Source organism: Oryctolagus cuniculus, chromosome 3 (assembly GCF_051225735.1).
Source record: "Oryctolagus cuniculus isolate XC-2025 breed Fujian yellow rabbit chromosome 3, ASM5122573v1, whole genome shotgun sequence".
Taxonomy (NCBI): Eukaryota; Metazoa; Chordata; class Mammalia; order Lagomorpha; family Leporidae; genus Oryctolagus; species Oryctolagus cuniculus.
In genome coordinates, this window is record NC_142869.1 from 123,381,966 (window position 1) to 123,454,054 (window position 72,089).

The 72,089-nt window shown below is 38.9% G+C and overlaps 1 long non-coding RNA gene across 7 annotated transcripts; it reads left to right on the forward strand.

The window, feature by feature from the left end:
- Nucleotides 1–3,083: 3,083 nt before the first annotated feature.
- Nucleotides 3,084–50,170, forward strand: LOC149127494 (uncharacterized). Of its 7 annotated transcripts, XR_016231249.1 has the most exons (4): nt 3,084–3,241; nt 3,999–4,193; nt 7,516–7,699; nt 10,685–10,895. It is a non-coding gene; the product is annotated as an uncharacterized LOC149127494 (long non-coding RNA). The 7 variants fall into 7 exon arrangements; XR_016231248.1 differs by lacking the exons at nt 3,999–4,193; nt 10,685–10,895 and adding an exon at nt 50,015–50,170 and having other exon boundaries at nt 3,087–3,241; XR_016231246.1 differs by lacking the exons at nt 3,999–4,193; nt 10,685–10,895 and adding an exon at nt 47,047–47,201 and having other exon boundaries at nt 3,087–3,241.
- Nucleotides 50,171–72,089: the final 21,919 nt, after the last annotated feature.

The window sequence follows — 72,089 nt, forward strand, 5'->3', positions numbered from 1 at the left end:
GGTCTTGAGCTGTGGGCGCCTGTGCCCTCCACATAGGTCCACCATGTACCTCTAATTCTGAAAGAGTTTCCTCTGCAGTTTTTTCCCTAACTCCTCCCTGAGACTACAGTATCTCCATTTTTACTAAACTATATTTTCCTGGACTATCAGTGAGCTCTCTCCCTGTTCTGCTATCTTGGAGCCCTCCCTGATCTTCATACTATTTGCTGAGCTCTTTACTTAGTGTAAGGTTAATCTTATGAGTATAAAGAAAATGGAATCAGATCATTGTCAAAATTAAGAGAGAGAAGAAGAGAAGAAGGAGGAAGGGTGGAATTGTGGGCAGAGGGAGGGTAGGGTGGGAATTATCATTATGTTCCTAAATCCATATATATGAAATAGATGAAATTTATTTACCTTAAATAAGGAAAAAAATTGGCTATAAGCATGGCTTACCTTATAACAAATGCTTTGATACACATAATTTTCTTACATATATGCAGCCTTTTTTGATTTCCTTTTATTTTTGCCCCTATGGTTATGTTTTTTTTTTAACTTTTATTTAATGAATATAAATTTCCAAAGTACAGCTTATGGATTACAATGGTTACCCCCCCCATAACTTCCCTCCCACCCGCAATCCTCCCCTTTCCCTCTCCCTCCCCCCTTCCATTCACATCAAGATTCATTTTCAATTCTCTTTATATACAGAAGATCAGTTTAGCATATATTAAGTAAAGATTTCAACAGTTTGCACCCACATAGAAACACAAAGTGAAAAATACTGTTTGAGTACTAGTTATAGCATTAAATCACAATGTACAGCACATTAAGGACAGATATCCTACATGAGGAGTAAGTACACAGTGACTCCTGTTGTTGACTTAACAAATTGACACTCTTGTTTATGGCATCAGTAATCACCCTAGGCTCTTGTCATGAGTTGCCAAGGCTATGGAAGCCTTCTGAGTTCACCAACTCTGATCATATTTAGACAAGGTCATAGTCAAAGCGGAAGTTCTCTCCTCCCTTCAGAGAAAGGTACCTCCTTCTTTGATGACCTGTTCTTTTCACTGGGATCTCACTCGCGGAGATCTTTCATGTAGGTTTTTTTTCTTTTTTTTTTTTTTTTTTTTTTTGCCAGAGTGTTTTGGCTTTCCATGCCTGTAATACTCTCATGGGCTTTTCAGCCAGATCCGCATGCCTTAAGGACTGATTCTGAGGCCAGAGTGCTGTTTAGGACATCTGCCATTCTATGGGTCTGCTGTGTATCTCACTTCCCATGTTGGATCATTCTCTCCCTTTTTGATTCTATCAGCTAGTATTTGCAGACACTAGTCTTGTTTATGTGATCCCTTTGGCTCTTAGTCCTGTCATTATGATTAATTGTGAACAGAAATTGATCACCGGGACTAGTGAGATGGCATTGGTACATGCCATCTTGATGGGATTGAATTGGAATCCCTTGGTATGTTTCTAACTCTACCGTTTGAGGTAAGTCAGCTTCAGCATGTACCGAATTGCACATCTCTTCCCTCTCTTACTCCCACTCTTATATTTAACAGCGATCACTTTTCAGTTAAGTTTCAACACTTGAGAATAACTGTGTATTGATTACAGTATTCAACCAAAAGTATTAAGTAGAACAAATAAACAAAAAAAATACTAAGAGGGATAACGTATTAAGTTGTTCATCAACAGTCAGGGTGAGGGCTGATCAAGTCACCGTTTCTCATAGTGTTCATTTCACTTTAACAGGTTTCCTTTTTGGTGCTCACTTAGTTGTCAACGATCAGGGAGAACATATGGCATTTGTCCCTTTGGGACTGGCTTATATCATTCAGCATTATGCTTTCCAGATTCCTAACAGGGATCACTTTTCAGTTAAAATTTAAACACCTAAGAATAATTGTGTGTTAATTACAGAGTTCATTCAATAGTACTAGAACAAAAAAAATACTAAAATGTATAAAGTATTACATTGTACATCAACAGTCAGGACAAGAGCTGACCAGGTCACTGTTTCTCATAGTGTCAATTTCACTTCAACAAGTTTTCCTTTTGGTGCTCATGTAGTTGTCACCGATCAGGGAGAACATATGATATTTGTCCCTTTGGGACTGGCTTAATTCACTCAGCATGATGTTTTCCAAATTCCTCCATCTTGTTGCAAATGACTGGGTTTCATTGTTTTTGACTGCTGTATAGTATTCTATAGAGTACATGTCCCATAATTTCTTTATCCAGTCTACTGTTGATGGGTTGGTTCCAGGTCTTAGCTATTGTGAATTGAGTTGCAATAAACATTAATGTGTAGACAGCTTTTTTGTTGGCCAATTTAATTTCCTTTAAGTAAATTCCAAGGAGTGGGATGGCTGGGTTGAATGGTAGGGTTATACTCAGGTATCTGAGGAATCTCCAGACTGACTTCCATAGTGGCTTGACCAGTTTGCATTCCCACCAACAGTGGGTTAGTGTCCCTTTTTCCCCACATCCTCGCCAGCATCTATTGTTGGTAGATTTCTGAATGTGAGCCATTCTAACTGGGGTGAGGTGAAACCTCATTGTGGTTTTGATTTGCATTTCCCTAGTTGCTAGTGATCTTGAACATTTTTTCATGTGTCTGTTGGCCATTTGGATTTCCTCTTTTGAAAAATGTCTATTGAGGTCCTTGGCCCATCTCTTAAGTGGGTTGTTTGTTTTGATGTTGTGGAGTTTCTTGCTTTCTTTGTAGATTCTGGTTGTCAACCCTTTATCTGTTGCATAGTTTGCAAATATTTTTTCCCATTCTGTTGGTTGCCTCTTCACTTTCCTGACTGTTTCTTTTGAAGTACAGTTTGTTTGTCATATTGGAGATATTCTTTGGTTTTTTCTCGTTATACTGTGACTCTAGATTAAGAGGAGTGTCTGCTTTTGATGGATCCTTAGAGGCTGTGATGGGTGTGGCCAGAGAGCTCTGGTTCTACAGGGTTAAGGGTATGCCAAAGGTGATTCACCCTGATTGTTCTCTGCTCGCTCTTGCTCTCTCTCTTTTTTTTTTTTTTTTTTTTTTGACTCAGTGGGGAAGTAATTCCACACAGCTGAGTGGAATTGAGAGTAGTTGATGTATGAAATCTGGCCCCTGTGGGTATTCGTTTGCTTACCAGAGTCAGGTTTTTCTGCTTGGCTAATGAGAGACACCTGCTTTACATATGCAAAATGGCGCGCACTGCTTTACTTAAGTAAAATGGTGCCCATCCTTTGTCTTGCTAGGCTTTGTAAGGTAAGTGGAGAGAGAGGCTAAATGTCTGTGTGCCGGTTCCCCTTATTTATTCGATTTTTTCTCTCCTCCAGCCAGCCTGGTGAACTTTCCCCAGTGGGGTTTCAGGCCTGGTTCTCTGCAGGCTTTTTCTGCCTTTCCCCGCCAATGTCTCGGGTTACTGAGAGGTTTTTAGCTCACCTCCCCTTCCAGCGCTGGCGCGCAGACTCTGCGGCTCCAGCGGGTCCCCCTATGGTTATGTTTAAATGTGGCTTAATTTTTACAGATTTTTATATAGATTTTTCTGGCTACTGGCTTATTATTTTATTTATTTGCAGTCACAGAATATATTTTGTGTTACTGTATCTATTTAATTTTTATTGATATATTTCTTATGAACATGTTGTCTGTCCTTGAAAAAGTATTATGTTCATTTCAGAGCAGTGTATGGTATGTTGTGGTTTTGTGTGCTATTCTATATGTGTTGTCTATTCTAGTTGGTTTAAGGATGAAATATGCCTTTTTTTCCTAATGATGTTATGGACAGTTGTTCTATTCATTATTGAAAGTGGAGCAATTTAATATTATTATTGTTGAATTTTCTATGATGCGTAATTTTTATTAACTTTTGCTTTATCTATAGTGATATGTTTAATTGGATACTTAAATGTTTATCAGTGTTATGTTTTCATAATGAATTGATAATCATATTATTATATAATTTCTCTCTTTATTCATGCTTAAAATTTATTAATGTTTATTTCTGTTATTTGGAAAGCAGAACTACCATCAAAAAGAGAGCCAGAGAGTGAGGGCTCCTCCATCCACTATTTCACTCCCTACATGGCCACAGCAGCCAGGGCAAAGAGATTTGCTGGATATGGAGCAGACAAGACTCCAACCAGTGCTCATATGGGATGCTGGCATTGCAGGTGGTGGCTTAACAAACTCTGAAGCAATCTGGCCCCAATTTTTGGTAAAAAAAATTTATTCTACAATTTATTTTTTCATTGAAATAGTCACTTCAGAATTCTCAGGTTTGCTCCAATATCTTTCTCTACAATCTATTGTATATGTGAACCTAAATTATTTATACTGTAAGAAGTATATAATTGGATCATGTTTTTAGTCCAGGCTTATAATCTGTTTTAGAGTCTTTAATCCAATTATATATTTTAGTTGATGAATGAATTTTTTTACTGAAATTTTACTTTGTTTTCTATATTTATCATTTAATTTCCTTCTATTACTCTTTTCAATATTCTTTTCCATTAATGAATCTTTCCTAATATTTCATTTTAACTTCCTACTCTCTAATCATTGTGTATAAGGTTTTTAGCTGTTGGTCTAGGGTTTAACAATAACATTTTTTAAAGTTTACTTATTTATTGGAAAGTCAGAGTTACACAGAGAGAAGAGAGGTAGAGGGAGAGAGAGAGATAGAGAGGTCTTTCATCTACTGATTCACTACCTAGATTGCTTCAACAACCTGAGCTCTGCCGATCAGTAGCCCAAGGACATGGGCTATCTTCCACTGCTTTCCCAGGCCATAGTAGAGAGCTGGATCCAAGTGGAGCAGCTGGGACTCAAACCAGCACCCATATGGGATTCTGGCACTGCAGGCAGAGGCTGTACCTACTATGTCACAGCGCTGGCCTCTTGGCTCGATTTCTTATAAGACAAGGAAAAGTTTACATAAAGCCACAAAGTTGCGTGAGAGCATAAGTAGATGTAATATTTTTAAGGGGGGTAATATAATTCTTGCTAAATGGTCTTAACAGTGAACAGAAAAACAAGACGGCTAAGGAGGAAAGGTGTTCTAATCTCTGTTTTCTGTAATCCCTGTTCCAGTTCCCCATTGATGATGGCATGTCAGATTTGAATGGGATCAAATACCAAAAGTTAAGGACTCTAGATAAAACAATTTGGCAAAATTCTTGCTAATGCTAAATAGTATTAGGATGGAGAGGGAAGCTAAGGTCTAATCTTGTCAAGCAGTGGGCCCTAAATGTCTGATTACGATTGTGTTAAAGAAAGTATTTGTCAGTCATATTGTTATTGTTGCACATATAACATAATAACATAATTCTTATAATCTAGTAGTTATAATAATTATAATGCTAATATTAAAAATAGCATTGCTGCCTATGGCCTGTGCTCTTATTGCACACATACTCTGTATTTCTGTATGTTGTAGTGCTAGCAATGCATGAAATATATAATTTTCTTCAAATGATTTTCTTATTTTTGTGTTGCTTAATCAAGTTGCTTTTTTAAGATTAATTAACAGAATATAGTAGAAAAACACATTTGCATAGTCTTTTATGGTTATATAGTTACTTTTGCCAGAGTTATTAAGTTTTTAGCTGAATTTGAATTACTGTCTGAGGGTAGGCTTATAGTCTGAAAATCTTGCTCAGGGGTTATAAGCCACATCTGTTAGGAGCAAATTCTCTCAGCTTTTGTTTACCTGTGGCTTGGCAAGTTGATCAGGCCACAAATCTTCTCAACATGTTGTGCTTTGTTTTTAAATTTACTTTGGATACATATAGGGTTCTTGGTTGAAGGGGATTTTTTTTTTAAAGATTTATTTATTTATTTGGAAGTCAGAGTCACACAGAGAGAGGAGAGGCAGAGAGAGAGAGAGGTCTTCCATCCACTGGTTCACTCTTCAATTGGCCGCAATGGCCTGAGCTGCACTGATTCGAAGCCGAGAGTCAGGAGCTTCCTCCAGGACTCCCACATGGGTGCAGGGGGCCAAGGTCTTGGGCCGACTTCTACTGTTTTCCCAGGCCATAGCAGAGAACTGGATAGAAAGTGGAGCAGCAGGAACTTGAACCAGCACACATGTGGGATGCCAGCACTGCAGGTGGCAGCCCTACCCACTATACCACAGCACCACCCCTTGAAGGTTTTTTTTTGTCATTGTTGTTCTGCTTTGCTCTGGCTCTGATAGCCTCAAATATGTTTTCCTCATGCTTACTAGATCCTTTTGTTTTTCTGCTGGTGTATTAGTTGTTACTTTTACTGGAGTTCTCTTGTAAATAATAAATTGTTTTTTCTTAATGCTTTTCAAATATCCCTCTTGCCTTTGGCATCCATTATTTATACTATAATGATTATGTTTATAAATCACTTTGAAGCTACCCTAGTTATTGGGCTTCTTAGATGCATATGTCATTATTTTTTCAGAAAGGCTAGGATGATTTTTGGCCAATATCCTTTTGGATATAATTCTGTTCCTTTCTTTCCCTTTCTTTCTGATTCTCTTATTATACATACATGGGTGCTCCTAAAGGTTCCCTAAATTTCTGTGATGCCACAGTTGTCTTCATTGGTTTCTTTCTTTGCTCTTCAGCTTATAATGTTGTTATTAGTCTATTCAAATCTGTTATTCTCTCTTCTGTCAGTTCAAATACACTATTGTGGCTCTCCAGTGATTGTTTTTATTTCAATTATTATACTTTCCATCTTGAGGATTTCCATTTTGTTCTGTTCATTAATAGCCTTTCTTTGATAGAGCAGTGTCATAAATTTTTTCATTAATGTCCATTTCATTTAGTTCTTTAAGTGTGTCATAATAGCTATTTTCTGATAAATTCAAGCCTTATATTTCAGACAGGCAGTTCTATTACCTGAATTCAGAATAAGAGAGGCATTTTCTTGATTCTTTGCATGTCTAATATTTTTTGTTGGCACTTGGATATTTTCAGGAATAAATTTTAGCATCTGTTGGCTTCTCTGGGGGCATATCTCACATGGTTATTGTCTTATTACTTGATTAGTGGTGGGCTGAAATTATTCAGTGAAATCTGTTTCCTCCAACAGAATTAAACTTCCAGTGTTTCACCAGACAGAGTATGCTCCCATCACTCTTGGAAAACACTAGTATCAGATACAGCTCTCTTGCATTATTCCCTTGATCATAACTGTCAAGCTTGACTAATTGCTGGTTCTTTACTTTTTAATATTTTCTTGTAGGAAAATTTTCTATTCAAATGAATCCAATCAGAATGTGGTTCATTTGCATGTACAGTTTCTGATATCAAGGTGTGATATTCATGCTGACCATCTCAGCTCCACCTAGCTGACTTATTGCTGTTTTCCTTACAGTAGACTAGATGGTAAAGGATTATGTTCTATCTGGTATCTCTTTTCAGCACAGATTCCACTGCCTTAAGAGTGCTTTTAGGATTGAACTTCATCACTACTTAATTGCAGATAAAATTACTTCCTTTAGGAAGAGAATAGAAGAAAACTATTCTTCAGCCTGTTTTTTTTTTTTTTTTTTCCTCCAGGAAAATCTCTAAATAAGAACTCTGGAAGTGCGTCTGGGAACAATAGTAAGCTCTCTCTGAGGGGCACCGCAGCTGCCGTGAATCCAGAGGTGCGTTGGTTTACCTCACCTGGCATGAAACCTCTGCCTCATGAGCCTGAGCAAGATGATCAGGTTGCAGGTCTTCTCAACATACTGTGCCCAAGGTGAGTTTCTGTGACATGAACAGAAGCTGGTTCGCTGAATGTCTCTCCCAGTCTCAACTGCACAGATCCTTGACAGCCTAATCAGCTGGTAGATGGGGGCAGATCAAGAAATGCTGATTCTGACTGGGTGGTGGGGAGACATTAGCACTGTGTTCATGGGAGGCAGAAAGGTATCAGTCTTGGTTCAGTTTCTTAGTAAATTTTTGTCCACTATCTTGAATAGATATTTTTTCTTTAGCTGTTTGCCTTATGAACTTTTCCAGAGGCTACAAATGATGGCTGTTCTAGCAGTTTTAGTGGGAGCAGGGTGAGTGAGGAACCCAGGCATAGCAGAGGTTGCTCACCTAGTTACATATTGTAAACCTTGTTTCTTTACTGCACACTAAGGTATTTACAGAAGAATTAGTACATGTTGGATATTAGCTGTGCATTTAACAGAATTTAGTTCTCCAAACTCATGCAGGTGTTTAAATCCTGAACTTTTATGTTAATGGCTGATAAATTAAGAGTGGAGACTTGATTTAATTGTGACATCTGAGAAGTGGGCCTGCTGTGAGATTTTTATCACTGGGGACTGCTCTCAGAGGGTGGTACCCATAAAAGAGTTTTTTTAAGCTGAGTTTTCCAGGCTTCTCTCTCTTTGCTTCCTTGTCCAAAATGTGATCATTTCTCCACACTTGCTGCATCATATGCAAGCTAGAGGATCCACCCAATCTTAAACTATGGACCTCTAAACTATAAGCTGAAGTAAATATTTTCTTAGTGAAGAATCTCTTCTTATGTATTTAATTAAAGTAAAGAAAAGCTAACCAATGCTGGACCGGATTCAAAATGTTCTAAGGAGTTGTCTGGAGATGTAGATGGAATGAATTAGAACATATTGAAACAGAGCTAAAGATAAATCAAGGAGCTGATAATTTGGCACAGTTTGTTAAGTTGCTGCTTACATCACCTGCATCCCATGTTGGACTGCAGCAGCTAAAGATCCACTTGTTCTGCTTCTGAGCCAGCTTCCTGCTATGCTCCTGGGAAGGCTGTGGAAGAGGACCAAAGGCCCTTAGCACCTGCTACCCATGTGGGAGACCCTAATGGAGTTTCTGGCTCTTGGCTTTGGCCTGACTCAGCTCTTGCTGTTATAGGCATTACAGGAGTGGAACAGAATATGAAATATCTCTCTCTGTCCCTTTTTCTCTCTTTGTCACCTTGCCTTTCAGTAAATAAATCGATCTTTAAATAAACAGATTGAGTTCATTGCATTAGTTTTCTCTCCAAGCTATATATAAAATGCACATGTATGTTTGCATTCAAATGTGTGTGCAGTTCAGATAGTATTAACTGGAAGACATACAAGAAATCTTTAGCAATGATTGTCCTTGGAAATGATAGGGTAAAAAAGAAACCTTAGTTTTATTTTGTTCTCTGCAAGGTTTATTCATTTGAAAGTCAGAATGTGGTAGAAATAATCCATACAGAGGTAGAAATAGAGGTAGAGATATAGGTAGAGATAGAGATAGGGAGAAATAGAGTTATAGAGAGAGATAGAGATAAAGATATAGGTGGATAAAGATTTTTCATGTGCTGGTTCACTCCACAAATGACTGCAACAATCAGGACTGGGCCAGTCCAAAGTCAGGAGCCTGTTCTCTGATGTGGATGGGTGGCAGGGACCCAAATACGTGGGCCATCTCCCATTAAATTTCTAGCTGCATCAGCATGAGTCTGGATCAAAAGTGGAGTAGCCAAGACTTGAACTAGTAATCCAATATGGGATCTAGGCATCGCAAGCAGTGTCTTAACCCACTATTCCACAACATGAGCCCTAAGAATCAGTTATATGATACACCTTTTCTTCCTTAGAAGATAGTTTTAGAGGATTCTAAGTTATGACCATATTTGGAAGCTATTAATACAACAGAATGTATTATTTTATAAAATAAAATTCTATTCAAGATCAGTAAGTTCATAGCACTGTCAAGACTAGACATAGATCCTCTACTATCTCCCTCCTAATCCAGGGTTCTTTTATGTAGTGCTGAACTGCCATCCTTTTAGAACAATGCATTCTAGACCTCAGAGAAGCAGGACAGGGCTCATTAACAATTATTTGAAACTGTGTACTTACTAAATATCCTTTCGGAGGATTCCAATTAGTGTGATCCTGCTTCATGCAAAGTTATAACTAAAGATTGACTTTGGCTTAAATTACTTTTGGAAAAATAAATGTGGTTATGAGCAGGGAAACTAAATCATTTTATCAAGATGAGCCTACATTGTGACATATCCTGATTGTGATCTGTATCTGCCTAGGTAACATATTTATCTAACTTAGGCCTCCAGGGTAAAATGAATCTTTTTTGTAATTTTTCCAATAATAGCAATAATAATGATATATGTGTTCATAAAGAATATATATGAGTAGGTCATGTATTATAAAGTCACAGATGGAACAAAAATGGGATATTTAAAAACTTTAATAAATCTTAAATGTTCCATAAAATTCCTCATCTCTCACTTCTCCTTGGGTACTATAGCAGTGCTACAATGTTGGCTTTCTGGGTTTAATATCAACCACAAAAAAATGAAAACCAAATAATGTGATTTGTATTGTTTGCCAGATTATTTGGTATGAACTCTGTGATTATGACAAAGTTCAATCTCCCAGTGGATGAACTACTAGCCAGCAAAATTCCTGAAAATTTAACAGTAGTGTCTCACAAAGACATATGCCAGTCCAGGATACCTGTTGAACATCACTGTATAGTAAAAGCATACACATTAGAAAAGTAAACCAAATTTTGCATGATGATTCCAAATAGAAGTGGAGATTTCCCTGAAGGTTAAGTATATGATTGTTGATTTGTTGGTGTTGTGGGGCAGATGATAAGAATCTGCCTGCTGGGGCCGGCTCACTTGGTTAATCCTCTGCCTGCGGCGCCGGCATCCCATATGGGTGCTGGATATTAGTACTGATTGCTCCTCTTCCAGTCTAGCTCTCTGCTGTGGCCCGGGAGGGCAGTGGAGCATGGCCTGAGTGCTCAAGCACCTGCATGGGAGACCCGGAAGAAGCACCTGGCTCCTGGCTTCAGATAGGCGCAGTGCAGGCCATAGCGGCCATTTGGGGAGTGAACCAGCGGAAGGAAGACCTTTCTCTCTGTCTCTCTCTCTCTCCTTGTCTATAACTCTACTTGTCAAATAAATAAATAAAGAGAAAAAAAAATAATCTGCCTGCAAAACTATCACATATGAGTGCTGGTTGGAGTCTCAACTGCTCTGTTTCCAAGCCAAACTCCCTGCTAATGAACCAGGGAAAGCAGTAGAAAATGACCCAAGTGACTGAGTCCTGCCACCCATGTGGGAGACCTGGACAGAGTTCCAGTCTCCTGACTTCAACCTGATCTAGCCCTGACAATCACAGATATTTGGGGAGTGAACAAATAGATGAATGCTCTCTCTGTCTTTCTCTCTCTCTCTCTCTCTTTCTCTCTCTCCCGCACACGCACACAGGCATGCTTGCTCTTGCTCTCACTCTTCCACTCTCTCACTCTCCGTCTCTTCCTCCCTCTCTTCATAGCTTTGCCTTGCAAATGAAATTTAAAAGAAATAAAAAAGTTTTATGTGTCAACCTGTGCAGGATACAAGGTATCTAGATATTGGTCAAACATTATTCTGGGCTTATCTGCAAAGGTTATTCCTTTTTAAAAAATATATTTATTTTATTTATTTAAAAGGCATAGTTACAGAGAGAGAGAGAGATATTGAGAGAGAGAGAAAGAGAGAGATCTTCTATCCACTGGTCCACTCACCAAATGCCCACAATGGCCAGACCTGGGCCAGGCCGAAGCCAGGAGCCAGGAGTTTCATTCTGGTCTTCCACTTGGGTGCAGGGGCCCAAGCAGTTGGGGGTAACTTCTGCTGCTTTCCCAAGTGAAGTATCAGACAGCTGGGTAAGAAGAGGAATAGCTGGGACTCAAACCGGTGCCATATAGGATGGTGCTGTTTTATGTGGTGACTTAACCTATTATGCCACAACACCAGCCCTGCAAAGGTTATTCTTGATGAAACTAACCTTTGAATTTGTAGACTGTATGAAGCAACCCCTAATGTGTATGGGGCTTATTTGATTACTTAATGGTTTAAATGATCAGAAAAACTGAGTAAGAGGGAACTTCTCCAGTCTTATTGCCTTAAATTGTGACATGGGTCTTTAATGCTCTTTAGACTAAGGCTGAACAATTGTCTCTTCTGGGGTCCTGAACTGGCAGCTGTCAGTCTGGAATTTACACCATGGTTCTTCCTATTCCACATCTGTGCACTTGGGGTAGAACTTTACCATCTCTCTTGGGTCTCCAGCTTGCAGGCTACAGACCCTGGGATTTCCGAGACCTTAATAAGATGAGCCAGTGCCTTAGAACAAATAATGAAAGTGATTGGTTCTGTTTCTCTGTGAAACAAGAATACAAACATTTCTACCTGCATGCTAGTAAAATGCTTAAAATATTGCATGGTTTAGTTAAAGTCTTGCTTCTAGAAAAAAACTATTTCTGCCTCCCTCAACATACAGTGATTTCCTTGTTTTCTAACTTCCTAAATATATGTGGTAAATATAATCACCACTAGGCAGAGGGCCAATCAGGGTAACATTTGAATTTATCCTTTGAATCCTTATAAAATCAATACTCTGACAGGAACAATACATTTAACAAAGACCAAATTTGTACAATGAATTAGAGACCTTGTAACATGTAAGAGACATGACCCAGACATGTCTTTTGGGCCTACCTACCACCAAAGTCTATGGTTTTTCACTTCACTCCCAATGATCTAGATTTCTCTTTTGAATGAGAGATCTCATCCCATATGTCCCAGCTCTACTCTCCCAAACAATCACAATGGAGTACTCATCTACATGGTGAGACCATGGACTAGAATAAAGCTAACAAGTAGAACATGTGGACATGTGGACCACCCACTGTGCTGGAAACTCTGGCAAAATTAAGTCATTTAATATTTCTACTAAGATTGGTTTTGGACACTTATTTTGGGGGCTGGTGCTGTGGCATAGCAGGTAAAGCTACCACCTGGGATGCCAGCATCCTGCATAGGCACTGCTTCAATTCCCACCTACATTACTTCTGATCCAGCTCCCTGATAATACACTTGGGAAAGCAGTGGAGAATGGCCCAAGTCTTTGGGTCCCTGTTACCCATGTGGGAGAGCTAGAAGAAGCTCCTGACTCCTGGCTTTGGCCTAGCCTAGCCCTGGCTGATGCAGCCATTTGGGAAGTGAGCCAGCAGGTAGTTTCTCTCTCTCTCTCTCTCTCTCTCCCTCTTCCCCCCCCAATTTCTTCTTTTTAAAGATTTATTTATTTATTTATTTGAAAGGCAGAGTTACAGAGAGGCAGAGGCAGAGAGAGAGAGAGAGAGAGAGAGAGAGAGAGAGAGATCTTCTATTCACTGGCTCACTCCCCAGATGGCTGCAACAGCTGGAACTGTGCTAAACAAATGTCAGGAGCTTCTTCCAAGTCTTTCAGGTGGGTGCAGACGCCCAAGGACTTGTGTCATCTTCCACGGCTTTCTGAGGTCCTAGCATAGGTTTGGATTGGAAGTGGAGCACCCAGGACTCAAACTGGCACCCACTTGGGATGCCAGCACTGCAAGCAGTGGCTTTACCCACTACACCACTGGGCCAGCCCCTCTCCCTCCCTTATAACTCTGATTTTCACAAAAAAATTAAAAATGTATTTCCATTTTCAGATCAATAAACTAGTGCTCAGATGGTATTATTGAGTATCCCTCCCATGATCATGTGCCTACTGTGTGACCAAGGAGAGGTTAAAACCCATTTTGAAATGTTTTGCATTCTTTGTACTATCTGAATAGTCTTCATGGATTTTTCAATAGTGTGGTTCTACTCAGTAATAACCTCATTCTGTAGTGTCATCTCACACACTATTGCCTCAAGCTCTGAGAATCCAGTAATCAGCTGGTGGATGTAGGGTACCTCGTGTTCCACAGATAGGGCAGACCTCTCAGCTCATTCTAATAAAAGAGTAGAAATTATAGGTTTTGCTGTCCAGTGTTTTCTGCTTCATATCCACTCACTTTCTTCTGGAATTCACAGGCAGGAAGGGAAGATATACAAGTGAAGGCTCAAAACAGCTGAACTGAGCAGAAGGAACAGTGTGCAGTCAGACTCAGAAAGAATGAGGGACTCTCACTCCAAAGGGTACCCTCTTGTACTCTTTCGATGATCCCTAAGGTGTACACATTTGATGACATTTCTACAAGTCCCAAACCTCCCTGAAGGTGCATGGAACCTTATTAATTTCTTTGCAGAATAGTGGATGAGAGAATAGACGCCAGTTTGAGTTCTCCACTGCATAGCTCTTTGCATGTTTCTTCACATACTAGAGATGTTCAAATAGTTCATAGAAAATGTGCATTATGGGAAAATCTACACATAGATTTCAATATTTTTCCACCAGAATAATGATATGCTTCAATTCATTTTTTCCATGACCTTTTTAAAGTATATTTCTATTTAAGCCCTTGTTCCTTGTGGAAAATATAAATGATAGGGCTGGTGCTGTGGCACAGTAGGTTAATCCTACACCTTCAGTGCTGGCATCTCATATGGGCGCCAGTTTGAGACCTGGCTGTTCCTCTTCTGATATAGCTCTCTGCTCTGGCCTGGGAAAACAGTAGAAGATGGCTCAAGTCCTTGGGCCCCTGCAACTGCATGGGAGACCTGGAAGAAGTTTCTGGCTCCTGGATTTGGATTGCGGCCATTTGGGGAGTGAACCAGTGGATGGAAGACCTTTCTCTCTGTTTCTCCCTCTCACTGTCTGTAACTCTACCTCTCAAATAAATAAATAAAATCTTTTAAAAATATATGCAATTATAGTACTTACCCCACAGAGAAGTCTCAAGGGCCAAAGGAAATTATCTAAAGTATTTAGAAATAGTACAGGGAGAAGGAAGAATGATGGGAGTATGGGCTGGAGGAAGAATGAGTGGGAAGAATCACTATGTTCCTAAATTTGGATAAATGAAATGCATGAAGCTTGTATACCTCCAATAAAATATTTCTAGGTTAAAATGTAAAGTACTTAGAAGGCAGAGTAGGGAGGGAGCTTGCTGTTCAAGTCTAGTGGATCATAGTTTAAAAAAAGTGGAGGGCTGGCGCCATGGCTCACTTGGTTAATCCTCTGCCTGCAGCACCAGCGTCCCATATGGGTGCTGGTTCTAGTTCCGGTTTCTCCTCTTGCAGTCCAGCTCTCTGCTTTGGCCCCGGAGGGCAGTGGAGGATGGCCTGAGTGCTTGGGCCCCTGCACCCCCATGGGAGACCAGGAAGAAGCACCTGGCTCCTGGCTTCAGATCAGCACGGTGCGCCGGCCGCAGTGCGCCAGCCGTGGCTGCCATTGGAGGGTGAACCAACAGCAAAGGAAGACCTTTCTCTCTTTCTCTCTCTCTCACTGTCCACTCTGCCTGTAAAAAAAAAAAAAAAAAAAAAAAGAATTCTTGTAAAAGACCCAGAGGCACAGGCAAGCACAGGCAAAATTAACATCTGGGATTGCATTAAACTGAGAAGCTTCCATACCACAAAAGGAAGAAAAAGGGAAGAGAAGAGGCAATGGACAGAAAGGGAGAAGTTATTTGCAAAGTATGCCACTGATAAAGGATTAATAACCAAAATATAAAAAGAGATTATGATACTCTAAAACAACAGTACAAACAACCTAGCTAAGAAATGGGCAAAGGACTTAAACACACATTTTTCAGAAGAAGAAATCCAAATGGACAACAAACATGTGAAAAAAAATTCAGGACCACTAGCCATTAGGGAAACGCAAATCAAAACCACAATGAGATTTCACCTCATTCGAGTTACAATGGCTTTCATAGCAAAATCAAGGAACAACCAATGTTGGAAATGTAAACTGGTAAAACCACTATGGAAGACAGTTTGGAGATACCTCAGAAATCTGAATATAGATCTACCCTGTGACTAAGCCATTCCACTCTTGGGAATTAACTCAAGGGAAATGAAATCAGAAAATAGAAGTTATCTACACCCCCGTGTTTACTGCATCTCAATTCACAATAGCTTAGACATAGAATCAACTTAGATGCCCATCAACTGAAGCCTGGATAAATAAATGATGGGCTATGTACTCTATGGAAATTTATAAAATGGTAAAGAAAAATGAAATCCAGTCATCTGAAACAAAATGGATGAATCTGCAAAACACTGTTCTTAGGGAAATAATCAGTCTCAAAGGGACAAATACTATATGTGCTCCCTGATCTGTGATAACTAATACAGCACCTAAAAAAGAAATCTGCATAAGTGAAATTGACACTTTAAGAAGCAATGACTTGAAGAGCCCTTATCTTGACTGTAAATGAACTGTTTTTTTTCTTAATGGAGAATGGAACTGGGAATGGGAGAGGAAGGAGGAGGTGGGGTAGGATTGGGGATGAGAATGCAGGTTTGATGGGAAGAATCACTTTATTCCTAAAATTGTGCTTAGGAAATTTGTCCTCAATAAATAAATGGTTTTTTTGGGAGGAAAAAAGGTAAAGTACTTATGAAAGTGTTTGATACAGAATGAGTGTGATGAGTTATTATTTTTTTCATCATTATTGGTGCCTCACATTAGAGTTAAGGATATGAAGCACATGGAAAGACAATGGAAAACAAAGTTGTTATTTGTACGAAAGTCTTTGATTCATCATCTGGTAGTGCTTTTCTTTCATATTCCATTACCTGGAATGTCAACTTGGGAAATATCTAAGCAATTAGGGATTTTTAGTCTATGTCACAAGTCTGTCATTTTAAATAATGTTTATTTCTTTGAGAGAGAGAGAGAGAGAGAGAGAGAGAGAGAGACAAAGTCTTGCATCTGCTGGTTCACTCTCCAAGTGCTTTCAACAACCAGAACTGAAACAGGCTAAAGCCAGTTACATCTGTCTGTGAATGGCAGGGTCTCAAATGCTGGAACCATCAGCTTCTTCATCCCAGGTGTACATTAGAAAGAAGTTGGAATGGAAGCAGAGTGTCAGTACTCAAAACAGGACTCCAATATGGGATGTGAGTGTTCCAAATAGAGGCTTAAGTTTGGAGTCACAATGCCTGCCCTATGGCCATTCTGTTTAGGCAGTTATCTTTCTATTTAAGAGGATTAGTTAAATAAAATTTTGGGCAACTGCATTGATTTTTATGAATAATTGTAATTGTACACTCAGGAAGATAGAATTACTTCAAAATGCATCAAAATAGAATTTATGAGTTTAATATGTGTGAGGACTGTATATCCAGTGATGGTCTGATAATCAGTAATGTTCAAAAATATCTCATAGACTCTATTGTATTCATAAAAATAAAAAGGAATGAATTCATAGAATTGTATCAGTGTATCTCATCTAGCTTTTGGGATAATGATGTCAGCATGATATGTGATGGCATAGGAAGATGAGAGAAAAGTTACTGTGCGGTTTCTCTGTGGATAAAACCATGAAAGAAATTACAAAGTGTGCTCCTTGAGTCATGGATAAAGGGACTATACTAAGGCTGTCCTCTTGGTCTTGGTTTATATCTGGTCTTCCTTTGATTAGTGAGGGCATAAATAGAAACGAAAACAAGGGAATGCCTTTTTTTTTTTTTTTTTTTTGCCTCTGTGATCTAGGTTGTCAGCATCCCTGAGAATGGAGTGATCATGACATCCTGCTGCTACAGCATTTCTCCCTGATAACAGTCACTACTAAAAATTCATACAGAGTATAAGAAACCAAGGGTAGAAATTAAATATATAGACCTAGCTCTCCTAAAATCCATCAAGATGCTTATGAGTATAAAATCTGTATCTTGAACTTTCTATAACCCATTTTCCCTTTTTTGTGGTTGAGGAAAAATAAACATTTATCTAAAAGTTCTTTAATTATTGGGTGTATTCCATCCTTTTTTGGTGACTCAGTGAAATCAGAGCATTTTCTTGGTGCATTTGTTAAGTTGTTTTGATACAGAAATGAAGGTAGATGGCAAGAGGAGGTGCGGTTGCCAGCCCCTCCTGCATCCTTGTCTGCACCGTGGCTGACTTCATCCCACAACCACTCTCCCCCTGCCCTTACAACCAGTGCCATGCAGTTGAAAACAGCAGATCCCACAAAACCACCACTTAGAACCAGCTATAGCCTAAAATACCCAATATGGCTGTTAGATGCCTCTACAGGTACCTTGAGCTAATTATGAGGTCATTCCAATAAATTACCAAGGTTGACACTTCTACTCCCTCAATGTACCTGTCATCAAGCCACTTCTGAGATTTCCAAAAAGGGCAAGGAAAGGGGTAGAATTCAACCCCATCCCCAACTCTGCCCCTTTAATTAAATTTTTGATTAAATTCTGCCCAAAACACCACTCTCTAAGATAACGTGATGGACTTGAACATTCTCGAATATAGCTCTCTATGGAGTATAATTGCATTCTTTCCTCAGTGTGTGCTTTGACCTTGTTTGCAAATAAGTCTTGGTTCACTGTTGAACTCTATGTTTCGTTCTCAAATTCTTTCTTGCATTAGAGACAAGAACCTTGACCCAACCATCTGGCAACAAATTTAGCACATATATATCCTTCAATAGAATTTGAAAATTATTTTCTCAAAACACTTGACCTGTCTTATGAGATCGTAAAGCAAATGAAAACCAGTTTTGCTGGCTTAAATATAAGTAGAAGAAAGGGAGGATTCTTATGTGTACAAAATGTTCTCTCAAATACTCTGGTTTCTCTTCAGATTGTATAAATCTTTTGCCTTTTACAAAATGTTCTCTCAAGATGATAACACACACATTTTGTAAGAATGTATAGTTTTTTCAGTTGAAACATTTTCAGTGGATTGTGTGAGAAAATATTCTTTTTCTCGTATTCCACTCTTACTTTTTACTGAGATCTGTTTTCCATTGACTTTACACATATGATCAACTCTATGCTAAGTAAAGAGTTCAACAATGTACAGAAGAGAAAAAAAAAAGCTGTTCCTCGACTGTCATGACAAGGTCTCTTCAAGTCATTGCTTCTCAAATTGTCAATTTCACTTCTACAGATTTCATTTTTGGTGCTCTATTAGTTATCACAGATGAGGGAGAACATATGATATTTGTCCCTTTAAGACAGGCTTATTTCACTAAGTATGATGTTTTCCAGATTCATCCATTTGGTTGCAAATAATTGGGCTTCATTTTTCCTCCACTGTATAGTATTATATAGAGTACGTATCAAATAATTTTTTTTAATCCAGGCTGCAGTTGATGGGCATTTAATCTGATTCCATGTCTTAGCTATTGTGAATTGAGCTACAATAAACCTGGGGTAGTAGATAACTCTTTTATTTGCTGATTTCATTTCCTTTGAGTAAATTTTCAGAAGTGAGATGGCTGAGTTACAGGGTAGGTTTGTATTCAGATTTCTGAGGTATCTCCAAACTGTTTTCCAAAGTGTTATTAATAGCTTATATTCCCACCAACAGTGGATTAGGGTACTTTTCCCCACACAACCTTACCGCCCTTTGTTGTTTGATTCTCTGTGAAAACCATTGTAACTGGGGTGAGGTGAAACCTCATTTTGATTTTGATTTGCATTGCTCTCATGACTAGTTGTGGGGAGCAACTCGGACTAGACTAAGTTACTGGAATTAAGACTTATTCTATGCATCTGCTCTCCCACAATATGGTGCTGGGAGAGGAGGCAACAGCTTCTACCCAGCTGCCTCTCACCAACTTGACAAGCTGCAGGAGCTGCTCCTGATTGGAGGAGAGCAGCATACTCGGCGTGTGGGCAGCCGAGTTAAGATTGGTGGAGGAGGACTATAAAGGAGGAGAGAGACGGCATGCACCGGGAACATCTAAGGGGAACATGTAGCTGAAGGAACACCTGTGCAGCCCCCAAGAGAGCCGGCCGGCGGAGTGCCGCTCCCCTGCGGAAGTGGGGAATGTGGCCAGGGGGAACCGCCCTTCCACGGAGGTGGAAGGACCAGTCGCCAACCCGGGAAGAACCAGCAGCAAACCCGGGGAGGGCCGAGCAGATGAAAGAACAGCGCAGGGTCCTGTGTCGTTCCTCCACGAAGACGGGGAGCGACATAATGGTGCCGTGACTCGGATATGAAGCCTAGGCAGGTTTAGTGTCGTTCCTCCATGAAGAGGGGGAGCGACATAATGGTGCCGTGACTCGGATAGGAAACCTAGCTCGGATAGGAAACCTGACTCGGATAGGAAACCTAGGACGGATAGGAAACTTAGGAGGGAAGAAACGGGAAGAAGTGGAAAATACCGGAGAGAGAGACTAGCAAAGAGCCTAGGTGCCGGAAGAAGCTATTGAAAGCCTAGGCATAGACTCGGATATGGACTGTGGGAAAGAAGTTAGGATTGAAAGCGAAAGTGAAAGCTTTCATAGACTCGGATGCGGACTATGGCGGGGAAGCTAGGAGATTGAAAGCGAAAGTGAAACCTGGAGGAGGCTTGGACTCGGATATGGACTGTGGGAAAGAAGTTAGGATTTAAAGTGAAAGCAAGAAGAAACTTAGACTTAGATACGGACTGCAGGTTGAAAGTGAAAGTGAAACCTATAAGAAACTTAGACTTGGATACGGACTGTGGGGAGAAGCCAGGAGAAATGAGGGAGGAGTATTGTTGGAGGAAAACTTAAGGAAACATACCGGGTAGAGAAAAATGTTAGGGAGGATGAAGCCGCGAGTGCAGGCCAAGGCGGAGATATAAGCCACCTTGGAATTCTTCAAGTCACCCCGGGGAGCAAGAGGCGAAGATCTGGAACCAGAGGCAGAGACGTGGGCCGCCAGGTTGAAATTCGCCAGGTTAGTCCGGGGAACTTGGACTGAATGCCGGTGGTGGCGGAAACGTGAGCTGGGGCTGTGTGACTCGCGGAAGCCGCCGTGTGCAGAGAGAGCACGGGGCATGAATAGATAGGGAACGCGGGGCTGGCGCGAGGCCGTGGTGCGGACGCTAAGGGCGTGGAGACCGCGGAGTGTGCGTGCGAAGCCGAGCCTCGCAGAGCCGGGAGCCCGCCACAGGGTGGGCGCCGGCACGGGCTGAAGCGGCTCAGAGCCGGGAAGCCGCCAAGAAGCAGCCTCGGGGCGGGCACCGGGAAGCCGCAGGGATAAGAGAAACAGAAGTTTAGAAGTAAAATGAGAGAAATAGGAATGCTGGTAGATAGAAGTAAAATAGGAGAAATAGGAATGCCCGGAGATAGAGAAATAGAGAAAGGCCTCCCCACAACACAGCAATGAGAGAGCTTGGATTCGGTCTGCCTGATTAAGACGATAAGCACCTGCTGGCGGCTAGCAGCTTATGCACCGCAGGTCACCGAAGACAGGCACGAATTAACATCAATAAGTCTCCCCACAATACCGTAATGAGAAGGCTTGGATTCGGTCTGCCTGATTAGTAGGGCGGTAAGCACCAGCAGGCAGCTCGACCAGAGTATGAGCTGCAGGTCACCGAAGATAGGCACGAACCAACACTAATAAGTCTCCCCACAAGACGGCAATGAGAGGGCTTGGATTCGGTTTGCCTAATTGATAGGACTTGTAAGCACCTGTGGGCAACTCTAGCAAGCAGAGCAGAGTGTGTGCCGCGGGGCACCAAAGACAGGCGCGTATCAACGCCAAAAAATAAAAAGAAAGGGGGATCTGTGGGGAGCAACTCGGACTAGACTAAGTTACTGGAATTAAGACTTATTCTATGCATCTGCTCTCCCACAATATGGTGCTGGGAGAGGAGGCAACAGCTTCTACCCAGCTGCCTCTCACCAACTTGACAAGCTGCAGGAGCTGCTCCTGATTGGAGGAGAGCAGCATACTCGGCGTGTGGGCAGCCGAGTTAAGATTGGTGGAGGAGGACTATAAAGGAGGAGAGAGACGGCATGCACCGGGAACATCTAAGGGGAACATGTAGCTGAAGGAACACCTGTGCAGCCCCCGAGAGAGCCGGCCGGCGGAGTGCCGCTCCCCTGCGGAAGTGGGGAATGTGGCCAGGGGGAACCGCCCTTCCACGGAGGTGGAAGGACCAGTCGCCAACCCGGGAAGAACCAGCAGCAAACCCAGGGAGGGCCGAGCAGATGAAAGAACAGCGCAGGGTCCTGTGTCGTTCCTCCACGAAGACGGGGAGCGACATAATGGTGCCGTGACTCGGATATGAAGCCTAGGCAGGTTTAGTGTCGTTCCTCCATGAAGAGGGGGAGCGACACTAGTGATCCTGAACTTTTTCATGTGTCTGTTGGGCATCTGGATTTCCTCTTTTGAAAAATGTCTGTTTAAATGCTTTGCCCATCTCTTAACTGGGTTGATTGTTGTTGTGCAGCTTCTTGATTTCTTTATATATTCTGGTTATTAATCCTTTATCAGTTGCATAGTTTGCAAATAATTTCTCCCAATTTGTTGGTTGCCTCTTCACTTTCTTGAGTGTCACTTTTGCAGTATGGAAGCTTCTCAACTTGATGTAATTCCAGTTGTTAATTTTGCCTTTGCTTGCCTGTACCTCTGGGGTCTTTTCTAAGGACTCTTTGTAGCAATGTCTTGCAGAGTTTCCCCAGTGATCTCTACTGATTTGATGGTATCAGGCCATAGATTTTAGGTCTTTAATCCATTTTGAATGAATTTTTGTGTAAGGTGTAAGGTAAGAGTCCTGCTTCATATTTCTGCCTGTGGAAATTCAGTTTTCCCATCACGATTTGTTGAAGAAATTGTCCTTGCTCCAGGGATTGGTTTTTGCTCCTTGGTCAAATATAGGTTTGTTATAGAGGATTGGGTTGATTTCTGGTATTTCTATTATGTTCCATTGGTCTATATATCTGTTTTTGTACCAGTACAAGGCTGTTTTGATTATAACTGCCTTGTGGTATGTCTTAAAATCTGATAGTATGATGGCTCCAGCTTTGTTTTTGTTGTATAAGATTGTTTTAGATATTGGAGGTTTTCTGTGTTTCCATATGAATTCCGGTTTCATTTTTTTCTAGTTCTGAGAAGAATGTCTTAGGTATTTTGATTGTTATATTAGTGAATTTGCAAATTGCTTTTGGAAGAATGGCCATTTTGATGATATTGATTCTTCTAATCCATTAACATGGAAGATTTTTTCATTTTTTGTTTCTTCTTCTATTTATTTTTTTAATGTCTTGTAATTCTCATTGTAGGGAGTTTTGACATTATTGTTTAAATTTATTCCAGGTATTTGATTTTTGTGGCTATTGTGAATGGGATTGATCTTAGAAGTTCTTGGCATTTATTAAGATGATCATTTTTTTTGTTATTCAGTTTGTTAATATGATGTATCACATTGGTTGATTTGCAAATGTAGAACCATCCTTACATACCAGGGATACATTCCACCTTGTCTGGGTGAATGATCTTTTTGTTGTGTTGTTGGATTTGATTGGGCACAATTTTGATGAGGATTTTTGCATCTATATTCATCAGGGAAATTTGTCTGTAGTTCTCTTTCTCTGTTGTATCTTTTTCAGGTTTAGAGGAATTAAGGTGATGCTGGCTTCAGAGAAAGAATTTGAGAGAATTCCTTCCCTTTCAATTGTTTTGAATAACTTGAGAAGTGGAGGTAGTTCTTTAAATATCTGGTAGAATTGAGTGGTGAAGCCATCTGTTCCAGGTTTTACTTTGTTGGGAGGCCCTTTATTACTGATTCAATTTATATCTTGGTAATGGATCTGTTAAGTTTTTCTATGTCTTCTGGCTCAATTTAAGTAGGTTTTATGTGTCTAGGATCTCCATTTCTTCTAGGTTTCCCAGTTTGTTGGCCTATAGCTCTTTCTAGTATTTTCTGAATATTATTTTGTATTTCTATGGTATCTGTTGTCACGTTTCCTTTTTCACCTCTAATTTTATTGATTTATGTCTTCTCTCTCCTTTTTTTGGTTAGTTGGGTCAATGGTGTGTCAATTTTATTTTTTCAAAAAACCAGCTCTTCCTCTTGGGTTTCAATTTTGCTGATTTCTTCTCTAATTTTAATTATTTCTTTTCTCCTACTAACCAGATTTGATTTACTGTTGTTTTTTAGATCCTTGTGAGGTAGTGATAGCTCATTTTTTTGGTGCCCTTCCAATTTCTTGATGTAGGCACCAATTGCTACAAACTTTCCTTTTAACACTCCTTTTGCTGTATTCCATAAGTTTTTTTAAAAAAGATTTATTTATTTATTTGAAAGTTGGAGTTATACAGAGAATGGAGAGGTGGGGGGGTGGTCTTCCATCCACTGGTCACTCCCCAGTTGGTTGCAACAGCCAGAGCTGTGCCAAACTGAAGCCAGGAGCCAGGAGCTTCTTCCAGGTCTCCCACGAGGGTGCAGGGACCCAAGGACTTGAGCCATCTTCTACTGTTTTCCCAGGCCATAACAGAGAGCTGGATTGGAAGTGGAGCAGCCAGGACTTGAACTGGCACCCATATGGGATGTGGGTGCCTCAGACCAGGGCATTAACTCACTGTGCCACATCACCGGCCCCAATCATAAGTTTGATATGTTGTGTTGTCTTCATTTGTTTCCAGGGATTTTTTGCTTTCTCTTTTGATATCTTCTGTGACCCAATGTTCATTCAGGAGCACGTTGTTTAGTCTTCATGTGTTTGCTTATGTTCTAGATATTCCTGAGTTGCTGATTTCCACTCTCATTGCATTGTGGTCTGAGAAGATGCATGATATAATTTGGAATCTTTGAATTTGCTGAGACTTATTTTATGGCATAGCATGAGGTCAATCCTAGAGAAGGTTCCATGCTCAGATGAGAAAAATGTGTATTCTGCAACTGTAGGATATAAAGTTCTGTAAATATCTGTTAGGTCTCTTTGGTCTATGGTGGAGATTAAATCTGCCCTTTCCTTCCTGATTTTCTGTCTGGCTGATCTGTCCATTATTGAAAGTGGGATATTGAAATCCCCCATTACTGAAGTGAGATACTCAGCAGACTCATAGAATGGCAGATGTCCTAAATAGCACTCTGGCCTCAGAATCAGCCCTAAAGGCATTCGGATCTGGCTGAAAAGGCCATGAGAGTATTTCAGGCATGGAAAGCCAAGACACTCTGGCAAAAGATCTCTGTGAGTGAGATCCCAGTGGAAAGAACAGGTCTTCAAAGAAGGAGGTACCTTTCTCTGAAGGGAGGAGAGAACCTCCACTTTGACTATGACCTTGTCTAAACAAGATAAGAATCAGAGAACTCAGAGGGCTTCCATAGCCTTGGAAACTCATGACTGGAGCATAGGGAGATTACTGATGCCATAGACAGGAGTGTCAATTTGTAAAGGCAACAACAGGAGTCACTGTGCACTTACTCCTCATGTAGGATCTCTGTCCTTAATGTGCTGTGCATTGAGATTTAATGCTATAATGAGTACTCAAACAATATATTTCACTTTATGTTTCTATGGGGGTGCAAACTGTTGAAATCTTTACTTAATGCATACTAAACTGATCCTCTGTAAAAAAAAAAAAAGAAATTATCAACTCCCAACTTGACTCTCACTGGGATTAAACATTTCAATAGGTCTGCTCTGATTTCATCATCATTTAAAAAAAATCATCTATTATTTTTCACTTTATGTTTCTGTGTGGGAGCAAACTGTTGAAATCCTTACTTAATGTATACTAAGCTGATCTTCTGTATATTAAGATAATCGAAAATGAATCTTGATGTGAATGGAAGGGGAGAGGGAGTGGGAAAGGGGAGGGTTGTGGGTGGGAGGGACAGTATGGGGGGGAAGCCATTGTAATCCATAAATCGTACTTTGGAAATTTATATTCATTAAGTAAAAGTTAAAAAAAAAAGAAATCCCCCATTACTATAGTATTTGAGTCTCTGTCTCCATTTAGGTGCCTTAACATTTCTTTTAAATAGCCAGGTGCCATGTAATTAGGTTCATATAAATTTATAATTGTTTCATCTTCCTATTGAATTGATCCTTTAGTCATTACATAGTGCTCTTCTTTATCTCTTATAAAGGCTTTGGTGTTGAAGTCTATTCTGTCTGATATTAAGATGTTAAGGCCAGCATGTATAATGTCCTGTAGAGGCTCCATGTGTACTTGAAATAAATGTATTCTTTGCAGTTTTGCATGGAGTGTTCTACAGGTGTTATTTAACTCTGATTACTTTATATGTCTTCCATGACCTCACCTGCATTGTTGATCATGTGCCTAGAAATTCTTTCTGTATTGAAAATGAGATTATTAAGTGGCTTATTTCTTTCAATGCCTCAGTTCTTGCTTCATAAAATTTGGACTTTGTTGCTATGTAAATATGTGTTTCTAATTATGATATCTACCTCATGATTGGACCATTTTATTATTATAAAGTATCCATTTTTATCTCTGCTAACTTTTTTACAGCTTATTTAATTTAGTATTAATTTAGTTGCTTCCAGCATTTGAATAGTTGTCTTCAACATAGAACTTCCCTGATTTTTTAATTGTATTTAATAAATATAAATTTCCAAAGTACAGCTTATGGATTATAATGTCTTTTCCCCCCAAAAAAACTTCCCTCCCACCCGCAACCCTGCCATCTCCTGCTCCCTCTCCCATTCCATTCACATCAAGATTCATTTTCAACTATCTTTATATACAGAAGATCAATTTAGCATATGTTAAGTAAATATTTCAGCAGTTTGCACCCACACAAAAACACAAAGTGTAAAATACTGTTTCAGTACTAGTTATAGCATTAATTCACAATGTACAAAACATTAAGGACAGATATCCTACATGAGGAGTAAGTGCACAGTGACTCTTGTTATTGACTTAACAATTTGACACTCTTGTTTATGGCATCAGTAATCACCCTAGGCTCTTGTCATTCGTTGCCAAATCTATGGAAGCCATTTGAGTTCATCAGCACCAATCTTATATACACAAGGTCATAGTCAAAGTGGAGGTTCTCTCCTCCCTTCAGAGAAAGGTACCTCCTTCTTTGATGACCTGTTCTTTCCACTGGGATCTCACTCGTGGAGATCTTTCATTTACGTCTTTCTATTTTTTTTTTTTTTTTGCCAGAGTGTTTTGGCTTTCCATGCCTAAAATATTCTCATGGGCTCTTAAGCCAGATCCGAATGCCTTAAGGGCTGATTCTGAGGCCAGAGTGCTGTTTAGGACATTTGCCATTCTATGAGTCTGCTCTGTATCCCACTTCCATGTTGGATATTTCTCTCCTTTTTAATTCTATCAGTTAGTATTAGCAGACTTTTGTCTTGTTTATGTGATCCCTTTGACTCTTAGTCCTATCATTATGATTAATTGTGAACTGAAACTGATCACTTAGCCTAGTGAGATGGCGTTGGTACATGCCACCTTGATGGGATTGAATTAGAATCCCCTGTCACATTTCTAACTCTGCCATTTTGGGCAAGTTCGATTGAGCATGTCCCAAACTGTACATCTTCTCCCTCTCTTATTCCTACTCTTATATTTAACAAGATGACTTTTCAGTTAAATTTAAACACTAAGAATAATTGTGTGTTAATTACAGAGTTCAACTAATAGTATTAGTAGAACAAAAAAAATACTAAAAGGGATAAGGTATTAAATTTTTCATCAACGGTCAGTCCAAGAGCTGATCAAGTCATTGTTTCTCATAGTGTCTAATTCACTTCAACAGGTTTCCTTTTTGGTGCTTGGTTAGTTGTCACCAATCAGGGAGAACATATGATATTTGTCCCTTTGGGACTGGCTTAATTTGCTCAGCATGATATTTTCCAGATTCCTCCATTTGGTTGCAAATGACTGGATTTCATTGCTTTTTACTGCTGTATAGTATTCTATAGAGTACAGGCCCCATCATTTCTTTATTCAGTCTACTGTTGATGGGCATTTGGGTTGATTCCAGGTCTTAGCTATTGTGAATTGAGCTGTAATAAACATTGAGGTACAGATAGCTTTTTTGCTTGCCATTTTCATTTCCTTTGGGTAAATTCCAAGGAGTGGGATGGCTGGGTTGTATGGTAGGGTTATCTTCAGGTTTCTGAGGAGTCTCCAAACTGATGTCCATAGTGGCTTAACCAGTTTGCATTCCCACCAACAGTGGGTTAGTGTCCCTTTTTCCCCACATCCTTGCCAGCATCTGTTGTTGGTAGATTTCTGTATTTGAGCCATTCTAACCAGAGTGAGGTGAAACCTCATTGTGGTTTTGATTTGCATTTCCCTGATGCCTAGTGATCCTGAATATTTTTTCATGTGTCTGTTGGCCATTTGGATTTCCTCTTTTGAAAAATGTCTGTTGAAGTCCTTTGCCCATCTCTTAACTGGGTTGGTTGTTGTTGTGTAGCTTCTTGATTTCTTTATATATTCTGGTTATTAATCCTTTATCAGTTGCATAGTTTGCAAATATTTTTTCCCATTCTGTCAGTTGCCTCTTCACTTTCCTGACTGTTTCTTTTGCCGTACAGAAGCTTCTCAATTCGATGCAATCCCAATTGTTAATTTTCACTTTGACCGCCTGTAACTCCAGGGTCTTTTCCAACAAGTCTTTGCTGGTGCCAATTTCTTGCAGGGTTTCTCCAGTGTTCTCTAATAATTTGATGGTGTCATGTTATAGATTTAAATCTTTAATCCATGTTGAGTGGATTTTTGTGTAAGGTGTTTTTGCATGTGTTTGTAACTTTGAATGTGATATTTTGTTTTTGTAACCACCATGCATTTGGAACACACTTTTTTCTTAAAACTTCTTTGTTGTTGTTTTAATTTTTTTATTGTAGAGAACTGATTTTATTCATTCCATACATACAGTATCAGAAGACAATCACACTTCGCTCATTTCTCTGCTCCCCCATCCTCCACCATCTCTCTTCTCTCTTCATCAGTTTTTGCAGACATAATTTCCCTTCTTTTCCCTTTTTAAAATTATTTTTAAGGAATACAAATTTCATAATACAACTTTAGGAATATACTAATTCTTCCCACCATACCCACCCTCCCATTCATACTCCCACCCCTCCTCCTCCTCCTTCTCCCTTCCTAGTCCCATTCTCCATTTAGATTCATTTTCAGTTAACTTTGTGCATAGAGGACCAACTCTATACTAAATAAAGATTTCAACAATTTGCACACACATGCACACACATAAAAACTGAATGAAAACTAGTTTTACAGTTAACTCTCATAAGCAACTCATTGAGGATAGAGGTCCTGCATTGAGAGTTATTACCCAATGACTCTTGTAATTTAACAATTAACACTCTTATGTATGGTGACAAAGACATAATTTTAATGAACTCTGTATTCACAGGCTCAATTACCCACTAATTATAATATTAAACAAGTAAAAAGTTGGAAGACCACAGTTACACAGTAGTATAAACACTGATTAAAAGTAACAATCATATACTAAAGTGAGCACTTCATTTCTATACATTTTTCTATTCTATATTAGCTGCCATATATCACAGAAAACATATTTGGCTTTTTGAGGCTGGCATATGTCACCAACCATAATCATTTCCAGTTGTATCTAATTTGCTGCGAAAGATAGGATTTCATTCTTTATTATGACTTAGTTGCACTCTGTAGTGTGTATACACCACATTTTCTTTATCCAGTCATCAATTGATGGAAGTATGGGTTGATTCCATGTATTAGCTTTTGATAATTGAGCTGTAATAAGCATGGGGGTACAAATAACACTTTCATGTGCTGATTTCATTTCATTTGGGTAAATTTCCAGGAGTGGGATGAGTGGGTCATATGGTAGATTTATTGTAAGCTTCCTGAGAAATCTCCATACTGTCATCCACAATGGTTGTGCTAGTTTACATGATGCCAACAATGGAATAAGTTTCCATTTTCCCAACATCCTTGCTAGCACTTATTGTTTGTTCATTTCTGTATGAGAGTCATTGTAATTGGCATGAGTTGAAACCTCATTGTGGTTTTTATTTGCACTTCCCTGATGTCTAGTGATCTTGAGCATTTTTTAATGTGTCTGTTGGCCATTTAAGTTTCATTCTTTGAAAAATGCCTGTTTGTATCCTTTGTTCATATCTTAACTGGATTCTTTGTTTTGTTATTGTTGAGTTTCTTGAGCTTTTTGTAGATTCTAGCTATTAATCCTTTACCAGCTGGATAATTTGTAAATATTTTCTCCCATATTATCATCCACCTCATAACTTTGTTGAGTGTTTCTTTTGCATCTTTCACATATTGTTGTATTCGATTAGTTAGTATTTTCTTGAGAGTTTTTGCATCTGTGTTCATCAGGGAAATTGGTCTACAACATTGGTTCTGTATTGTATCTTCTTCTAGTTTAGGAATTAAGGTGATGTTGGCTTTACTGAAGGAGTTTAGGTGGACTCCCTCTCTTTCAGTTGTTTTGAATAGCTTGAAAAGAATGGGAGTTAATGTTTCTTTAAATGTCTGGTAAAATTCAGGAGTGAATTCATCTAGTTCTGGGCTTTTTCAATTTATTGGCATATTACTGTTTGTAGTAATTTCTGATGATTTTTTAAATTTCTATTTTATCCATTGTTCCATCTCCTTGTTCATTTCTGATTTTATTGATTTGAGTCCCCTCTCTTTTTTATTTAGTTAATTGAGAAAGTTTTGTTTAAATTTTGCTTATTCTTTCAAAACAGTTTTTCATTTCACTGATATTTTGTATCATTTTTCAGAAAGTTTTTATTTAATAAATATAAACTTAATAGGTACAGCTTTTGGATTATAGTGGTTCTTCCTCCCATAGTCTCAGTGTGAGATACCATAAGCTCGGGTGTTCCTGGTTACCTGGTGAGAGACATCGCTGGGGAATCTGAACTTACACTTAGGACTGCACATATCCTTTGTGTTCTCTTTGGGACAGAGCAGACGAATATTATACTCAATAGGGCTAGCACTCAGGCACTGGTCTCCATTGAGGAGAAGAATTCAGCTGAGCGGAATATACCTCCCTTCTGATTAAAAAAAAGATTTGTATAATTTTTGTTTCAATTTTTCTTTTTTCTACCATATTTTAATTATTCCTTTCCTCCTACTAATTTTGGATTTGATTCATTGTTGTTTTTCTAAGTCCTTGAGATGCATTGATAGCTCATTTATTTTATGCCTTTCTAATGTTTTGATATAGGCACTAATTACTATAAGCTCCCCACTTATCACTGCTTTTCCTGTATCCTATAAATTTTGATATGTTGTTTATCAACTTCATTCATTTGAAGGAATTTTCTGATTGTTCTTTTGATTTCTTATATGACCCATTGTTCATTCAGGAGTATGTCTCCTTGTGTTTGCATATGTTTTTGAGTTTCTTAATTTATCCTACTCCTTTCCTTGTGGTGAGAAAAGATGCATGGTATTATTTCATTTTCCTCTAATTTTTTGGGTTACTTTATGGCCTAGCATATAATCTAACCTAGAGAATGTTCCATGTATTGATGAAAAGAATTTGTGTTCTTCAACTGTGGAAGGAAATATTCTGTAGATATCTGTTAGGTCCCTTTAGTCCATAGTATAGATTGCTTCTATTGTTTCTTTGTTGATTTCTGTCTAGTTGATTTGTCTATTGATGAAAATGGGGTGTTAAAGTCCCCCATCACTCTTGCATTGGAGTCTATGCTTCACTTTAGGAACTATAAGATTTAAATAGCCAGGCACCCTGGCATCAGGTGCATATACATAAACTTTAGTCATATCTTCCTGTAGGATTGACCCCTTAATCATTACCTAATACCAGTCTTTGTCTCCTTTAACTGTTTTTGGGTTAAAGTCTATTTGGTCTGATATTAAGATAGTTACACATATTCATTATTGCTTTCAGGTAGAATGGAATATCTTTTTTCATCCTCTCACTTTCAATGTGTTTGTATCTTGTTTTCTTTTTTTTTCAAATTTGTACGTTTATTTAAAAGGAAATGTTTTGCATATTTCTGTATCTCTGTTGGTGAGGCATGTTATTTGCAAGTGGAAATAGATAAGTATTTTTTTTATTTGACAGGCAGAGTTATAGACAGTGAGAGAGAGAGACAGAGAGAAAGGTCTTCCTTCCATTGGTTCACCCCCCAAATGGCCACTACGGCTGGTGCTGCACTGATCTGAAGCCAGGTGCCAGGTGCTTCTTCCTGGTCTCCCATGTGGGTGCAGGGGCCCAAGCACCTGGACCATACTCCACTGCCCTCTTGGGCCACAGCAGAGAGCTGGACTGGAAGAGGAGCAACCGGGACTAGAACCCGGCACCCATATGGGATGCCGGCACTGCAGGAGGAGGTTTAACCAAGTCAGCCATGGCACTGGTCCCTGAGTTTTGTTTTCTAATCCATTCTATCTGTATCTTTTTAAAAAATATTTATTTATTTGAAAGTTAGAGTTAAACAGAGAGAGAGGAGAGTCAGAGAGAGAGAGAGAGAGATAGAGAGAGAGAGAGAAAGAGAGAGGTCTTCCATCTGATGGTTCACTCTCCAATTGGCCGCAACGGCCTTAGATGTGCTGATCCAAACCCAGGAGCCAGGAGCTTCTTCCAGGTCTCCCATGTAGGTGCAGCGGCCCAAGGACTTGGGCCATCTTCCACTGCTTTCCCAGGCCATAGCAGAGAGCTGGATTGGAAGTGGAGCAGCCGGGACTTGAACTGGCACCCATATGGGATGCCAACACTGAAGATGGCATCTTTCCCCACTGTGCCACAGCACCAGACCCTCAATCTGTATCTTTTAATTGGTGAACTTAGGTTATTTACATGCAAAGTTACTCTTGATAAGTAATGATTTAGTCCTATAATTTTTTCATAAATATCCTTAATGTTGGCTTTGAATTTCAATTGTACTTTGGTTGATTTTTTTCATTCTTGCATAATAAATACTACCATTCTGTTTTTCTGTGTAGCACATCTTTAAGAATAATTTTTGAGGTTGAACAAGTGATGACAAATTCTTTCTATTTCTGTTGGTCTTGGAAGGTCTTTATTTCTCCTCATTGCAAATGAGAGCTTTGCTGGGTACAGTTTTCTGGGTTGCCAGTTTCTTTCTTTTAGGATTTGGACTATGTCTCTCCATTCTCTCCTAGCCATTACTGTTTCTGGTGAGAAATTAGCTGTTCTTCTAATTGAGGGTCCTTTGAAACAATTTGGCATTTCTCTTGTGCAAATGTTAGAATCTTTATGTATCATTGCTGAAAGATCCAGTACAAGGTGTCATGTCTTTTCTGGTTGTATCTATTAAGTGAAGGAAGTTTTCTATTATCTCACTGATTACACCTTCTAATTCATTTTCTCCTTTCATGGCTTCAGGAACTAAGATATGTATGCTTGATTGTTTGATAGTAACTCACAAATCTTGAACACTATTTTAGTTTTTCTAAATTCTTTCTTTTTCTTTTTGCCTGACTGATGTTTTCAAGGATTTTTCTTCTATCTCAAATAGTCTTTCTTCGGTCTCAACAAGTCTGTCGCTGAAGCTTCCCACTGTATTTTCTATTTGAAACATTGAAATCTTAATTTCTAATATTTCAGTTTGATTTTTCTTCAACATATCAATCTCTCCTCAAATTGTTTCATCCATATCATGTATGGATTTCTTTATCTCATGAATTTGTTTGTCCGTGTTCCTGAATAATCTTACAACCATTCTTTTGAATTCATTCTCAGGCATTTTTTCAATCTCTTTTTCCTCACATTTTAATATTGAAGTGTCATTGTGCCCATTTTTGAGAGTTGTGTTGCTTTCCTTATTCTTGTTTTTTGAGTTTCTGCATTTATTTTTTTGGAATTTGTGGAGACACTTTGTTTTTTCCTATTATGGCTTTTATCTTTGAACTATGACTCTGTGGCTTAATGGGGTGTCTGCTCCTTCAACGACTATCCACAAGCATTTGCTGGATGGTACTAGGGAGCTCTGATCAGTACTCAAGTGTGAGGGTGAGAATCCAGGGTAATACCCAAGCTGGGCATGGTAGAGCTCTTCTATTTTCAGTAGGGTAGAGGATTTGATCATGCCTGTTGGCATAATCACAGCCTCATCTCTCTTTCTAGGTGATCAGTGCCAAGGGTTAGCTCCCAGGTGGTACAACTTCCCCGCACACATGTGTATGATGTCACAGCTAAATCTTTTACTGATATATATATATATATATATATATATATATATATATATATTTGAAAGAGTTACACAGAGAAAGAAGGAGAAGCAGAGCAAAAGAGAGAGGTCTCCCATCCACTGGTTCACTCCTCAATTGTCCACAATGGCTGGAGCTGCACTGATCTGAAGCCAGGAGCCAGGAGATTCTTTTGAGTCTTCCACGTCGGTGCAGGGGCCCAAGAACTTGTGCCGTCTCCTACTGCTTTCCCAGGCTATAGCAGAGAGCTGGATCAGAAGTGGAGCAGCTGGAACTTTAATGGGCACCCATGTGGGATGCCTGCACTGTAGGCTGTGACTTTACCCACTACACCACAGTGCCAGCCCCATTACTGATATATTTAAACTTAGTTCTGCCTCTTCATCTTTGCTTTGTTCTCTATTTGACATCTCTTGTGATCTCTGCAGCCTCCTTTCCTGCTATTTTATGTATTAAATGAATATCTGCTTTAACATTTTCTAGTTATATTCACCATAATACTTGCAAGTAATATTCTAATTCCATTAAAATCTTGTAGTATATATTTATAATTAGCTTCTTAATTATTGTTCTGTTACCATATATATTTTAACAACAAAATATAATTGAAGTCTTAGGGTTCACTCCAGTGAGATAGAAATTTTATTCTTATACAGGTCTAGTGTCTCATTGCTCCCTTTGTATGATCCTAATGTCTAGATAGGATACAAATTCAATAACATTTTGTATAAAGTGTTATATAATTTTGTGTCTTTTACAATTTGCAAGAAGAGGGCAATAATATAATTACAATATTTGACATTATATTAATTTCCTACTTACTCTTTCATGTTTTTCTCATTGGTTCCTGTAGATTTTATTTGCCATCTGGCATCTTTTTTTAATCAGAACATCTTCATTTCCATCCATCTGCTATTATTGACAGATCCATTGTATTTCTATATATTATAAGCCTGGAAATATGATTTTATATATATAATTTTTATATGATTTCTTCCAAAATAAACTCAGAAAAAAAAGAGAGGAAATAGACATTTTACTCTCTTATTTACTCATGTTCTTTGTTTTGTTATGTTACCATTCAAGTTACCAGCTATTGTCACTTCCTGTGTGCCTCAAAAATATTCTTTAGCAATTTTTTGTAAGGCACATCTGTTGGCAGTAAATTCACTTTCATTGAACTAGAAACACTTTTATCTTAGTTTTATTTTTGAAAGTTAGTTTTGCTAGACGTGACACTCTTGCTGAAAAGGTTTTAGTTTCCTTTCCTTTGTCAGTGAATTTCTCATCCCACTGTTTTCTGGTCTCCATTGGTGGCTCTTGTCTATGATTGCCACTATTTTTTTTAACATACACTATGCTTGTTAATTGTAAACATTATATTTCTTTTTTTAACGATTTATTTATTTATTTGAAAGTCAGAGTAACACACAGAGAGAAGTGGCAGAGAGAGAGAGAGAGAGAGGTCCTTAATCCTCTGGTTCACTCCCCAACTGGCCACGGTGGCTGGAGCTCTGCCAGCCCAAAGCCAGGAGCCAGGAGCCTCATTCAGGTCTTCCGCACAGTTGCAGGGGCCCAAGGTCTTAGAGCATCCTCCACTGCTTTCCCACACCACAGCAGAGAGCAGGATTGGCAGTGGAGCGGCTGGGACTTGAACCGGTGCTCATATGGGGTGCCAGCACTGCAGGCGGGGCTTTACCCGGTATGCCACAGCACCACCCCCAACTAGCCACTATTTTAATAATAATTTTTTCCTCCTGTTTCTAAATTTGTCACTATGTGACAAAGATAAATTCACTAAGGTTCAATATGCTTCTCAGTTGTATAGCTTAATATATTTTCAAATATTTGATGGTTTCCATCTGTTTTTCAAAGATTGTTTTTTTCTTGTCATTCCAGTATCCTTATTCAAGGACTCACTTTTTTTTTTTTTTTTTTTTTTTTTTTTTTTTTTTTTTGACAGGCAGAGTGGATAGTGAGAGAGAGAGAGACAGAGAGAAAGGTCTTCCTTTGCCATTGGTTCACCCTCCAATGGCCGCCGCGGCTGGCTTGCTGCGGCCAGCGCACCACACTGATCTGAAGGCAGGAGCCAGGTGCTTCTCCTGGTCTCCCATGGGGTGCAGGGTCCAAGCACTTGGGCCATCCTCCACTGCCTTCCCGGGCCACAGCAGAGAGCTGGACTGGAAAAGGGGCACCCGGGACAGAATCCGGCGCCCCGACCAGGACTAGAACCCGGTGTGCTGGTGCCGCAAGGCGGAGGATTAGCCTAGTGAGCCGCGGCGCCGGCTCAAGTACTCACATTCTTTGTGTGTTTCTTGGTGTATGATGTGTCTTATTTCTCTGGGACTCTGTTCATTTTTCTTTTCTTTTTTTCTCATTTTGTCTGCCTTCTATAATTTTTTTCTTCATATCATATATTTTGTTTTCTTGGGTTTAATTTTTATTTATATGTTTTGTTCTTGAGGGGTTTTAACTTGTCTTGGTTGATTTCTTTGTGGGTTTTCAGTTTCAGCGCAGACTAGATACTTTTGAGTCCTTATTTTTTCTGTGTTTTCTTTTTTATTAATATGAAGAGGACAGATTTCAAGTGTTTCATAGATACAGTCCTAAGAAGATAACTATATTTCCTTCCTCCCAAACTTATCTCCCCCAAGCCTCCTTCTTGCCTCCATTTTTACATTAATTTTTGCAAAGAAATAATTTTAATCCACTCTATAATCACAGGCTTACTTCACCAGTAACAATAATAGTCAACAAGTAAGAAGTAGGAAGTCCAGGAGTTCTGCAGGTGTATGAACAAGGGCTAAAACAACAATTATAATCACAAGTTGCCTGTTTCATTCTGTTTTGTTCTCTTGCCCTTTTCTATATTTTCTATCCCATTTCACACTCTCCTTCAGATCTCCAAGCACAGATTTATTGAGTGATTCAAATTGTCTCATAGCTTGCTGACAATCTGCTCAGTGGTTCCATGTTTTATTCTGTGTGCATTGCATTCAGGTTAGTTATTTTTGCTATTTTGTCAAGCTCACTAATCTTTTCCGTGAGTTGTAATCTGTCATTTATCCTCTCCAGGAAATATTTCATCAATACCTTGTTGTCTCTTAATTTTAGTTTGGTCTTGTTTACACTTTCCACATCTTTATCCAATATGATGTTTCTGGATACTTTTCAGTACAGTTACTTACAACTGCTTTAGAGTCTGGTCTACCAGTGCTATCACATGAACCATTTCTTAGTCAGTTTTGATTCTTTATTTTTTTTTCTTCTCATTATGTTCCTTTTTTTTCTAGTTCTTTTCTTACCTGGTACTTTTTTTTAAGAAAATACCAGATATTGTGTTTTCAGGCTTTCTTTTTACTGTGCAGTAGAAGAAGTATCAGATTGGGGCCAGTGCTGTAGCATAATGGGCTAAGCCTCTGCCTGCAGCATCAGCATTGCATATGGGCACCAATTCATGTCCTGGCTGCTCCTCTTCCAATAATAGCTCTTTGCTGTGGCCTGGGAGAGCAGTAGAAGATGGCACAGGTGCTTGGGCCTCTACTCTCATTTCGGAGACCCAGAAGAATCTTTTGGCTCCTGGCTTTGAACCAGCCCAGCTTTGGCCATTGTGGCCATTTGAGGAGTTACCCAGTGGATGGAAGGCCTTTCTCTGTTTCTCCCTTTGTCTATAACTCTATCTCTCAAATAAATAATAAATAAAATAGTTTTAAAAAGAAAAAGTCTCCTTGCTGGGATTGAATTGGAATGTCCTGGCATGTTTCTAACTCTACCGTTAGTGGTCAGTCTGAGTGAGCATGTGCTGACCTGTACATCTCCTTCCTCTCTTATTCCCACTCTTATATTTGACAGGGACCATTTTTCAGTTAAATTTAAACACCTAAGAATAATTGTGTGTTAATTAAAGAGTTCAACCAATGGTATTAAGTAGATCAAAAACATACAAAAGGAATAAAGTAGTAAGTTGTTCCTCGACAGTCAGGACAAGAGCTATCAAGTCAATGCTGTCTCACTAGTCAAAGTGATCAGTTTCAATTCATAATTGATCATAATGATAGGATTAAGTGCCAAAGGGATCACATAAACAAGACTAGTGTCTGATAATACTAACCGATAGAATTAAAAAGGAGAGAACAATCCAACATGGGAAGTGGGATACAGAGCAGACTCATAGAATGGCAGATGCCCTAAACAGCACTCTAAGCCTCAGAATCAGCCCTTAAGGCATTCGGATCTGGCTAAAAAGCCTTGGAAGCTCATGACAAGAGCCTTGGGTGATTGCTGATAATAAATAAGAGTGTCAATTGTTAAATCAACAACAGGAGTCACTGTGCACTTACTCCCCATGTAGGATCTCTGCTGTTAATATGTTGTACTATGTGAATTAATGCTATAACTAGTACTCAAACAGTACCTTATACTTTGTGTTTCTGTGTGGGTGCAAACTGTTGAAATCTTTACTTAGTATATACTAAATTGATCTTCTGCTTATAAAGATAATTGAAAATGAATCTTGATGAAGAATGGGATGGGAGAGGGAATGGGAGATGGGATGGTTGCCAGTGGGAGAGTGGTTATGGGGGGAAAAACTGCTATAATCCAAAAGTTGTACTTTGGAAATTTATATTTATTAAATAAAAGTTAGAAAAAAGAAAAAGAAAGTACATAAAAATTGTTTTATGAATATGTCCTCATCTAGTTAGTTTCTTAGTTTGTAATTTATCTTTTAATTGCTATGAAATGAAGGAAGTTATATGTAGTTTATATTTAGCAAAAACTGACATTTTCTCTTTTAATGTTTCTTTATGTGACATGCTTAGAAAAGGCTTTTCTTAATACATATTCATCCAATTTTGAGTACCTTCATGATTTCATCTTTTACATTTAAATAATTATGGCACACAGAACATATCCTAATACTGGCCTATGGTCTCAGGCAGAAACTAAGCAAAAAGTTTTTCCTCAATGTTTGAATATTTCCAAATCTTACTAAAAACTCTAAGGGGCAAAATTTACAATACAATTCACCCAAATTATTGAGTAGATATTCATTCCAGTCTCTCTCTTCTGGAATAAGAAAGCTGTATTTTTCATTTTAACAATGCAGCTTTCAGGTTTCCATTTTCTCAGAAAATATTTTCACTCAGTCTAACCATTAAAATACTGTCTTCAAAATAAAAAACAAAATGAGTTACATGTAGAGACTTTCAAGAGACGAGGAAAGTATAAAAGAACCAACAGATTAAGATCTATTCCTATATCCATGGAAAACGTAACTGTATTGACTAACCTATTTTCCTTTCATAATATGAAATACAATTTCCTGTGGAAAATCCAAAAAGACAATTCCATAGCAAACATTTTCCTACTTTTGGTACTCACACCAGTGTATATTTTTCACTGACAGATTCAGTAGTGTTTTCAATACATAAAATTAAATGACTGGGGCCAGTGCTATGGCACAGTGGGTTAAAGCCATGGCCTGAAGCGCTGGCATCCCATATGGGCGCCAGTTCTAGTCCTGGCTACTGCTTTTCTGATCCAGCTCTCTGCTATGGCCTGGGAAGGCAGTGGAGGATGGCCCAAGTCCTTGGACCCCTGCACCCATGTGGGAGACCTGGAGGAAGCTCCTGGCTCCTGGCTTCGGATCGGGGCAGCTCCAGCCATTGTGGCCATCTGGTGAGTGAACCAGAGGATGGAAGACCTCTTCTCTGTCTCTATCTCTCTCTGTAACACTGTCTTTCAAATAAATAATTAAATCTTAAAAAAAAGAAAAAGTCTCAGATTATATTTTTAATGTTGATCAAGGTTATTGGAATTATAACTAATTGATGTTGATCTTTGTAAGACAGATTAGGATGGTGAATTTTGCTCAGTTGCTAAGGGTGAGCCTTTCTGAATAGCATACTTGGATCCTTGTGATTTGTGATGTTTTACAATCTGATTGCTGGGAGCAAGGACTACTCTCCTTCCTGCTGATATTATTCTATTCAGGCAGTTCTCAGTTCTCACTCCAACCTCAGTTTTGTGTTTTTTTTTTTTTTTTTTTTTTTTTTTTTTTTTTTTTTTTGACAAGCAGAGTGGTCAGTGAGAGATAGAGAGAGAGAGAGAAAGGTCTTCCTTTACCATTGATTCACCCTCCAATGGTCGCTGCGTCCGGCACGCTGTGGCCGGCGTACCGTGCTGATCCAAAGCCAGGGGCCAGGTGCTTCTCCTGGTCTCCCATGCGGGTGCAGGGCCCAAAGACCTGGGCCATCCTCCACTTCGCTCCCTGGCCACAGCAGAGAGCTGGCCTAGAAGAGGAGCAACCGGGACAGAATCCAGTGCTCTGACCGGGACTAGAAACCGGTGTGCCAGCACCGCAGGCAGAGGATTAGCCTATGGAGCCACAGCACCAGCCCCAACCTCAGTTTTTTACCCATATGTAGAAACTGATTGACATGCAACAGAAGAGTGTCACCGTCACCACTTTGTAAATACTTGAGCTGATCTGTACAGGGGTGTTTTGTCTATTATTCTGTGCAGATAATTTGAACCATCCTGGGCTCCCTACCATCCTTTCTCCTCAACTTAGAACTTTCACTGGGTTCTACTTCTGTTCCTCCTTGGATTGCAGCCTAAGGATTCTCTCCAACTGATAAACCAGGGAAATTGTGGTGTCTGTCACATTTGTTTTCTGCCTCTCAGAAATCACTGTCCCTTTTTGCCTTATAGCAAATATCTTGAAAGCCATTGATTCATAAGTTGTGTCTGGATAATCAGTTATTTCATGCTGGAGGGTAGATCCACCTCATATTCCTCCATCTTGGCTGAAAGTGGAAGTCCTTGGATTCCTCAATCAGTGGCTTCTCCAATACTTCACCTTTTGTATCACTCCTCCTTTGGGGTCTCACTGGTTTTTATTTGCTGATCCAATATTTCTAGATTGTTCTCTCTGGTCCCTCAGTCTTGTCATGTCAGCCAGATTGCATGGTGCCTCTGATTTGCCTGACCCAATTTCTATTCCTCCATATCTTGAATGGCTGTCACAGTCTTACATATTATCCCCAATTATCTGTTTATTTTTCTTTTTATTATTATACTATATCAGAATGTTCAAAGATGAGTCAAACACAGTCTCTGCAATCAAGAAATGTCCAATGCACCTGATCTACTGAATGGGAAGCAAAAGACAAGTAAATTAACAATTAGCAATTTATGAGTGATTTTAGGAGGACAGCAATGATATTCTGAAAGTTTTATTTTTCTCCTTACAGCAAAAAGAGCACTGGGTAATAAAATAATTTTTGGATGTGAGTATACCTAACTGAGCTTTTATTAAATGAGACAATGAGACTAAATGTTCAAAAGTGAAGAAACCATGGGAAACCAAGTAAGACAGAGAAGGACTAGAACTTTAGAGTGGGATTCTTTACACAGCAGTGTGTGTTTCTATGTCTATTTCTTAGATTATGGGATCTCTTATTGACTCAACCAATAAAAAATGCGGTGCAAGAAATATAACCATCTTTTAGAATCAGCCTTAAAAACAGGAATTTAATTTTTTTTCTGTTATCTTCATTTTCTTTTTTAAAGTTTGTTTTTCTTTATTTGAAAAAATGATGGAGAGAGAGAGAATGAGAGAGAGAGTTGCAAACATATACATCTGCTTCCATCTACTGGTTCACCTGAGTGACACAGACCCAGGTACTAAAATGATCACCTGCTGCTTACTAGGGTACACAATAGCAGGAAACTAGAGTCAGAAGCACAGACAATAATCGAAACTAGACACTCTAATATGAGAAGTGAGCATCCCAAGCAGTGTCCTAACCTCTGTGCTAAATATCCACTCTGACATTTTGTGTTTTGTAGCACAATTTTTCTGGGGCCTCTATATTCCTGTCTAAATATTCTCCAAATAGCATATTGGAAAGGTCAATACATAGACTTTTTAGTCAACATTTCTAGCTAAATTTCTTCTAGCCATTCTCATCCAAGATGAGACATTCCTGAGCCCTTCTCACTAATCCCACCTCTGAGAAGGAAGGGAGCACCCTCTTACACCCTAGTATATATATTTTATTATCATGTATCACCTATTATATATCTATCTGTCTATCTATCTATTCTATTTCTTTATTTACCCTCTTTATCTATGCTAGTCAGGATTCACAAAAAGGATTTTATACCCTACCAATATATTACAGAAAATTTAAAAATGACAGTTGCCCATCCTAAGAGTCTGCTTATTGTTGGAAGATGATAATGAATAAGATATGATCCTCCCTTGAAGTGTTAATAGCTTGATGACTATTTAATCAATCATCCTCCAATGTTCTGAATTTGGAAGAAAAAGGTCATCATTGTAAGGAGATAAGGATGTCAGGTGAGAACAAGGCCATGCTTACAACAACTGAGGCATTATTACTCATATTTTAACAAATTAAACATCTATTTTTATGCACAATATTTAATTTCAGTTTTGAGCCACATCTCACAATTGATGTTGATTAAATCAATGACTCAGCATGGCCCCTCAGTGCTGCTGGACACACAACTGTAACTTAGCTGATAGAGAAGATTGTCTGTCTCCCCTCTATAACATATACAGAGCAGCATTTAGAGACAAAACCAAGGACATAAATGGACATTGTACTAAAGTAAAGAAGAAAGAAAGCAAGCTTTGCTTCCTTCTCTCTTTGGTTCTGTCTCTTTCCCCTTGACTGGATAGGATTCATGGACATGACTGGGGAGAAGCAGAAGTAATAATTGTTCATTACTGAATCTCCAGCAGAGAATCAGAAGCCCATAGTTTCAGGAAACTTCCTTAAGTTTTATCTTGGTGAAAAAGTGTAGTGGTTGCTGGAAGATTTCTTAACAGGGCAGCTGCAGTTAGATGAGACAGTAACAGTTCTTTTATGCATATGCATTTCCTTATGAATAAGCATATACTAAATCTTGATATTATTGTATCTACTGAAAAATGAGTTCACCTTCTTGAAGTGTGAGGGGCCAAAACTCTTGGGAATAGGTGATCTTGTGATACAGTTTTGCATTGCATGGAAGCATAATTATGCATTCAAGGAACTTTTGTAACTGTAGGGAATGTTGCCTTTGAAATCTGTTATGGTAGTTTGATAGAGAGGAGTCAAAGTCATAATACTTCATGCTAAGTGTCCTTTTTAGGAAATGAACTTTCCTCTGATAAGTAGACTTTCAGATATGTCAAAGTAGTGTGTGTGTGTGTGTGTGTGTGTGTGTGTTTGCTTGGTACAGTGGGATTTACTTTCATTGTACATTGACTGAGAATCATGGGACATTAGAAGTGATCTAAGTCCATCAGTTGAATTAGTGATTTGTCCCAGCCGCACAACTTCTCAGCATGAACAGTTTGAAGTCTTGGTTCTTAATTTTGGGCCAGGGATCTCTTGATGACTTTTTGTAATAAAATTCAAGCAAAGCCAAAACAGACAAATGAGATTACATCAAACCAGGAAACTTCTGAACTGCAAAGGAAACACTCAACAAAATTAGGAGGTGATCAACAGAATGGGAGAAAATATTTGCAAACTATATAACTGATAAAGGATTAATATCCAAAATCTAAAATGAGATCAATAAACTCAACAACAACAAAACAAACAATTCAGTTAAGAAAGAGGCAAAGGACAGGCATTTTTCAAAATAGGAAATTCAAATGTCCGATAAACACATGAAAAAAATGCTCAGGATAACTAGCCATCAGGGAATGCAAATCAAAACCACATTGTGATTTTACCTTACCACATTTAGAATGGTTCTCATATAGAAATCAACAAACAAAATATGCTGGAGAGGATGTGGGAGAAAAGTTACCCTAATCCACTGTTGGTGGGAATTCAAACTAGTACAGCCATTGTGGAAGACAGTATGGAGATTCCCCAGAAAGCTGAAAATAGTTCTACCATAAGAACCAGCAATCCCACTACTGGGAATTTACCCAAGGGGAATGAAATCAGCATATGAAAGAGTTATCTGTACCTCCATGTTTATTGCAGCTCAATTCACAATAGCAAAGACATGGAATCAACCCAGATGTCCATCGACTGATGACTGGATAAAGAAATTATGGTATATATGTAGTATGGAATAATACTTAGCTGTAAAAAAGAATGAAATCCTGTCTTTTGCAACAAAATACATGCAACTGGAAGCCATTATGCTTAGTAAAATGAGCCAGTCCTAAAAAGACAAATGTTATGTTTTCCCTGATCTGTGATAACTATTTAATAGAGTATCAAAAATGTAATATATAGGATGAAATTGACATTTTGAGATTCTTTGATTGTTTATAACCCATGTCTCTATTGTTGGGGAACAGTGTTCTTTTTTTATTTCTTTAGTATTTTTTGAACTCTTTACTTAGTATAAGGTTAATCTTATGAGTACAAAATAAACTGAAAAATAGTAAACTATAAAAATTGGGAGAGGGAATGAATAAGAGAGGAAGGAGGAAGAAGGTGGGAATGTGGACAGGAGGGAGGGTATAGTGGGAAGTATCACTGTGTTCTTAAATTTGAATATATATTTAATACATGAAATTTGTTTATTTTAAATAAAAAATAAATAAATTACCTTTTCTAGGTAAAGAAAAATTGCATCAGTTAATATAGATATCTATATCTAAGATGACTTCTCAAGTATATTTTACCAACTTTTCCAATAGAGATGACAAAAATATGAGAAAAAAAAAGCAAGGCCAAGCAGATTGCCCCCAGTGAAGCACTTAATAAAGACAGAACTGAAGCAAAACGTTTAGACTCTATGAATTATTCTTTTTAAATATTCAGCAAGCTTGTTTGTTTTTAGAGCTGAAATATTGATTTCATAATTAATACAAATACAAGATAATACTCTTGGTAAAAACATAATATGTGCATTACAAAATGTGTCAAGATTTGTATCTTTTGAGTCCTTTGGCTAAACTATTTGCTTATTTGAGAGCATAAATTTAAATGAAAAACATTATAGTCCATTGGATTATACTATCTTTTTGCATTGTTTGCTTTTAGCTGTAAAGATACAATTAATAATTAAATTTTGTTATGAAAACTCCACTTACAATAAATTCCAATTGCAAAGTGTCTGCTTCTGATGGAAATCTTGGCAAAGGCATTAACTCATGCAGCATCTGGAGTTGAATTTGCTCTGCTTAGCCCACTAATACCTTTGGCAGTGTTTTGAAAGGTAGCCTGTTAGCTCTTCATCTAAGTAATTGACACAGCTAAGGTTTAGATGAGCCCCTGCATTTGCTTCCTTCACAAACCATTAGCCAAGGCAATTGCATTTTCTCTTCCCTGCTAACTGACTTCTATTGCTAATCCCCTTACCAATTGGATTTAGTAGACAAAGGTGAGTAAAGGCTATTTTTTATTTTAAATAATCCAAACTCAGACTTCAATTTAATTCCAGAACATTTACACTTTTGAAAGAGAAATAAGAATCTTAAGAATAAGATTTTCCTATCTTTGTTGTCTGATGATTTTCATAAGCTGTATAACCAATGTTAGAAAAGGGAAGTATGGTTGATGTAAATGGCTCCAAAGATGGTTGGTTACCAAAGATTCATTTTACTACAATGGCAAATGCTTCTCTTTCATTTTTTCTTGTATTAATTGCCAAACAATACAGTATAAAAACTATTTACATAGCAATTACATTGTAGTAAACATTATAAGCAATATAGGCATGATTTAAAGAATATAAGAGCATGTTTGTAGTTTATATGGAAATACTGTGCCATTTTAATAGAAGGGATTTGAACATCCACAGATTTTGGTATCCACAAGGAGTCCTTTAAAAGTTATGGAATGGTAGAAAAAAAACAAGCAAAAGATGTAAGATCCTTATTGGAGGCAGTAAGGCCACAGACAGCAGGATAGAAAACAGCATAGCAGAGTTCAAAGTTCACCTTCCCTTGGATGGGGCTGAAAACAGAGCAGAGCAGAAGCCTGAGTATGTGCCAGTAGCAGTATGTGCAGAGAAAGATCTGATTAGTTCTGATTAACAGTGCTTGCTACATCAGCACTCTTTACCATTCCAAAATAATTTACAGTAACCATCTCTTTTCTCTCATTTGTTTACTAAAAAGCAAATATAGTGACACATCACTTAATGACAGGCATATCCTCTGAGGAATGTATTATTATGGAATTTCGTCATTGTGCAGTCACAGAGTATACTCAGACAAACTAAGATGGCTATAACATCAGTAGGTGACATAATCTTATGAAATCACAGGGTAGGCTCAGGCTGTCATTGTGCGGTACATGACTGTAATAAGATTTCTTGTTACCTAAACTGAATCGCATCCTCATCTTGAGGACATCCTCATCAAGGGAGAAAACCAAATTAGCTCCCCAAGGATCTGGGATTAAAAGCTATGACTGTAGCTTTCCCACAAAGCACATTTAGCCTCAGTTCACTGCCTGACTCAGTACCTCAGATGTGTGTTTGATGTCAATTTGGAATGAGGATGAAAATAAAACCATTTTTTAACATTATCATTAAGATAGTGTTTAGGCTCTTAGTAATACAGTCAACCAGTAAAGATGGAAAGAGGAACAGACTGAGGGCAGAAGAAGGAATCACCTGGTGGCCAGCACTGCGGCATAGTGAGTAAAGCCACCGCCTGCAGTGCTGGCATCCCATATGAGTGCCAGTTCAAACCCTAGCTGCTCCACTTCTGATCCAGCTCCCTGATATGGCCTGGGAAAGCAGTAGAGAATGGCCCAAGTCCTTGGGCCCCTGCACCTACTTGGGAGAACCAGAAGAAGCTCCTGGCTTCTGGCTCCGGATCTGCACAGCTCCAGCCATTGAGGCCAACTGGGAAGTGAACCAGCAGATGGAAGACCTCTCTCTGTCTCTCTCTCTCTGTTTCTCCCTCTCCTTTCTGTGTAACTCTGAATTTCAAATAAATAAATAAATCTTTTAAAAAAAGAAAAAAGAAATAAACTGCATATGAAAAAGGCCTATGAGACCAAGTAAATAAAGAGGAGATAGTTCTATGTGTCTGCATTACCTGACAAACACAGTTTGACATAAGTCATCAGATCAATGAACATGTATTCAATCATTGCATTACATTCCTCCCCCACCAAAATACAATAACAAAAAAGAAAGCATACCGTGGAAGAGGGTAGGGTGGGTAGGCACTTCGGGTTGGCACTGTGGTGCAGCATGTTAAAGTTTTTCTATTTCTTATGAAATTAAATCATTGTATGTTTTTTAGGGGTGCAACTTTTGAAAAGGAATGGATTTCAGATACAGTGTTTTCCTGCTTTGTGTTTCAACCATGTCGTAGGCCTGTCAAGATCCATGGGACTGTCAACCTTGTCATGCAAATTAGCATCAGAACAGGGCATGTAGTCTAAGTGAAATTCATTGGAAAGTCATATCCATTCTGTTACCTTTCTGGGCCCTTTTCTGTGGATTTATGTTCTTCAGTGGAATTTTAGAATTATTGGTGGCCTTGAAAATAATTTTTGCTTTTATTTGTTAATGTTAAAAAATTTAAAGGATATTTTAAATTTAGTCAAAAATGGAACACATTTGCTGATTCTATAATTCCTTTGACTCAAATCCTTGACTTCAGCTTCTGCAGTGTATGACAATTGACTGAGGCAAAAGAGGGAAGGATGACTATATTATTTCCCATGAGAGATAACACCAATCAGCCAGACTGTCTGCTTTATCCAAGACCACACAGATATTTTTGTTACACAGACTCATTGGTATTGATCTGATTAGTTTCTGGAACTAAAACCATTATTGATGAAATATCATGTGAATATTTAAATATAAAATGGTTAAGCAACTGTTTGTATGCATGTGTGATTTTTCCTTTTCTTCTTTCAAATGCAAAATCTAAATTTTTTTTTGTTTGTTTAACAAAAAGTTTTATTTGTTTTTATTTTTTATCCTTGGCTTCACTGGCCTCAGCTTTAGAAAAGCTACACAAGACTTTAGTAAAATTTAAAAGCCAGGGTAGGCCTGACATTGTGGTATAGCAGATTAAGCAACTACTTGCAACACCTGTATCCCACGACAGAGTACTGGTTTGAGTCCCAGCTGCTCTGCTTCCTGTCCAGCTCACTGATGATGCATGCATTTGGGAAAGCAGCAGAAAATGGCCCAAGGACTTAGACCCTTGCTACTCACATGGGAGGTAGATTTCCTGACTCCTGGCTTCAGCCTGGTCCTGCCCTAGTTGCTGAAACCATTTGGGAGGTGAACCAGTGGATGAAAGAGATCTCTCTCTGTTTCTTTCCCTCTCTTTCTGTCACTTTGCCTTTCAAATAAATGGAATAAATCTTTTAAAAAGGAAAGACCTGGAACTTACTCAGAAACTAAATATTCTGCCTGTTTTTGATTGCTGTGCCATTTGAACCTTCAGCATGGAATGTTGATATTGTGCCAGTGGACCATTATGGCCTGTGAAATCATTTAGTCTGGCTCTGCAAAGGCAATTGCAGGCAGGACTTGGAATTTAGTAAATTTATAGCAGGCTAATTTTTGAAGTTGATAATTTTGTATGGCTCACAAATGATGCTATAAATACCCAAATGACCCTTGGAAGAAAAAGGTACTCCACCCCTGATATTGATCTTATCTTCATAGCCAATTTTGGCATATGTCTTTTATTAAACTGATTGTCTTCTCCAATTTCTGCTTCTCTGCCTTGGTGGCTTCCTGTTTTAGTTTGTTTGTTTTTGATTCATTTATCTATTTGTATGGCACAGTGACCAAAAGAGATAAGGAGAGACAGAGAAAGACATATCTTCCATCTGCTGATTCATTCCCCAAATGCCAACAACAGCCAAGGCTAGAGCAGGCCTAAGCCAAGAGCTGGCATGAACCCAAGCACCTGGGCCATCATCTGCTTTTTCTCAGGTACATTAGCAGGAAGCTGAGACAGAAGTGCCAGGAGTCAGGATTTGAACCAAGCACTCCAACAAAAAACGTGGACATCTCAGGCAGGGGCTTAATGTGCCATGTCACAACATCCATCCATGTTTTCTATTTTTTTAAATTTTTAGTCAGCATTTTCTTATGAAACTATATTTTACTCTACATCTTGTTGGCTAATTTTAAATATACTTCTAAGTTCATGAACACCACATGTGTTTATGATTTCTAAATGCATAATTTTCTCCATCTCTCACTTCCACACTTACTTACCTTTTTCATGGATTTATTAACAACATCTCAAACATATCCTTGTAAGAATTTTATCCATATCAAAACTATTCCTCCTTTCATGCTTCTCATCTTGCTTGATCTCAGAAGAAACTTCTGTGAATAATATAGAGACATCTTTGATTTCTCCTCCTGCCTTAGTGTCAATTATTTTCTATCACTGTTGTTTAGCCCTCCCTAATCTGTCAGCTACGATTGCTCTAACCTTGCATTCCCAATTCTTGCACTATAAAGCCTGGACTGTACTCTCCTACTTAGGCTTTCAGCTTTCTTCCTCTTATTACCCCTTTCCTTTTTTTTTTTAACGATTTATTTTATTTATTTGAAAGACAGTTACAGAGAGAGAGAGAGAGAGAGAGAGAGAGAGAGATCTTCCATCCACTGGTTCACTCCCCAGATGGCTGCAATGGCCAGAGCTGAGCCGATCAGAAGCCAGGAGCAGGAGCTTCTTCCGGTCTCCCACATGGGTGCAAGGGCCCAAGGACTTGGGCTTTCTTCTACTGCTTTCCCAGGCCATAGCAGATAGCTTGATCGGAAGAGGAACAGCCAGGACTCGAACTGGCACACATATGGGATGCCAGCGCTTCAGGCCAGGGCTTTAATCCGCTGTGCCACTGTGCCTGCCCCTTAACCCTTTCTTTAAAACCCAGCCGATTCAATCACATTGCTTGTTCTGTACTCAATTATTGTAAATCATAAGCACTTGCACATGTATCTATCTATCTATCTATTTATCTACTAATAATATATATCAAAGCCTGTATATCTAGAATTGTCTGGAAATTCTACAAATCAAGGAGAATGTTCTCACTTCTCTGATAATAGTGATTCTAATCCTTTACAGTGTTCTCAGCTTCTTTGATCTCTCTTTGGACAGATGGCTGTAGAGTTCTATTCCTGAGATTTTAGATATGATAAGGCAGGATCTTTGGAATCCTGTGAACATACCACTATAAATTCACTTACGTCTTGACTCAGCCCTCACTCTTTCTTTCCTGCAGTGTCCTACCTTCTTGCTTGGGTATATTGGAGTATGTGATTGCCTGGCAGTTGGAACATCTGAATCCTACATCAGAGTATTTGGGTTCAATTCCTGGTTCTTGGTGCTGATTCAAGCGTCCCCTTATACAGAGGTTGGGAGGCTCGACTAGTTGACTGCTTACTACTCACATGGGAAATGTGGATTAAGTTCCCAGCTCCTAGCTTTGCCCCAGTCCAGCTCCCATTGTTGCAGGCATCTGGTGATTGAAATGGAAGATAGATGTTCACTCTCTCAATTTTTCTCTCATATTAATTGCTTCTCAAATAAATAAATAAATTTTAAAAATTTATATACTCCGTGTTCAAAGCAGTAAGCCTCAATACAATTATCAGCACAAATTCGTAATTAGATTTTCCAAGGTACAAGATTTCTCCTCTCCAAAAGTTTTTGAACCATTTTGATGAATTATAACAGAGAAACAGATTGTCAAATTTGCCTTTACAAACTTGACTCTATGGTTCTGTCTTACTGAGTACTTGACACATTTTCCAAAAAAGGGCATTTTTTAAAATGTGAAAACTGCTATATATGGTAAACAAAGAAATGCCTAACAGAGCCAGTTCCAGTCCTGGGAGTTATTTTCTTTTCTTCCAAGATAGTTGCATCTAAAGTGGGGTTTAGTTTTCACTGCTATTTTACTTGTATGGAATCCAAAGAGTAATAGTAAAACTTCTGCATCTAGATTAGAAAAACAATAACCTGCAATACTTAGGAAAACATTTTCAAGGCCAGGTTTTGTTGACCAAGTTCCAAATATTTATAATCTCTTTTACCAAAATGGATTCAATATTTAAACATTAAATATTCAAGAGGACAAGGTTTTCTGCTTTTCAAAGACTATAATTTTGATGATATATTTCCACAAAGTTGCTATATAAAAGCCAGCATATTCCCTTGTTATTCATCCTCCAAGATAAAATTATTAACCAGATAAATTCAAGACGTATATTGTCAGCTCTTCAAATTTAACTACCATGCCACTTCCAAAGAAATCACAAATAAATTAAAATACAAATATGGGGGCCAGCACCGTGGCTCACTTGGTTAATCCTCTGCCTGTGGCACCAGCATCCCATATGGGCACCAGTTCTAGTCCTGGTTGCTCCTCTTCCAGTCCAGCTCTCTGAGTGGCCCCAGGAGGGCAGTGGAGCATGGCCCAAGTGCTTGGGCCCCTGTACCCGCATGGGAGACCAGGGAGAAGTACCTGGCTTCTGGCTTCGGATCGGCACAGCGCCGGCCGTAGTGGCCATTTGGGGAGTGAACCAAGGGAAGGAAGACCTTTCTCTGTCTCTCTCTCTTGCTGTCTGTAACTCTACCTGTCAAATAAATAAAAAAATAAAATAATAAAATAAAGTACAAATATGATTAGCCCTTCTAATGCTTAGAATCCATTCATGCCCTCCACAAACTTTCAAATAAATTTAAGTTCTTCAGTATGACCCACAAAATTGTTCAAGCCAAGGTTTATTCAATTGTCAGTTCTTCCTCTTACTACCAACTCTTTTTAGAGTGAGTAGTTTGCTATAAAGAAATACCCTCCGCCCGGTGCTGCCTTCATGTTTGTATCTTTTTCAGTTATTTTATGCTGAAGCAAGTCACATCTTTTCTTCAATAGTTATCTCAAATGATCTTAATAAATGAAGGAAGGCTGAATTATCTTTCAAACTAGTGCTCATTCTTCTTTCCACTCTCCCTTCATGTGTCACTTTTGTGCTGTGCCTTCTTCGTTACTTTCATGAATTAATTCCTCTCCAGATCTTTCCTGTCCCCAAACACATCATTCTCCATTCTTCATCTTACTACTGAAAAAATGGTTTCTTAAATCGAAGCCAGACTAATCCACTCGCTTTCTAAAAAAGTGCACACTAGGCTGCCATTCTGTGGAGAATTTGGTATTAATACCAATGGTTTACTTTCTCAAAAAGTGGTAAATACACAGTGATCACCATCTTTAATTCTGGATACAGAAAAAGAGAAAAAAAAGTAACAGAAACAAATAGAAGTAGAGAGAAGAAAATTGCGACAATTAATGCACAAAATAAGTGTTCTCTGGAAATTTCATAGAGAAATATTAAATTTTATTGTACCACTTTAGAAAAATGCAAACTTCCCAACTCTACAGCTTTTCTCTTCATATAAAATCAAGATGCAAGGATTTACAAAATGTTCCAAAATATCTTTTTTGTTGTTTGTTTTCAAAAAAGCTTTTTCCATATTGTTTAGCTCTGAACTGTCAATGCTTTTGACATCACATGTGTGGGTCTTTTTCTCTCACACCAGGTAGTTCTCCGACTTCTTAAGTCACCAGCTGGGTAGGTGTCCTACATTTCACTTCAATTCTGACACTGGCATCACATGCTTAGTGGAGACCCCACAAGACCGTCCGGCTCCAGATGCAAATTTGTGACACCCATACATATGACAAACTGGCTATAGGCGAGGAGGTTTCCAGGACTTTGTCTGTTGGACTGCTGTGTCAGAACAGCTCATAGAAATCTAGGCACCTGTTCACTTACCTTATGAAAAAGGATCCAACCTAAGAACAGTCAGAGTAGTAATGCATAGGGCAGGGTATGGGGGCATGGGGAGCAGAATGTGGAGTCTCCTTGCCCTGTCTGGATGGACACTCCGGAAGCACTTCAATGTGTCCACCAATCTGGAGGCTCTCATATCTCATAACAGCCTTGTGAATGAGTTTTATAGTGACTCTGTTACATAGGCATCATTGATTAAATCATCAGCTGTTTTTTTTTGTTTGTTTGTTTTGTTTTGTTTTGTTTTGTTTTGTTTTAGCTTGACTGCTACCCGTTCTGCCCTCTTCGGAGCTCCAGAGTGGCAGGTGGAAACTGAAAATCCCATCCACTTGTCAACTACCTGGTTCCTCTGGAGACCAGGCCCCATCTTCCAGTGGTTACCTCCTTAGCCTAATATCAGAGCTGGTTGAAATGATTTGTGGTGAATAACAGAAGATGTTCCTCCTCCCAGTATCCCTCAGGGAATTTCAAAGGTTTTTAGAAGCTCTAGGTCAGGAACCCGAGTTTAGCATAGGCATAACATTCAGATCCAGATAAAGAGATTCACCTCCCAACCACTTGAAAAGAAGCTCAGATGCAAAATTGTTTTAATAAAATTCTGATTAGTCACATCCTGTCCTAGGGTGATATTGGAACATACACTAGGTCAAAAAATTCTGGCATGAATTCTAATCATGTGCCCGTGAACCAGGCACCTAACACCTTAAATCACAGCTGGAACATTGTCTTCTTCTGGCTGATGCTACTTTAGCCAAATACTATAGACTGAGTCATTTACAAAGGACAGAAATATATTGACTCCTAGATCTGGAGGCTGAGAAATCCAGGCTCTGAGAGCCCGCATTTGCCAAGGACAACCTCGCTGTGTCATTCCATGGCAGAAGGCAGAGGAGCAATGAGAGGACAAGGAAGACTGCAAGAGGGAACAAGGAACCTACTTCTGTGAAAACAGCACGAGGACAGGGCCCTCAAGACCAAAGTTCTTCTTCAACTTTCTGTGCCTAGTACTGCCACAACTGCAATTACACTGCAACGTGTTTCAGAGGGTACAAACGTTCCAAACATAGCAGGCATCTAACATGCAGATTCTCTTGAAACCAAACACCCATAGGAATCCCTAATGTAGAGGCAGGATGCTGCCTCTCATCTGTTCCCCTTAGCCAAGGTGTCATTGTCCATCCTTTAGGGTTAACTGCTTATCTAAAAGGGATTCTCTGAGTTGGGGGGGTGATAGACCTGGCCCCACAGGGTTCTAATTATGGGACACAAGAAGTCATTTGCTTCTCCAATAGATGAAACCTTGTTGGCCAGTATTGACCAGAAGGGTTGTTTAGGGGAATTCCAGGTCTGGGGCAGAAGGTAACTAGCACCTATGTATAACCCCCTACCATTACTCAAGCCTATTTGACACCACAAGAATTATCTAAAGAGTGTGGTTTTGCTTGTCAAAGGACAGCCATGGGCCCCACTGACAAACCAGGCAACTGGACACGTGCTGAACATACACCTCTCAACCCCAACTTCAATTCACACGAAACTGCACTCCTAATCCTCAGATACAGCAGGAAGTAATAGCTTCCTGGCTCCTTGCTCTGCACTTTGCAAATATTTATCCACTGTCTCCCAACACACACAGCTCAGAGATTGGCATTCTGCCTGTCAGGCAAATGGACCTAAGCTTGGGAGTTCTAGGTTAACTCCTCTAGTTATTCTATAATACTCTCCTTTAATGAAGGAAAAGCACATGACACTATACTCTTCGTGATGCAAAAGTTCGTTCTGATTTATAGGAAGTGGCTTGTGGGAAGGACATAATTCTGGGGTAAGATCTTTTATTTTAGTGCACTGAACACGGGGATACTTTGATTTTTAAAGACAATTTGTGGTCATGTGGAGTCAGGAACTTGCAACTTTGAAAGTAGTCTCAGGCTTTCTCCTTAAGGAAGCTTTAACAAATGTAATTAGCATGAATGTCCAGGAACAGAGCAGGCATACAGGCACAGTTTAAACAACAGAGCGAATTGAATCTCATAAATAAATGAAGGCTCCAAGATCCTGTATTTCTTTCTTTCCTCTTTTGCAGCAAGAGAATCTTCCTTGATCTTAAACAGACTAATTTTCTGGCAAAAACCATTACTTTTTAAAGTAAATAAAAGCCCCAATGTTTCCAATTATAAGTTAAATAAGGAAGAAACAGAAGCTTGACTTCTAAAATCCCACTTTTGCCTTTTGAGTTTCATTTTATCCTCTTGTCCATTATAACACCATCTCATCTTCAGCAGCATATCACTCCCATATGTTATCAAATACTGACACTGAGATGAACTTGAGGAAAACAAATCAATGGCTCACAAAGTGTCAGGGACATGGTGTATTATCAAACTCTCAAGAGTATCTAGAGGGGCTGGTTCTGTGGTGCAGCGGGTAAAGCTGCCGCCTGCAGTGCTGGCATCCCTTATGGGTGCCGGTTCGAGTCCCGGCTGCTCCACTTCCAATCCAGCTCTCTGCTATGGCCTGGGAAAGCAGTGGAGGATGGCCTAAGTGCTTGGGCCCCTGCACCCACGTGGGAGACCTGGAGGAAGTTCCTGGCTCCTGGCTTCGGATCAGCACAGATCTGGCCATTGCAGCCAATTGGAGAGTGAACCAGTAGATGAAAGACCTCTCTCTCTCTCTCTGCCTTTCTTTCTCTCTCTGTGTAACTCTAACTTCCAAATAAATAAATAAATAATTAAAAAAAAAAGAGTATCTAGAGCTCATTCGCATGATTGGCATCGAACACCCTTGCTTTTGTGCACCTGCATTCATATACGCTGCCTCTGGAGGCCTCACACTTGCCTTCTGTCTCTGTAAAATGTTGCTGCGTATGTCTATTTCCCTGTCCCTCAGTCTGTGCTTGTGAGGCCTCCCTTTGCTACACTTTCTTCTGCCAGGTCCTTTGCAGTGTCACACATTACCATAAGTAAGTACAGTGCTTTGTAACTTCCTGACTGTTAAGATGTCATGTTGCAGGCGACCTTCTTAGCTTACCATCCTGATGAAGGTTTAAATATCAAATTGCATCAAGAGGTACCAGGATGGAGCTGGAGGGAAGCGCAGACCGTACACACCTTCCAAAAGGGCTTAGCTGAGGAGCAGCCTCGTAATTGCAAACCAGCTTAGTGTGTCATTCAAGTAAGAATAACATGATGTTCCTGAAAAGGAAAGCAGATTTAATGCCCTATAATTCTCTCTCCTTTCTGGGGATGTTAAATTTCTTAGATTCATTGGAATCCAAAAGAAGGTATTAGGAGGACAAAGCAGCCCTCCCAATAAAGGCTCCTAAATTTAGATCTCTGCATCTGAGCTGTTCAATCTTGCTTCCCCAAACACTTAAGTTTTAATCAAAAGAGAGGGTGATTTTGTAGCAACTTCCTGCAGTGCATCCCCAAGCCAAGGAAATCGCCTTAACTTATTTATCCCTTCTACTCTGCTTTATTTGTGAATTCTAATACTGAATGATTACTTGGTCTTAGAAGTGGCTACCATAAGCACAGCAACTTTTTCCTCTAAGTGACATTTAAAAAATTTTTTGCATAAAAAATCAGTCATTAAATAAAATAATAACTAAAAAGTATAGCCAGATAGCCAGATGAAGGGTTTTTTATAGGTAAATTTCCTGGAAGGCAAATGAGAGATACTTTCTCCATGACTCCCAATTGAGATTCAGAATTAAATTATTCTCTTTGTTAAATAGGCAACGAGTCATTCATTCATTCCAGACATATGATTCCACTCTCAGTTATTACAAATTGACCAAAGTAACCCCTACAACTAACAATGATCTTTATAGTTTTGAGGAATGTGTGTTGCCGTGGAAACCCTTCACTCCCTCTGGGTATTCCAGTTAGCACATTCAGTGTGCCTGGGCCAAGGAGGAGGGGTCTACTTACATTAGTGTAGCTATTTATTGATTTAATTCTCTATAGAAAGGCCATTTTTACTCTCACCAGCATTAAACCAAGATTTATTGAAACTGATCTTTGAGATGACCAAAGATGACTCATTCATTTGTAGACTGAGTTTTGACCATATATAAACTGAAGTTATTTATTAATTTAATGAATTTACTAAGCAACAGTATTCTTCTCTCATAAGGAGATTACTATGTAAATCAGATAAAAAGAAAATGAAATCTGAGAGGTATTAACAACTGCAGCTCTGTGAAAACTCTGGGGCTATGGTTGCTGCTGTAAATTAGGTGTAATATGTGTATATGTGTAACTTGGTATGTATAAGCAAGGATGTACTTAAATAAAGAACAAGTCGAATGTACAATAGCAATAGTGCAAACATGAGTGGTTGGGAACAGTGTTGTGGTACAGTGTGTTAAGTCACTGACTGTGATGCCAGCATCCCATATGGATGCCTGATCAAGTTGAGCTGCTCTGCTTCTGATCGAGCTCCCTGGTAATGCATGTGGGTAAGCAGGGGAAGATGGCCCAAGATCTTGGGTCCCTGACACCCAAGGGGGGCACACAGATGGAGTTTCAGGTTCCTGGTTTTGGCCTGGCCCAGGCCTGACCATTGTGCTCATTTAGGGGAGTAAGTCAGCAGATGGAGGGCCCCCCCCATCTCTGTGTCTTTTCCTCTCTATATATAATTTCACTTTTCAAATAAATAAGTGAATATATTTTAAGAAGTCAATAGCTGCCAGAATTTGCGGGGAGGGTTATGAACAACACAGAGAGTATCTTAGGAAGAGTGGAAGTATTCTGCATGATGCTATAATTGTGTATATTTGTCATTACACATTTGTCTGAATCAATAAAATGTACATAACCAACATTGAACCCTAACATAAATTATGAGTGAGATAAGGATGCAGCAGTGTAGGTTCATTAATGGTAACCAGTGCACCACTTTGATCTTGACAGTGGGGGAGATTATGTGGGTGCAGGGAGTATATGAGAAATCTCTTTACTTTGCTCTTAATTTTCTTTTAACTCTAAAACTTCTCTGAAAAAATTCTTTAAAAAATAAAGAAAAAGCCAAATGTTTACCCATGTTCGTAACAATAAGAATAAAACTATGAATTTTCTTGTATTTATTCTTTTTTGACTACAGATTGTATTGTACGTCTTTATGGAGTACAGTTTGCTGTTTTACTGCTTTTATATATTGTGTATTGATCAACTCAGGATGTTTAGGTTATCCAACTTCTCAAATATTTATCATTTCTTTATAATAAAAAATATTCCAAGTAGTTTTATCTAACTCTTTGATTTATTTTGATTTATTTGACACAATATTTTTAATTATAATCACCCTTCTATGTAACACAACACTCCAACTAATTCCTCCATCTGGCTGTGACTTTGGAATTTTTCTTTTTCTTTTTCTTCAACATGAATACTAGCCTGCTTGAGTAAAAGTCTTCTGTGTAATATAAAGAATATGATATTTTAGAACTTGGAGTACTGAGATATTGAGACATATTAGAGCCTGATACAACATACAGAGAGACCGGATGCAGGTAAGTGACAAGTTCTCCAGAATAATTGGATGTGACTCAGGTTGATAGGGGTGATACTGAAAACTGATACAAGCAGTGCCTTATTCAACTGTATCTCAGCTTCTTTTCTGAGCTATAGAGACTACGAAACAAAAACTCTGTTTTTCAGATTCTGATGCATCTAAATTCTGTGGATTCAGCTATTGCGTGTATGAAAAATGCAGAAGGTAGAAGTGCACACCTTGAATTGGTGTCAGTCACAGGGAGACTAGATCTGAGGTAGAGAGTAATTTCTTTTAATTAGCTACAGTGGAGTTTCTATCCATGGACATCTATGATCATTTCTGCCCAGGACACTCATGGGAGGGATTTTTGATGGCACAGCCCCACAGTGTGGTTCTTGTATTTATAATATCCAAACTTGATTCAACCCTCTTGAAATTCTGGAATCTACAAATTACTCTAAATGCATATCTTTTAAACAGGAAATCCTGCATTCTTTTGTTTATAGCTAAGAAACTGTTTCTTTTTTTCTTTTGACAGGCAGAGGAGTTAGACAGTGAGAGAGAGACAGAGAGAGAAAGGTCTTCCTTCCGTTGGTTCACTCCCCAAATGGCCGCTACAGCCGGCACGCTGAGCCAATCCGAATCCAGGAGCCAGGTGCTTCCTCCTGGTCTCCCATGCGGGTGCAGGTGCCCAAGTGCTTGGGCCATCCTCCACTGCCTTCCCGGGCCATAGCAGAGAGCTGGACTAGAAGAGGAGCAACAAGGACAGAATCTGGCACCCCAACCAGGACTAGAACCCCAGGTGCCGGCGCTGCAGGTGGAGGATTAGCCAAGTGAGCTGCGGCACCGGCCAAGAAACTTTTTCAACCTATTGCTCCCAATTAAATTGAGAGCTGTGAATTCTTAGAAAACCTGTTGTTAATGAAAAAGAGATCATGCAAGTAACTTGAGTTTTTTTATTGCTTTTCCTAACCTGAATTCACCCTTCTGTTATATGATCTGCTGTTAGTACAATTATTATACACATAAGACACTTTTCATTGGAATGATCATTCAACTAGGAGCTGGGAGCTGAGAACTCAATCAGTCTCCCATTTGAGTGACAGGTCCTTAAGAGCTTGGGCCATTGCCTGCTGCCTTCCAGAGTGTGCATTATCAGGAAGCTGGAAGCAGAAGTAGAGCCGGAACTTGAACTCAAATAATTTTCAATTTGATATGGGAATCCTATGCAACATCTTAATTGTGTTGCCAAATGCCCACCCCAAGCATTTATTTTTAACATCCTGAATTCAGTAGCCAATGTAAATATTTTCTGTCTTTACATGGAAAATAATGGAAGACTAACATATGCGTTACGCTCTTACCTCTATCACTGATTAACTATATTATTTTGAATAGATCACTTAACCTCTGTCAGTATGGGTCTCTAATTATGAAATGATGGTTTTAATACATAAGAAACAGAAATACTTCACCAAAGACAAAAGGCATTTTCATGATCTGGGTTCAGTTATCTTCACGTCTCAATTAAAAATAGATGTTGGTTATTTTTGTATCTCAAATAGAAACAACTCTATGTGAGGTACCTACTAAATTATGTGTTATCTCCTAGATTGTTAACTTTATGAGAATGTATACTTTATAGTTCTCACTTTTGTATTATCTGTGTGGTACAGAAGTATTTTGGAAATATTAATTTTTACTCCCCTGCCATCCCTTTTTTCCAGTTGTTTGTATCCTTAGCTTTGTTGAATTGACTTTCAGTTTTGCATTTATTTGCTACAGAGGTAGATTAATGTGACTAAACACAAAAATAAGAATGTGCCATATTATTGGCTTGTCAAGTTTAAGAGGTTAGACTTGACTATTAGTCTTTTCAAGATTAATTTATTTGAAAAGCAGATACAGGAAAAAGATGGGTAGGGGAGGAAGAAGGAGATGGAGAGGGAAATGGAGAGATCTTCTATCTACTGTTTCACTCTGCAAATGGCTGTCATAGCTGGGGCTGGGGCTGGGGCTGGTCCAGGCCAAAGCCAGAAGCCTGACATCCCATCAAGGTCTCACACGTGGATGGTAGGGGCCTAGGTACCTGCTCCATCAACTGCTGTTTCTCAGGCATATTACCAGGGAACTACAGTAGAATCAGATCGGCTGGGACTGAACTGCCACTCCAATATGGGATGTCAGGGTTGGAAGTGGTGGCTTAATTTGCTGCACCACCACATCAGCCACCAGGCTGGACTACCAGAGAAGAATTTTGGAAGAATTATTAATGACACAAAGCAACATATACTACGTGTGAGGTTCTGGTCTAAGGGAAAGAATAAGTCAGAAAGAAAGCAAGGAGAATTTAGATGACAAAGAGAATCTTAGAAGATTAATTTTTTTAATTTGACAGGTAGAGTTATAGACAGTGAGAGAGACAGAGAGAAAGGTCTTCCTTCATTGGTTCACTCCCCAAATGGCCGCTATTGCTGGCACTGTGTCGATCCTAAGCCAGGAGCCAGGTACTTCTTCCTGGTCTCCCATGCAGGTGCAGGGCCCAAGCACTTGGGCCATCCTCCACTGCTCTCCTGGGCCACAGCAGAGAACTGGACTGGAAGAGGAGCAACCGAGACTAGAACCTGGAGACTGTATGGGATGCCGGCACCACAGGTGGAGGATTAACCAAGTGAGCCATGGTGCTGGCCCTCTTAGATGAGAAATTTTACCTGTTATACCACCATACAAGCCCCTCTATTTTAGATGAGAAATTTTACACAGATAGGTTTCTCGTATTATTTTCATGCAAGTTTGCAAACACTAATACACCTTTAAATAGTGTAGAAATAGTTGTTTCCACTGGAGAAGTAAATCCCAATGCCCTACACATCTTTTTTTTTTAATTTTTTTATTTTTATTTTTTTGACAGGCAGAATGGACAGTGAGAGAGAGAGACAGAGAGAAAGGTCTTCCTTTTGCTATTGGTTCACCCTCCAATGGCCGCCGCGGCCGGCGCGCTGCGGACAGCGCACTGCGCTGATCCGATGGCAGGAGTCAGGTACTTATCCTGGTCTCCCATGGGTGCAGGGCCCAAGGACTTGGGCCATCCTCCACTGCACTCCCTGGCCACAGCAGAGAGCTGGCCTGAGAGAGGGGCAACCGGGACAGAATCTGGCTCCCTGACCGGGACTGGAACCCGGTGTGCCGGCGCCGCAAGGTGGAGGATTAGCCTAGTGAGCCACGGCGCCGGCCGCCCTACACATCTTGAGAAGCACATACAGCTGTGAAAAGCTTAGAAAATAGTCATTCAAGTCAGTTAATGTGTTGTAATTTGGGTGACAAATCCTGGTTGAGAAAGACTGATCCAGGTAAATTGGGAAGGAATAGCCTCTATAAATACCATGTGACTTCAAAATGTTAAGTTGAAGAATGCCTTTTAGCCAAAAAAGGTACAAGGAGTTGTTCTTGGGAGAATTTCTGGCCTGGTAACATCTTGACATTGGTAAGGAGGAAAGGCTCAGGACTAGTATATGTGAACTGAAAATCAGAGCCTGTGAGGAATGCTATGCATGCCAGGACAACACGGTGACTGGCTGTAATAGGTCCTTTTCTCCCCCAATGCCAAAGCCCCACTACTCTATAAGGATCTGCACCACTTACCAGGACCCAGCATTGTAATAGGTCCTAAACCAAGTATACGTCAGAGTTTGCTGCCAGGTACAATAGAGGCAAGTCTGGGTAGAGGTGGTCAAAATACAAATGAAATTTGGGCAAAGAAAGTTAATTTGTGGTCATTTAAGTCAACATTCATTATAGTTGTGAATTGAGTTGGTTAGTGTGAAGGTACAAAGTTATCTTAGAAGTTACTTTTCAAATATTTGGATTTTTCCTGTATACTTGTGTAATCCACAAAAACCCTTATTTTTAAATCCTATTTAGCCTTTAATTGTATATTGCTATAAGCCTATAAATGTATATTGTTGATCAGTGGGAATGGGTCAATCAAATAAGAGTTCACATAATACCATTTAAAGCAATTCTATAAAATGATATTCCTTAATTTCCTTTTTAAACTGAATATGTAAAATATGGAGAACTAAAGAAAGTTATTTCATAGCAGATATATTTTTATTTTGGAAATAATTCTGACAATTCCATTAGGGTTTTCTAGCTCTCTTGCATTGGAATATAAAAAATTAAGTCAAAGAATTTTATTAGTAATTATAGTGATATTAAACACCATTTGCTATAAATCAAAGCACATTAATGACTAATGTTCTGCAATATCTTCCTCCATGTCATATTTGGAGCAGAACTGATTTAAATGAAGGTAAAACTGTGAAGTATGTGCAATAATTACTGAACTTATTAAAAAAATAATTCAGCGGTTGGAGAATTATTTAGAACATTATTTCGGATTCTTGCCAGTCTCTTCTCCAGTGAGTAGAAGCATTGAATCATTAGCACACTTCTTCATAAAACTGATTAATTTTGATGGACAGGACTAATTTTATGGTTACCAATTTTGTGATGCCTTGAATAAGCTGTTTCCATTAGAGAGTCTGCCTGCTCAAAGAGTCAACTTCATTCTATTTCCTTTCTCTCCACAATGGAGCTCAGAATTCTCAAGTGTTGTCATCATTTATCACCAAATCATTTTTTTATTCACTCTTTGTGCTCGTCTCACTACTTGGTTTTCCTGACTCATGGCTGGTCTTAATTATTTCTCCAGTTCTAATCTTCCTGCACTCCTACCTAATAATGTCACCTAGTCTCCTAAAAGGCTTCAAATCCACTATTTTTTTTTGTTTTGAAATTCTGTATATATACACACATATCCATACACATTCTCATTTATCAAGAATTGGAATTAAGAGGTGGCAGATGATAAGTTCATTGTGCATCAAAACACATGTCTTTTATCTTTCTTTAATGATTTATTTATTAATTTGAAAAGCAGAGTTACAGAGAGAGAGAGAGAGAGAGAGAGAGACAGAGAGAGCTTCCATCTGTAGGTTCACTCCCCAGATGGCCGTAATGGCTAGCACTGGGCCGGGCCAAAATCAGGAGTCAGGAGCTTCATCCAGGACTCCCACACACACTTACTCTAATTCCATTCTCCATGAACTTTCTGAAATACTACATATATGATTGTTACAAACTAGAGAAATATAAAAAATACAGTTTTTGTTGCAGAAATCATTGCATAAACAATTGGGAAATAGGGACGACGCTGCAGCTCAGTAGGCTAATCCTCCACCTAGCGGCGCCAGCACTCCGGGTTCTAGTCCCTGTCGGGGCACCAGATTCTGTCCCGGTTGCCCCTCTCCCAGGCCAGCTCTCTGCTGTGGCCCGGGAAGGCAGTGGAGGATGGCCCAAGTGCTTGGGCCCTGTACCCCATGGGAGACCAGGAGATGCACCTGGCTCCTGCCTTCAGATCAGCATGGTGCACCAGCCGCAGTGTGCCAGCCATGGCGGCTATTGGAGGGCGAAGCAACGGCAAAAGGAAGACCTTTCTCTCTGTCTCTCTCTCTCACTATCCACTCTGCCTGTCAAAAAAAAAAATTAAAAAAAAAAGAATTGGGAAATAGTCATACTGAGTTATTAACATTACTCAGAGTTTCTGCATTAAAAAAAAAAAAAAAGCTTTCCAAGCATGGGGGATTCACATGTGAAACTAATACACTGGGAGGCAACAGATGATGGCTCAAAGAGTTGGGTCCCTGACACCCTGTGGGAGACCAGGATTGAGTTCCTGGCTCCTAGCTTTGGCCTAGCTCAGTCCTGGCAATTTCAGCCATGTTAGGGGGTTAACCAGTGATGTCAGATCTTTTTCTGTTGTTCTGTCCGATTATCTACCACTCTTTCTGTTTCTCTGCCGTTGAAGCATCAGACAATCATATATAAAACAATAAAAATGAAATTTATTTTAAAAACCAAGGGATGGGCCAGTACTGTGGTATAGTAAGTTAAGCCTCTGGCTGCTCCACTTCCAATCTAACCTCTTGCTGATGGCCTGGGAGGACAGCAGAAGAGGACCCAAGTTGTTGAGCCCCTGCACCTACATGGAAGATCTGGAAGAAGCTCCTGGTTCCTGGTTTCAGAAAGGCTAGGCTCTGGACTTTGAGACCATTTGGTGAGTAAATCAATGGATGGATGACCTCTCCCTCTGTCTGTAACTCTGTCTCTCAAATACATAAATAAATCTTTTAAAAAATTTAAGTTACCAAGGGAACCCCCTTTTTTGACAGGCAGAGTGGACAGTGGGAGAGAGAGAGAGAAAGGTCTTCCTTTTTTCCATTGGCTCATCCCCCAATGGTCACTGTGGCCGGCATACCACGCTGATCTGAAGCCAGGAGCCAGGTGCTTCCTCCTGGTCTCCCATGTGGGGGCGGGGCCCAAGGACCTGGGCCATCCTCCACTGCACTCCTGGGCCACAGCAGAGAGCTGGAATGGAAGAGGAGCAACTGGGACAGAATCCGGCACCCCAACTGGGACTAGAACACCCTGGAGTGCCAGCACGCAGGTGGAGGTATAGCCTATTGAGCTGCAGCGCCGACCGGAAACCCCTTTTTGAAGCCACAGGCCATGCATTAGTTTTCTCTGTACAGGAAGAGATTCAGTGATGAGGAATTCAGAGAAAATCACAGCTACAAAGCCCATAATAATAACAATTTTGTCAATGACAGATCACATTTGTGACATTGATCCTCTAAAATCAACCCAATGCCTTTGCTATCCTGGTATGTGCAAGTACATGCTATGATGTTTGCACAAAGCCAGACTCACAATGTATTTCTCAGAACATGTTCCTATCACTGTACAAGAATCTGCTTATATAAATACAAACCATCAGGCCCTCCAAGGGATAAGTCTCTTTAAGATCATGATGTATTAGTGCAACAATGTACAATGTATGGGAAAAGGACTATTTCAAATAAATAAAAGTATGTAGGCAATCCAAACCTTAGGGAAGAGAAGTGCAATTTGGGACATGCTCAAGCTGACTTACCTCAAACGGTAGACTTAGAAACATACCAGGGGATTCCAATTCAATCCCATCAAGGTGGCATGTTCCAATGCTATCTCACTAGTCCCAGTGATCAATTTCTGTTCACAACTGATCATAATGATAGGACTAAGAGCCAAAGGGAGCACATAAACAAGACCAGTGTCTGCAAATACTAGCTGATAGAATCAAAAAGGGAGAGAATGATCCAACATAGGAAGTGAGATACACAGCAGACCCATAGAATGGCAGATGTCCTAAACAGCACTCTGGCCTCAGAATCAGCCCTTAAGGCATGTGGATCCGGCTGAAAAGCCCATGAGAGTATTTCAGGCATGGAAAGCCAAGACACTCTGGCAAAAAAAAAAAAAAAAAAAAAAAAAAAAAAAAAAAAAAAAAAAAAAAAAAAAAAAACTAAATGAAGATCTCCGCGAGTGAGATCCCAGTGGAAAGAATGGGTCATCAAAGAAGGAGGTACCTTTCTCTGAAGGGAGGAGAGAACTTCCACTTTGACTATGGCCTTGTCTAAATAAGATCGGAGTTTGTGAACTCAGGGGGCTTCCATAGCCTTGGCAGCTCATGACAAAAGCCTAGGGTGATTACTGATGCCATAAACAAGAGTGTCAATTTGTTAAATCAACAACAGGAGTCACTGTGCACTTACTCCTCATGTAGGATCTTTGTCCTTAGTGTGCTGTACATTGAGATTTAATGCTATAACTAGTACTCAAACAGTATTTTTCACTTTATGTTTCTGTGTGGGAGCAAACTGTTGAAATCTTTACTTAATGTATGCTAAACGGATCTTCTGTATATAAAGAGAATCGAAAATGAATCTTGATATGAATGGAAGGGGAGAGGGAGTGGGAAAGGGGAGGGTTACGGGTGGGAGGGACGTTATGGGGGGGAAGACATTGTAATTCATAAGCTGTACTTTGGAAATTTATATTCATTAAATAAAAGTTAAAAAAAAGATCATGATGTATTAGTGCAACAATGTATAATGTATGGGAAAAGGACTTTTTCAAATAAATAAAAGTATGTAGGCAATCCAAACCTTAGAAAAAATAAGAGACTAAAACAGAATCAATAGAAACGTAAAATGAGAATTGTTATAGAAGTAAACTTAAAAGAAAGCATACAGATCACATTTTTTATAAAGATTTATTTTTTATTTACTTGAAAGGCATAGTTACATAGAGAGAAGAGACGGAGAGAGAGACAAAGAGAGAAAAGTTCTTCCATCTGCTGGTTCACTCCCTAAATGGCCACAACAGCCAGGGCTATGCCAGGCCAAACCGAGCCAGGTCATAGGGGCCTAAGCACTCAGGCCATCTTCCACTGCTTTCCCAAGTGCATCAGCAGAGAGATGGATCTGAAGTGGAGTAGCCCGGACTCAAATTGGTGCCCATATGGGATGACAGCACCTCAGGCAGGGGTTTAACCTGCTATGCTACAATGCCAGTCCCATAGGCACCATATTTAACCCAGTACAGAAAAAAAAATGTGAATTGTGAAAAAGAGCTGAGGTCATTATAAGTGCCATTAGAACAAAAGGATAGTGAAATCAATAATTTTCTAAAAGAAAACACTCACTCAGACATCTATAGGTGACCTTGTCTTAAAGGACAAATAGAGAATGCAACACAGAACCTTGAGTGCCTAAGAAGAGGCAGAGGCAAAATAAAAACAAACCCTCAAAAGGAATTTTGAATTTTAATTTTTGCACATGCAAGAGAAAACACAGGTGATGAAAACAGTAGAAGCTAAGGCCTAAAAAAAAACTGAAACCTGTGTTTTTTTCCCCCATCTTATATACAGCTGTTCTGTCATCTTGGCAAAAGGCAGAAAGTTATTTCTATGTGGCAAGGATCATTTCTGCTTTAAATCCTTGCCATAATTCAAAAATAAAACCACTGTATCCAGTATTGTGTGTGTGAATGTATTTTTTTATTACAAATTCACTTTCTTTATTGGACATGGGCTAGTCAGGTGTCCTATATGTTTTATTTTTATGGACTGTGCACATTTCATAAAGGTTGTAAAATTTCTAGAATATGATTTTTATAACATACCCTTACATTCATTTATTAATATTTGTGGAATCTCTATTTAAATCATCTTGTATTTTCTATTTTTTTGTCTTTGGTAATATTGCCAAGGTATTATTGAGTTTTAGCCATCTATAAAAATTGAAATGTTGACTCTGAATTTTATTAATTGTTTGTTTTCCATATCTCTAATCATATAATTACTGTTCCTTGCTTTCTGGTTATTTTTGGTTTTATTTACTTTGTTTTTCTGGTATTTATAAATAAAAACTTAGCTAAGTGATTTTAAGCATTTTTCTCTCTTATATAGGTAATTAAAATGATACATTGCCCTCACACATTGCTTCAACTAAATCCCACTAATATTTTTGTTTGAAATATTTGCTTGTTTCTCTTGGAATCCCTGTAGAGGTGTCTTATGTGATTTCTAAACTGCTGAAAATTTTTCCGACAATTTATTCTTACTGATTTCTAATTTGATGCTGCTGTAGAGAAAATTTTGTAAGATTAAAGTCCTTTGAATTTTATTGAAAAATATTTTATATCTCTCATTTGGTCTATTCCACACACACTTGGAAAAATATAAAATCTCTGAGTTTTGCAGTTGTGGGAATGGGGCTTATTGTGGTCATGTTGATTGATGGTATTGTTTAGAACTATAAATGTACTGATTTTGCCAACTGTTTCTATCATTGCTAGATGGGTAGTAAAAATCTCAATTTATGAGTGCTGTACATGACCATTTCTACTTTTAGTTTTGTCAGTTACCATGCCATTTATTTTAGATGCACACATACTCGACATTTTTATGTCATCTTCTGAATTTCCCACTTTATCTTTATTAAATGAGCCCTTTCAACTATGATAAGGCTCTTTGCTTTAATATCTACTTAATATACTACACTACCTTTCTATGCTTACTATTTTTCATGGAATTTTTTCATATGTTTTAATGGAAACTTATAAAGAAATGAAACAAAAGACAGGATAGTTAGGCAAAGACACTAGAATCATTATTAAAATTATACATGTGTGTCTCCAAAAGCTAGAAGAAATAATGACAAAGTTAATAGAACCAAATGAGAAACATAAGTGGGTGAGACCAATATACCTCATGTTGCAAGAGAGAATAATTAGTCAACTTCAGCAAATAGCACAAAAGATTATATTAAATGAAAAGTTAGAATGATTTTAAAAATCTTCACAGAACAACAGTTATCTGTAGAAAAATCTCAATGGGTCTCAAATCCCTAAAACCGGAGTGGCAGAGGATGGCAAGTGGTGTGGAAAAACATTTTTTTAAATTATTAAGTAGAAAATATTGAGGTTTATGAACACAATAAATGAATATGTCTAGGAAACACAGTGAATTGAACTCCAAACACAACAAACAACGAGAATAAAACACTGTTGTGGGGAGCAACCCGGACTAGACTAAGTTACTAGAATTAAGACTTATTCTATGCATCTGCTCTCCCACAATATGGCACTGAGAAGGGAGAAACAGCTTCTACGCAGCTGCCTCCAGTTCAACCAATAAACTGTAGGACCTGCTCCTGATTGGAGGAGAGCAGTGTACTCGGCGTGTGGGTAGCAGAGTTGGGATTGGTGGAAGGACTATAAAGGAGGAGAGAGACGGCATGCACCAGGAACATCTAAGGGGAACACCTGTGCAGCCCCCGAGAGAGCCGGCCGGCGGTGTGCCGCTCCCCCGCGGAAGTGGGGAATGTGGCAGGGGGAACCGCCCTTCCACGGAGGTGGAAGGGATGGTAGCCAACCCGGGAAGGACCAGCAGCCAACCCGGGAAGGACCAGCAGCCAACCCGGGAAGGACCAGCAGCAAACCCGGGGAGGGCCGAGCAGACAAAAGAACAACGCAGGGTCCTGTGTCGTTCCTCCACGAAGACGGGGAGCGACACACTGTTTTACATTGAAATAAAATTTCTGAAAATGAGTGATGAAAGTACCTTTATATTATGAGGAAAGAGGAAAAACTCATTATATACAGAGGAGCAAGGGTAAGAATGACACTCGGTTTCTATCTCAAACAATGAAAATCAGAAATCTGTGTGGGAACTTCTGTAAGTACTGGTAAAAAACAAACCTAGAATATATTTTCCAGGAAAATAAAGGACTTATACCATCAAAGGATAAGTAAAGATGTTTTCAGAACTTAACATTTGAAAGATTTCATCAACAGCAAATATAAACTACTATACACATAGTATTATATGAACAAATATTTAAAAACTTTTTATCATAATTTAAACATTACAATTTAAACATAATTAAAAATTGTTTAAAGTAAAAATTTAAAAAAACCTCTAAAGTGGGAATTGTAACATATGTTAAAGTAAACTACATGTAAAAAGTAGTACAAAGAATTAAGTAGAAAAATCAAAAGTATGCAATATAAGATTTTTATGCTTTAAGGGAAGTAAAGCTATAACTTGAAAAAAGTGGCATTAAAATCAATATAAACTATAAGGCAATTATTATTTTAATAAAAGGTGGAGTTATAGGTAATAAGCAAATAGAAATAATCAATTTTAAAAAGAAAACATAAAAAAACATAAAATTATACAAAATAGAAATGAGGCAAACCAAAAAAATGAGAAATATCAAATGAAAATTGTTTTTGTTGTTTATTTATTTATTTATTTGACAGATAGAGTTAGACAGTGAGAGAGAGACAGAGATAAAAGTCTTCCTTCCATTGGTTCACCTCCTAAATGGCTGCTACGGCCAGAGCTATGCTGATCCAAAGCCGGGAGCCAGGAGTCTCCTCCTGGTCTCCCATGTGGGTTCAGGGGCCCAAGCACCTGGGCCATCCTCCACTGCCCTCCTGGGCCACAGCAGAGAGCTGGACTGGAAGAGGAGCAACCAGAACTAGAACCTGGCGCCCATGTGGTATGCCGGCGCCACAGGCGGAGGATTAACCAAGTGAGCCACAGCGCTGGCCCCATGAAAATTGTTTAAACAGACCATTTAAAAGGGCAGAATTGTTATGTTAGACAACATTATATATTGTCTACATTGATATATTTTAAATATGGAAAACATGAATAGAATAAATATAAAAGAATGGAAAAAGTTGTGCTGTACTGGCCCTATTATAAATAAAAAAAAAAAAGCCCATAACATAGTGTTACTGTCAGACCAAATAGTGCAAAGTGTATTAGTAAAAATATACAGAATAATGTCATAATAATAGAATTTTCAATTTTTGAAGAGTACATATGATGTAGACGTCTATACAACTTTCAAACATCAAACATTTGAAGCAAATGGTGATAGAAATGTGAGAAATGGGCAAATCAACAATTACAGGGATTTCACAATGTTCTCTCAGTAATTGGGCAAACATATAGGTAGAAAATCAGTTAGGATGCAGAAAACTTGAAAAATGTTACCAGCTTAACTTGGCTGAGTTGATATTTTGTCCAAGAATAATAGAGCACACAATCCTCTCAGTTTCACACAAAACATTTACCAGTGGTATAGATGATCTATCATATGTTATACCATTTGCCAGTTAAACAATATGGTTTAAGATTTTGAGATTCTTAAGGTACTGTGTTTTTTTCTGACAAAGAAACCTTCAAACTCTACTGATGCTTCACTTGCCAATTCTAACAAACCTTAAAGGATGAGACAATTTCACTCAAAAAGTGAAGAGGGAGAGTACTTCTCAATTCTGGAAGTCAGCAAAGAAAAAATTGACCATAAATCAAAATGTACCACTCAAAAACACAAATTCATACTTCCCAATGGGATACCTATATATTTAACAGGATCCCTGCAAGATGTCAAGGGCATTTTTACACAGAAATAGAAACAATAATGAAATTCATAGGAAGAACAAAAGATCATGCATTGCCAAGACAATCTTGAGCAAATAAAATTTAAAAGAAGAGAGAGAAAAAAGAAAGACCTATTATGTGATACTCCAAAGAAAATGGAGGAGGAGGAAGGGGAGGAGGAAGGAGGAAAAGAGCAGGAGAAGAGAAAAACTTTACACATTATCATACATCATACATTAAATATATACAATATATTTTAAAATATATTAAAGTTACATAATCAAAACAGTACAGCACTGTTTTAAAAATGGTATTATCTTAAAAATAAACACACTGACCAAAGAAATTCAATAGAGGGTCCAGAATTAAATGCACAAATTCATTGCCAACTGATGTTTAACAAATGTGCCAAGAACATGCAATGGAGGAAGGATAGTTACTATAATAAATCAACTTGGGCATCTGGGTTGATTTCATATTTTATGAAATACTAATCAGCTATAAAGAAAAAAATGAAATCCTGTCTTTTGCAACAGATGGATGCAACTGAAAACCATTTTACTTAGTGAAAGAAGCCAGTCCCCAAAGTACAGGTATCTATGTTTTCCTTAATCTGGGGTAAAGAATAGAGTACCTAAAATTTAATGTACTGGAGTGAAAAGGGCATTTTGAGAATTGATGATGGTTTACAGCCTTTGTCTCTTCTGTTGAATAACAATGATTTTTTTTCTTCACACTATTTGTTGAACTCTTAGTGTAGGGTTAATCTTATGAGTGTTAAGTAAACTGAAAATAGATCTTTGTAAAAATTAAGAATGGGAATAGAAGAGGGAGGAAGAAGAAGGGTTGGAACATGGTGGAAGAGAGGGTAAAGTTTCTAATTGATATATATGAAATGCATGAAATTTGCATAGCACACAGAATTTAAAAAAAAACAATTTGGGTAAACTGGGTATCCAAATGCAAAATGAAAATGGACTACTATCTTATACCACACACCAAAAAATCAAATTACAATGGTTAAATAATAATAAACATAAGACCTGAAGCCATAAAACTCCTAGAAGAAAACACAAAGCCTCCTTGATACTGACTTTGGTGATGATATATTGGACATCACAGCAAAACAGTCAACGAAAGCAAAAATAGCCAAGTGAAAC